Below are 72089 nucleotides of genomic sequence, written 5' to 3'. Positions count from 1 at the left end.
CCTGCCTCAGTGTCTGGTATGATATCTGCTCCAGGCAAGCTGAAGCTTACAATTATTCACCGGTTTACTGAATACTTTTGAGTAGATTTAGCAATCTGAGAGGTATTGAGATCTTTGTGAGCAGGAAGTGGAGGTCACGTATCTCCCCTTTATCCTAAATACAGTGGAGGAGTGGGACATCTGAGCCACAACCAGACTTACAGGATGCTAATGTGACACAAAACCTAGCAGTCCCTCCCAGTCATTTCTGTGATATGTCCAGGAAAATCTTGCTTTCCTCTCTGAACTGCAGGTTGGGAAACCCAGCTCAGCTGGGAGCGGTGCATAAAGCAGAGGTAGCTTCTGGGAAGGTGGGTGCCTGTGTGAATGTGGAGCAAAAACTTGTCTAAAGCTCCTGTGTGGCACGTAGCCAGGGGACTATGACATGGGTTAGCTCTGTCCTGTGCCCACGCCAGCCAGCCCCACCGGCAGGTACCTCTGTGCAATGTGCTTTCCTAGCACAACTGAAGAGCCCAACTGCTGCAAGTTGTTGTGATTAAGAGTTAAGGTCAGTCTGCTGGACTTTGAGGGGACAAGTGACTTTCTTACAGGCTCACAGGCACAGAGGGGCTGTGCTGTAGCATTGGGAAACTCCCATGGCTGCAGTTGGCAGAGATGTTTATGCCAAGTCTGGTTTATTATTTTAGTTTTTATTACCATCTAGTGGCAGGCCTTGGGAACTGAAGTCTTAAATCAGACTTAAAATTATCCCAGAAGATTGTATGACATAATCTTATAGTCCTTACTCTCCCTTTATATTTTTGCCTTCACTAATTTTATCTTTCAGTTGGAATTATGTTTCCACGAATTATTGGCTTTCCACAAATTCAGCCTTGAATTTCCGTGTCAGGAGCATTGCATATACTTGTTTTAAAATCCATGGCTCCCTTGGTGTTCCAGTCTCTTGCAAAGCATAGCTTGAATGCAACAAACAAATCCTAGAAGATGAATATAATTTAAATTAACTTTAATTTAGGATTGATTGATGAGAGGGAGCTGATCATGGGCTCTAAATACGCTAAGCCATCATAGTCTTGAAGTCAAGTTTTAAGGTCAACTTGCTCAGCACTGGAGAGCTGCTGAGACACAGCAGGGGGCCTTGTAATGGTGGTGCCATGGGCGAACCAACTGGTGTTTTGGGTGAACAGGCTGCATCCCTGAAGGGGTTCACTGGTAGAGAGATGAAAACCTGCCAGGAATGAGCAGGACTTGCACAGGAATGTTCTGTCTTTGACCTTACTGCAGGCTCTGTACTGGTTTATGTGAAAATGCACTGAATCTGCAATTCTCAAAACTAATGTTAAAGTGTAACACATAAGTAAATGTACTGAGCTTTGTGTTTTAACCTGACTGCCGATCTAGGTGTGTATCTAAGTATTTCTAAGCTGCAAGTCTCCTCTGTTTTCTTAAAATAAAAAAAAAATACAAAACCCTCTGAATTAAAATAATTCTGCCCTCAAACACTGTATACTTCTGGACAGATCACCTACAAACTTCCTATACTGTCACTAATGTGTTGTTCACAAATCTTTAATCTGAAGTTGAAATCTTCCAAGAATCCCTATCTGAAACCACATCAAATTCATCAGGTGGAGACCTGCACTTCCACCACAGGGATAAATAATCCTAGACATGTACTTGTATAAACTCTGCACTATCTTCTGTAGCTCACTGCAGTTCTCTTGAAGAACTTGTTCCAGGCAGAAGGACTGTGTTCTTACTGCTTGTCCTACAGTAATGGAAAGGAGTGGTTGTGACTGCATTTTCAAAATAATCATAGTCCCATTACATGTTCTTGCTTTGTGGTAAAGAATTTAGAACAAAGAACAGTGAATACGTCTGACTTAAATGTACAATGTCTCTACTGACCTCTTAGCCAGATTCATGTTACTGTTTGGACTCTGTGACGTTTTTTTATTCACTGGTTGTTGGGAGAGGTGTTCAATGCTTTGACTGAATAGATGTTTAGAACTGAGGTGGGTTTTGGTCTGTCTGGAGAGACTAATGGTCAATGCCCTGCCAATTGGTACAACCTTGGAAGGTCCCAGAGGATTTTAAGAGAAAGGGGGATACAGTCTGGATTCACCCTGCTGGGCTTCCATCAGCTTTCAGCTGGTGCTGAGGACCCTGGGGTTGCTGGGGAGTTTCACTGGTGGAGCTGTAGGCACCCACAGGTGGGCAGACTGTAATGCCTAGTTTCACTTTTGATACGTATGGTTCAGATGTCTCCATTTGGAACTTTCACCCAAAGCTGCATTTATAGTTTGCTTCTCAGAGATGATTCCTTCCAGTAACTGCGGGAGAGACAAATTGTATACTGGAAATGGAGTACAAGTCCATCTGTCTGTCCCCCCTTCTCAGCCTTTGACTTTTTTAGGCCAAGCAAACACATTTATCTACTTGGTGCCTTAAGTCTTTCACAATAATAGATATAAAATATGTTGGAAGAGCTTCCCTGCATTACAATGAAGTATTGTGTATTTCCATCACATTTTCATGCCTCTCATCATGCCATGAGGTTAAGGCAATAAAAGCTATGTAAGAGATTCTGGCTCTCTCTTAATGATCTTTAACTTCTTCAAATGATCTTGTGAATCTTAGCCTATGTTAACTGCGAGCTTCTATTTATGGCTCAGCAACCATGGGCAAGTTACAGCTGATAGATGAGGAAAAGGCTAAAAATGGGAGTTTTCTGACATCACAACAGATTTAAAAAAAAATCACGTGCATCTATTCTGGGAACTCAGCTGCCAGGTTGGCACTAAATGGGCTGTCACTGGGGCTTGAAGAGCATTTGTAACAGTATGTGGAGGATTCAGACAAGCAGTTCCAGTTCTGTCTCTAATGTCCGATTTCCTATGGTAACACATGCCTGAAAATTGGGAAGAAGCGAATTCCAAATGATGTCTGTGATGAGAAAATTCATTCCCAGCAGGCTTTGTAGTTTCACACTCACATAGCCACAACTTAAGGCTGCTTCTCCATTGCAATGTCCACCTCTGATCTACATCCTCACCTCACAGGACAGCCCAGGTCTGTCAAACAGCAGCGCTGGTTGATGGTGTCGATGCACAATGAAGCATAAGAAAACTGTAGCCACCTCCTTTTCAGTTTCTCTGGCCGCAGAACTGGACAAATGAGTCACGAGTCTGCCCTGTGTCTCTGGGCTGGTTCTGGAGGTGTGGGTTTAGCACAGAGGGTCACCATCTCACCTCATGCACACACAAGTGGAAGATGCCATTCTGGCACATCAGTGACCAGTGGTGCTGGCAGCCAGAACTGAGAAAGCATAAAGTGGTGAACAAATTAAAAATGCAAAATTGGCTTTTAAAATGTGGGTATGAAAAATAATATTCAAGGGTGCTTTATGCTTCTCTTTCAATAGCTTTCTTGCTACAAACATTACGATGAGAAAAACATCTTCCTTGCTACCCAGTGCTGTGCAGAAATGTAGCACGCAGACTTTTCAGGGCCTGCAGAAGTTTCAGATGCTTACAGATGCTGGTTATACTAATGTTTTGCCTTGGCTGATGTATCTCCTCAGGGCAGCAATAAAAATAACCAGCTTTAGTCCACTACTTGGCTGCTAATTGTCCACTTGTAGATCTTAGTCCCAGCTGGGCCTGCTTCTGCCCAAAGGCAGTTGTGTTCAGTAAAGTGGCTGTTCGCATTTGCAAGCAGCCTCACAATAGAAGCAGGTGGCTGCGATTTTTCCAGGCAAGAAAGCTCTTTGAAGGAAAGGAAAGGGGGCAAATGAGGAGAGGAAGAAAAACAAAAACAAAGAGGAAAAGAAAAAAAAAAACACCCACCACAATGCAAAGCATCTATAAGAGAAAAGCCTCTGTACTGCTCTGGTTAGGATGGATAGAGACCAAAAGTGTGCATAAATGAAAAGAGAAGCAAAATTTCAGAACATAGGAGGGAGAAGAAATGCTGCTTCTATCATTTCTCTGCTAAACCCTGCATCCAGCGCTGCCCTCTCTGTTTTCAATTTTGACCAGTATGCAACAACTAAGTATTTTGCAGTGAAGATAAAGCCCCCGCTACAGCTAATTTAAGCCTTCTGATTATGATTTCCTTCAGTTAGTTACCTTGTCTCGACAGCTTACAAGTAGTATGGATTTGCCCTGGGGTGCTTCAGACCAGAGGTGGAAGGAAACCTGCAGCTAAGCACAAAGGAAGAAAATGGCAAGAAATCACTTAAGCACTGCAGAACTCTCCTTTCTTGAGTAACTTCCAAACTGCCTGTCGCATCCTCTCACTGGTAACAGACATCACCTGCAAAGGGGATAGCATGGAGCTAGTTTCTGGGAAGAAACAACAGAGAAAAAGTGTTACAGAACGTGCTTGTTCAACAGCATTGCTTAGGAGAAGCCAGATTTTCTTGTATCAAAGGAAATTCTGCTATTTTTAAATTGTTTCTCATGCAGAAATGTTGAAAATGAAGCCTTTGAAATTTCTTGCCTTGTGACAACTTGATGTGTGTGGGGGAACCTATCAGTCTATCAAAAAACTTCATACTATTATACTGAATTGCAATCTCTGTTCTGTTATACTAGCCAATAGCTATTCCGATATAATCTCATCTATATGCCTACAGCCCGTATATATATGAGCAGAACAGAGACTGACGGTTCACCTGTTTTCTACTACAAGCATCTGGAGGCATCAAATAAAACATATAGGAGCAGTTTGGAAGCAAACAAAAAGCTGCAATTCTTAGCTAGTTCAGTAGCTGAACTGCAGATCTTCCTTCAAAGGTTTACATGGGATCAGAAGGAAAATGGTCAATTAACGAAAGACATTCCTACCAGGGCTGCTAAAGACAGAGGAATTGCATCTGTCTGAGTCACAAGAGCTGAAAGGGTTTTAAGATACCAGAGTATTAAAATTTCAGAGTCCTGCCTTGTCATTGCTTTCAGCTCCTCTTAGAAGGGATGTACTAGGACTGGTGGACAGTCGTGACTCATAATGGTGCTCTCTCAAACTTAGAATTTTATGTCCTCTTATGAATTTTTATACTATACAAACATTTTTCTAACTTAAAAAAGTGTTTACACTTGAAAAGTAAAAGATGAATTCTTACAAAATGCTTAAACTGATATCTTAGAGTGTTGGTAACTTGTTTTCATCATCTTTTGGAATAAAATGTCAGTTTTGCACATCGATATTGTTTCACATTTTCACAAGGCGTTCTCCATTCAGGCACACATGTTTTTGAACTGCAATCAGTATTAAGTTGGGAATTTCCCAGGACGATGTTTAAAAATGAGAAACACCAGCCTGGATGCAGATAAGGTATGAATGAATTGTAAAAGATATTTGTTCTGATGTGCAGGTCATCTCATTCCAAAATAACTCCAAGAAGTGCACTTTTCGGAGACATCTGGGCTGCAGGGCTCAGCGCTCGGGCTGCCATAGTAGAGATTTTTCTTTTTAGTTATAAATATCTTGTGACTCTGGTAGCCTGAGGATATGGAGGCTTCCCCCACCTTCAAAGCTATGGCTGACACTGGATATTCTTGCTGTGGATTTCGTAGCTGGACAGTGTATTTCATCTTGTTTGTGATTTCTGGACGATGTGTTCAACACTACAGATAGCTGCAGTCTGCTTCTTATTTCTTAGCAAGAATTGGCTGGGTTAAACACTGAGGGCTACAATTTACAAACTTGGATGTGTATTGAGCAAACCTCTGTGCAAACTCTCCAGAGGTTCTATGTCCACAGGCAGGTTCACCTTACAAGGAGTCCAAAAATTTATGGAGAAGCCAGAAACTTGCTGGAGAACACATGAAGTAGTGGGAGGAGGTTGAAGACCTCTAGTATTTGATCACTCTCTCAATCACAGATGATAATTTTGTAATTATTCATGAAGATTCATCTGTAGATATCTAAGCAGTAGGTTTCTCATTACTCTTCTAATTGGGATGCAGGAAGAAGATTTGTGCTTGGATTCAGTGAGGGTTGCAGAGATGAGACAGTGGCTGGCCCATTGCTCTAGGTCATAACCCAATATGCAACCTCGTCACTTCTAGACAACCATGAGCAACCTCCTGGCTGAGCTGGGCTGAGCTACAGCTGGGGCACGTGGAATTCTTCAGGAGCACAGTTTTACTGTGCAGGCATCCAGAGCATGAGCACAGGCCCTTCAGGCATTCCCTTCTCAGTAAATCTAGACCAGCTTCATATGACAGATTAAGCCAGAACAGCAAGCAGTCATGGGAAATACCATTTTTTGATAGCTGGGAGAACAGTGTTTCTGGAACAACCTGGTGAAAGCAAGACTTAGCTAGCAAGACTAAGACTCTGCCATTCTGGCCATGCTTGCTTATACAGAGGGAAAAAAAAATATTCCTTGATTGATAAGGTGTTTTCTCAGTTTGCTTTCTTCCAGCCTACATCTGCTGAAGGCAGCGACAAGTTTCTGTCCTTCAAAAAATTCAGTATAACTTGAAAACAATACTACTTGGGGGTCAGCACTAGTTGTATTAATATTTGCTCAGTAGATTAGCTCTGGAGAGCTGGTAATTTATGGGCTCTTTGTTCACTGTGGTTTGGTACTCATTGGGTTCCCTCTCTGGAAGTGTCTTGCTGCAGCATTTCTGTCTTTCAGGGTCAGGGTGATGAGTTGTGTGGGTGTTTTTAGACATGAATCACATGCAAAAGGCTGATTCTCTCTTTCTTTTTTTTTCCCTGACATACTAGGCAGCTTTTATAAAAACAGCCTTTCAAATTCCCAGACTTCTTTTTCAACTGAAAAACAACACAAAGATTTATACTTGTTAATTGTTCTCTCTTATGCATCACAACAGTGTCATGGTTTGTGCAGACATGTCCTGAATGGCAGGGTTAAGGCCAAACGACTATAGCAATGTGGGACCTACCACGTCAGGTACTTTAGCAAGTGCCCCTTGAGATCCATGCTGCTGCAATTTCTTGGAATCGACTTGGGAACAGCCAGACAAGCTGAAGTAATCTGTATGCGGACTTCTCTTTGGAGATCAGTTTTTGTGACATTGGGGATGTTGCTCAGTCTCCCCAGGTCTGTGCTTTGGTAGAGGATGAGGTGCTGCCGATATCTGCCATGCGGCTGTCCCAGATACGGGCAGGAGCAGCATCGTGTCATCCTGGCAGTAATGACACCACCGCTGTGGCTCTAAACATGCTTGCTGCAATTCAGGCGGCTGCCTCTGGTATTGGCATGTCTGAAGTCAAAATCTCTGTAATTTTTTCTTCATTATGTGGAGGGGATTTTTGTTGAGTGGTTTCAGAGGAAAGGTATCCAGTTCTTCCAGGAAAAGGAACCTTTTTGGTGTCTGGATTATCTCCCATCTGCCGTAAGTGGTGACTTGGTTAAGAAGAGGGCTCCTGAAGCCTCTGGGTTCTTTCTGGTATGTTGCACCACTGGAGATTGTTCTGTTAGTACCGTAATGACCAAATTTTGGGTCCAAACTAGCAAATTTTTTTTTGCGTTTTCTGTTCGTGATATGATTATCTAAATTGGAACCCTCTGACTTAAATTTAGGTCTGTTTGCTGAAGTACTGTGGCCCTGGGACTATGAAAGCTAAACCTGAAAGCTACTTGTATTTGCAGGTGAAGGAAATGTAATGACTGCTGAAGTCAAGATAGTGTTAGCTGAAAATAAACCCCATCCTATATTTTATTGCTGTCCTGCCATGGGCATCAGCTTCTTCAGATCTACGCTGTTGGTCTAGCAAGACTTTTTCTTGTGCCAGCTGTGCTGTTTTGGCTGAACTGAGGTAACTTTCCATGTAGTTAGTCAATTTTCTTCTTAGTAACTAGCAGCCTCTTTTTTTTGGATTTAATTTGAGAATAATAAGATAGCACCCTGGGATAAACTTAATGTTTTCTTCCAGTAGCTTCAGTGTCTGGGATTTGGTTTGAAAAGAATTTAGAACTGACTGATATCTTGACTGTTGCCAAGGAGACAAAGGACTTTCCAGCTTTCCAGGGTGGCCCTCCTTCTTCAGTTGCCACCATCTACAAGGGGTCTTGTTCCTGTGGCTTCCCTATGTCCACTGTGATTTACACATTTCTACTGGACTTGCTGTGCTCATGGTGTACGCCCTTTAGCAAACATTGCTGGGAGCACACATTCCAGCAGCTGAATATTGTTCTGTATCACTTTTCTTCTATTGTTACTCTGTTGAACCTGTTTCTATTCCAACCCATGAGTCTTTCGTCCTTTTTCCTTCCTTCCCCCAGAGGAAGGAAAGGTGAAAATGACTGTTTACTGTTTTAGCCATTGCTCAGGGTTAAATGGTAACACCAGCAAATGTGTGTCAGAAGCTGTGAGCAAAGCCAGTAGCTCCTGTGTCAAGAGGAACGTGTCTCCAGACAGAGGGGAGAGTTGAGGTGTTACGTGAAAGTAATTTCTGCTAACGTGTCCCATCTTCCAAAATACATAACAAGTCCATGATCCACTTTCAGAGTAGTAAAATATCCTTTGCATGCTCTATGACCATATTTTATTAAAAAATAGAAAAACCCTGATCCTAGCCTACCTGTCCTTGGCTTGAACCTGCTTGAGCTATTAACTGAAATCAGGGCCAATACCGTGGGAGTGAACTGCTGGGCAAAGTGAATAAGGGAATGAGAAGCTGCCTGCCAGCCAGGCACAGTCCCACTGTGGCAGATAAACCCTCTTGCACTTCTGTGGGGCCAGGTCTGTTCTCATCAGTCATTCACTGTGCAGATCCAAGATACCAAGCAAAATGCCTTTGTATCTGTCAGCCCAGCCTGGTGTGTTTTCTTTGCAGTGACAGGAAGCTTTGCATATGTGGAGAACAATTCTGTCTCAGCTGACAAGTGCCAACTTAGTCACTTGATAGTGTGAGCCTGTGCTCCTAGACTAGTGCTTCAGTGTAAAAGGAATAGCTGCTAGAAATCAGGTAAGTTCCTACCAAAAACCAAAACTAACTAACAAACAAACCCACAAAACCAGTCCTTGGTTATGTTTATCTGCACTTCTCTGTTTCAGCTTCATGTGCTACTGAGCAGCTTTCCATAGGAAGCCCTGGGAAAGGAGACAAGAAAAACAACTTTGAAAGAAGGTCAGCAGCAAAGAACACATGGAAAAGGTAGGTCCGGGTTTTCAGGCATGTTTGATTGGTACTTTTGGCACCGAGCTGAATAAGTTCCAGATCAAAGATGAGCTTCAATTCTTCATTACACTTGTATTTACAGCCTCTGGTAGGGAGGGAATTGCTGGCTATGTCCCGAGAAGCTTTTGGGTGCTCTCAACTCTGTCTGGGTGACTCACCAGTGCTCTGAAGCTTACTACCCTTTGCATTAAGCCCTCAAAAAGCTGGAAGGGGTTTCTTTTTGTTCAGGCCACTTTCCTTTTTGAGAACCTCAAATCAGTTTGCTGAGTGACTTAAAAAAGAAGACGAGAGACACACATTCCCCTTTCATATTTTACCTCAGTGCAGATACCTGGCTTTGGGAAAAAGGCATTTTCAGTAGCACTAAGGGAGCTGTGCATCTTGGAAAGAGCAAGTTTGCTTTTCTATTTTTAGCATCCTCTTTAAGGATGTGTTGTTTAATCTGAAGCATTTCAGTGCCTAGTTCCCTTCTCTATTGATGAGCTGTCAGTCTCATGGCTTGGAGCGATGCTCAGATAAACCTCCACTGTCATATTAGCTGCTTTGATAGCTGATAACCTTTGGGTGCTTTTGAAATTGATGTCATAAAGTATAATATATCAGCACCAGGCAACAAATCTGCTGTTGCAGAGCAAGGGATTCTCTTGGTTGTAAGACTAGAGGCAGGTATTCAGAAGCAAAGCAGCTACTGAGCTGCTTGGGTCAGCTAAGCTTGGGTGGGAGGTGGACAATTTTCATTTGTGTCTGTCTGCTTGGCTTCCCATCAGAGACAGTGGGCATTTTGGGGACACAAGGCCATATAGCAGAGAAGAAAGGTGAAATTGAAGACTCACAGGATGCAAATGGCATCTTTAATGATGGGCCTGATGGCTCTTCTGCACTTCTAAACAGAAATGGCCTCAGCCCACTAGCATAGAGAATGAAGCCATTGAAGGCAGTGATCACAGAGCAGTGGAAGAGCTCTCCTTTAGCCAAGCCTGTGATGCTGACCCCTCTTGGTGTGAGCTGCTGAATTACAATGTACTTCGTGGTGTTTTGTGGGTCGGTTGCTGGAGAGTCAATACTTAGCTCTGTGTCCTTTAGCAAATTGAAGAAGTGGATTATTATATCTTATTTTCAGTAGTTGAATTACTGAGCACTGCGAATTACACAAGGATGCTGAGGGGGGCAACATCGCTGGCTTTTGTGCCTCATGTACCTGAACTTAAGCATGGGTATTCAAAGATTCTCAATTTAATTCAAGTTAATACAACCGTTAGGATTTTAGAGTGGGTAAAATGACAAATGTAGGAATTGATAGCATAGGTACTTGAAAAAGAGGTATCATCAGGTATCAAAATCTCATTTGAAAGCTATAAATCTTTGGGCAAATAACATACGTCTTTTTTTTTTATTTTATTATTATTATTATTAGAACACAGTCAAGCATCATCGTGATAATATATTTTGCTTTTAAACTGTGTTCTAAGATCTTCATTTGCAAAGTGATTCGAGCTTCTTGTCTGCAGCACAGTGGCAGTAAGTGCTCTGTGAAAAGCTCCAGGATGTGTGGACCGATGTCAGTGCAATGCTGGGGAGGGGCTCTGGAGCTGCAGTGCCCTTGGGGTGAAATGTTTATCTGCTTTTAAGCTAAGGCATTGTCCACAATCTCTCTTCTGTCCTTCACCTTGAGTGGAGAAGTTATGAAGAAGCTTTTAGTGCTTGTCTAGGTAAATACTTAAATGTTCAGGCATAGAGACCTATGGTTCTTTGTGTGGTTTGGAGAGCTGTGTATCTTCCTTTCTGTTTCAGGAAAAAGAGGCTGTCAGGAAAATGGACCTATTCAGTCTACTGAGTTAGAAATGTCATAGAGGTGAGATGAAAGGAATAGGTGTGTGGAGGATGTGCATCTTCTTTATAGCTTGCAGTTTTGGCTGTCAGGCAGGGGAACAAGGCTTTTTCAGAGATAGTTCTGCAGTGACTGTTGTATACTCAGAGCAGGTCTGCATATATATACAGATGATGCACTGCGTGGTGGCAGAGGAGTGGGAATAAGGTGAAAACCTCTCAGCATGAGGGTACCCATAGGCAGTTGTGAATCACTACACAGCCGTTGAGATGTGCTGCTCCATGCCCTGCATGGCAGTGTCAGCAGGACAGCTTTTGCAGAAAAATGGAGGCACCTGTTAAACAGGCACATTTCTGAAACTGTACAGGATAACATAATGAACTCCCTGTGTATTTTATCTTGGGGGTCTAGGATATAACCCGAGCTCACAGTTCCACCCCACAGGCTATGAAAGATGTACCATCACATTGGACATGGTGCATCACTGGCTGAATTAAACGAGATGGGTCTGAGGTGTTTCAGATGGAGCATAGTCACTGTTTTCCTTTTCTGACAGAGATGTATCAGGGCAGAGAAAAAAGTGAAGACGAAACAGCAGAAGCTCTGAAGCCATGGTTTTTCCTTGCGCAGAGATGGAAGAGTCCTAAGAGAGCTGAGGATCACCTGCTCTGTTAGGAACAACCGGTACAGACCTGTAGCATCACTTTTGTGGCAGATACCAGCATGACAACTTGCACACAGTGCTGGGCATAGCATGCTCAAGTAAGAGGTGAGTCCCATGTCCTAGCTGTTCTCCCCAGATAAATTAACTCCTCTTCCCAGGGCCAGCAGGCAGCTTTTGCTGCCTTTCTTCAAAAAGCAGTTGGTGCTTAGGTGCAGTTGGAGCCTTTCTTCCCAACCAAGGGAAGGCTGTGGCATACTCACCACATCACCCACAGCTGGCATGGTCAAGCTGAAATGTGTATTGCTTTTGCTCCAAGATGCTCAAGCACATTTTTGGACTTGCAGGTACTTGCTGTTTTAGAACCCATAACTCGTCTTTGCCCATGTTCTGACTTGCTGTTTGGGACCATCTGGTGATACTGCAACTGGAGCACAAGGAGTAAGTGGCTGGTTTTTCAGATTGCCCTTCAAAAGAACCAGTCACTGGAGTTTGCATTCATTACCCATCAGTAAAACATTACAGGAGGAAAGAAGCAGGCTTAAAGCACAACATTCTCACAGCCCATTTGGATGCACCCTTGTGCTCCTCCAGCAGCCTGTGCTCCCCTTACCATGGAGCTGTTCCCTGAGGAACAGCTGGGTGTAAATTCCACATCACCAACATGCTGTGTCATTTCTGCTCTGGGGAATGAGATCTGGATAAAGCCACAGCTAAGACAGACAGTACAACACTTGGTTAATTAAAGAATCTCACTTCTCAGCAGACAAAAGGACAGCTCCCATGGCTCCTCAACCCCTGCTTTTCACCCAGGTCCTTGTTGGGAAGATCACACTGCTGTGCAGCCAGTGCTGAGAAGCAACAGCTGACAGTCACATTCATGTCCCAGAGACATCACTTCTCTCACAGCTGGGGAAGGAAGTGTCCTCCTGCTGTTTCCTTCCCTCCCACTCCCTTTACAAATGATGTTCTTGTACTACCTTACTCTCTCCTTCTTTTTACAGAAGTGATGAAAGTATAACTCTGACTACTTAGAATAATACATTCTATTTGCAAGGCTATAAATCACTGTCACAAACCAGTATGAGTAGCACTCTTTTAATATGAATAAATATTGGAAATTGAAGGTTCCATCTTCCTTTTCTTCTCCTGTAGGATGGGGGTGACTTGTAGGAGTGCTATATATTTACAGTATCTCCAGATAACATGACCTAATGTGTTTATGTGCATTTTTACACAGACTTCATCCGTTTACACACACACATATATCAACACCAGTGCCCATATGGTTTAACCAGGATCACTTTTGTATGACACAAATTAGGACACCAGTGATAAGACCCCATCACACCCTTAAGGACTTGTTCCTTGTGCGTTCACATCTTCTCCTGTTCACAGTGCAGTCATTGCCACCTTGGTATTGCTGGCAAGAACCCTGACACTGAGAACACGTTCTGCCTTTCTCTACCCTGCATCTCCCATGGGCTGTGCTAGCAGGAATTCACTTGTCTTGGCTTTCCAACACCCCGGTTGGTAGCAGTCCCAGTGGGGCAGGACTCAGCTTCCCTCTGCAGTAGCCATGCATGGCATAGCTGAAGTCCTGCTGCATCTTCAGAGTGGCTGAAGGCAGCATGTGCCCTTCCCACTGCAACACCCTGCACAGCTCCATTGCTGGAGGCTCAGTGCCCTGCAACCCAGACTCTATTGCAACAGGGATCCCAAACTCCTCCAGTCCAAGCTGAGGAGCCCTTCCCAATAGTCCCACAGGGAGTGGAGAGTTTCCTGAATGTTTTAAATCCCCTTTTTCCCTAATAGAGAATTGAGGTAAGGGTGAAAGCTCACAGCAAATCCTTATTAGAAGACATTTTATTCATTAAGCTGTCACTACTAAGGGAATCCAGCTTACCATGCACAGCAGATAACCAGCCCTGCATCCTTCTGTCAGCCACACGATGGCAGAAGAACCAAAGATCATAGCAAAGTGCTTTTAAAATATCTGCTGCGAACAGGGAAAGCACATGTCTCTGGATCTACTGGTGAAAAGGGTAGCATGTCTTATATGGCTAACCCAGACCCCATCAGGAATCCAGCCTGCTCGAGAGAAAGTGGGCAAGGTGCTCCATGCTGCCTGTGGCTTCTCCACAGGGAGATCACAGCTTCATTTCTCCGTGCAGGAGGTCTCACATCATGCCATCACATAGCCCAAACAGCACACAAGACCCCTAATAGTCTCCACACAGTCTCGTGGCCATATGGGCACGAAGAAAGGACTCCAACATTTCAAAACATGAGGCAGCTGTAAATTCAGTGACACAAGGCCTTGAGCCACCTGCCAGAGTCAGACCTGCTTTGTGCAGGCGGTTGGACAGGTGACCTTTGGAGGTCCCTGCCAACCTGAAATACTCCACAGACCAACCTATTCACCCTTCTCGTGAGAGACAGTAACAACATCTGGGCACTGCCGGAGCAATGGTCTCCACCCTGGCTACCTCAATTCTCTCCATAAATCCAACCAAACAGCCTCTAAAGATAATATCACCATGAAATATGGGAAAGGACAGTAGAAAAACACTTACTGGTAACATGGAGAGAATCTATGTCAATTGTGAGCTGGAGTGAGCTTGCAGGTCAGTGATGCCACATACATACACCTGGTTCTTCCTTGCACAGATTTAAACCATTCACACTCTCAGTACAATCAAGCAAAGCTTCTGGATTACTTTTCATCCTTTTGGTAGAAAAGTCTTCTAACTTTAAATCCAAATAGACTTCTGTAGCACTAGCTATGGCCAGGAGGTGCAGCAGTTGTGAACATGCTGATTACTTGTTTTGCGTGCTCTTCTCCACCTACTTAGAGGTGTCCTTGTGGCCTCCTTGTTTGGACTGAGCTTGTAATTTGCCATTTTCTTTCCACATCACTTTTGCTTGGCAACAAGGTATTTGCTCCTGCAAGTCTCTTTTTCTCCTCACACACAGACATGTTATTTCTGAAATATATCCTAACCTGCAGGCTTTGCTGGGCAGGGAAGACAACTCAGGACTCACAACACAATTGCTGGCTTCTTATCACAGGAGTGGTTAAATTGCCTCTCAGAAACAGTAGTTCCTTCTCCTTCTTCACAATGATCTGAAATAAGTTCTGCAAAAGAATGAAAAGGTAACAGCATTTATATTAAAACTGCATCATGTCAACCTGGTCTCTACATAGAAATGATAACATATAGCAGGTGTAAATTAGTATCTTTTAGCTCATCTGATAGCTCATTCTCAGTCTGCAGAAAAGGCCAGCTGTTCTCCAAGGGATGGGGAGCCAGGATCCAAGGGGATAACCCAATCAGCAGGGCAGAACCTCACCAGCCAGCACCTATCCCACCACCTCCAGCAAGGGATCAGAGCAGACCAGCAGGGCAGTCAGGTTCAACCAAGACCCTGGATCACCAGATGAGCCCATGGCAACAAAGATGATCTGAGCTCAGGCTCAGTAAAAATATCCATCATCAAACACAGCTCTAGGATAGCCGATCAGGGCCTTGGTGGTGAGACAGATCCAATATTATTCCAGGACACAAGTCTACAGATCAGGATCCAAGATATAGCTGTGGCTGAGCCGGAGAGCAGCTCAAGCAGGTACTGAAAGTCCAGGGCTCAGATAAAAATGGGCTCCTGAGCCTGTGGGCAGAGTGTGGAGGGGAGGGCCCAGGTGGGGATGCTCAGGGCCATTAAGATCTACTAGTGTCCTCAAGGATCTGACAGCCATTGATCAAACTGCAAGACCATATGCTGCAAAAAGGGTCCTAATTTACAAAGAGACTATTTTTAATAGATTTTTTTCCTTGTCATTCACTATTTAAAATAGAAGATTCATACCCTCAGTTGGTGTAAATTAAGATTTTCTTCTGATTAATAGTGACACTTAGCAGCTTCTACCTGCTGAAATGATCCACTAAAGGCTTAGATTACAAAAATATCAGAGCTGGATCTTTGTTATTCAATTTAGATCACGTGGTTTTGAATGATGTCAATATTACAGACATCCAAAAGTGTGCTCAAAAAAAATATTCATATATACAAAAAATAGAATTTTCTTTACCTTCAAAAAATCGAAACAGAAGAAGACTCATGTACAATGAATTCCTTCTCCTGAAGGAATCCCATCGGTGCTTCTCCTCCTGCAGCACTTGGGGCATCCGTGACATCTAGGGAAGGCATTGACTGAGCTCTAGCATCGGGTTGAGCAGATGAAAACAAAACAAAACACACAAAAAAACCCAACCAAAAGAAAACAAACAAACAAACAAAAAACACCACAAAACAAAACAAACCCTTGAGGAGAGGTTAAATTAAAACACAACAGGTAGCTCCTGCTTGCCCTGAAAGCATCTTGCTCAGCGAGGTACCTGCGGCAGGAGGCGCTCCCTGGCTGCAGATGCGTGAGCCGCTGAGCGGATCCAGCTCTCAGCTGGCAGAAATAAAGGCAGGATTAGCGGTGGGCATTGGACACCTAGAGCCCTTTTGGAGAGGGAAGTGAGAAGGGTAACTCCAGGGTTTTTGTCTTGAGAAACGTCCCGGGGTTTGACAAATGTAACCACACAGATCAGCTGTGCTGCATCCTGCAAACTGAAATTGCCTCTTATTTCTGCCAAAAGGAGAAAGAAATGAACGCACTGGAGAATAAATAAGAAATGAGGCTAAACATAGGAGCATTGTGCTAACATTAGCAATTCTCACCCTAAACACTGCTGCAGCCATTCAGCGCCAGGAATAGGTGATCTCTGATAACAGAAACCCTTGTGCTGACTTCCTCAGGTGTGGGCTGGAGTAATTTCTTTGGATGAACTACATCACAGATAGCAACCAAAAAATGTATCAGACATTGGGGTTGGTTTGGTGAGGGACAGGAAATTCATACACAAAACTTGTTGAAGAGAAATCACATGCAATTAATTTTGTACAAATACCTTCACTGATTTTCTAGCACTTTTCCAACTTGTATAAAGTCTGTCTTCTGAGGGCTATAATGGGCAGCATTAGAGTCATCTAGTCTGGCCTCCTGCATATACAGGTTACCAATTTTTTCCCAGCAGGTGAATAAAGTGTTTCTTGGAGATGTATTCCAGACGTTGATGATAAACTGTGAGCTCCCTCAAGCAAGACCTTTCAATCTGCAATCCTTTATCAGTAAGAAATGGCACCTTCACTGAAGGTAACAAAGTTCCTCTTCCAGCTGTTAAATCCTGCTAGACCTTCTATAAATATATGTTGAAAGGCTTGCTTTCCATATCACCTGTTTTACAAATAACTCAAAGATCAAAATACCTCTACCATATTGTTTTAAATAAACTAAAAATAGGCAGTTTCTCAAATTTAACCTTAAAGGTTTTAAATTCCTTGTCTCATGTTCCTTTGAACTCTCAAGATGTTCCATCTTCTTCTACGAATTTCTACACCAGAACTGGGCTCCCATTCAAATATACAGGACCCAGTTGCCTCCCGTTACTTGAGAGAACAAACACCAGACGGACAGATGTGACTTACACCTCCAGACAACCTCTCCAGACTTGGGAACAGGAGCCGCACTGCAGGACTGAAGCTGCTGCTTGTGTTTTTGTGTCATCTCCACTGCATTTGCTCTTCAGATCGCACAATCTGCCAGGAAAGAAAAGGAAAAACATTATCAAAACAAAGTTATGTAGAGAAAAGGGGTATTTGGTGGCACTAAGGAGGAGAGGGGAGATGAAATAGTGTGTGGGGAGGGCGCACATGAACTTGCTGTACAACAGCTTCTGAGTGTGAAGAAGACTACTTGTGCCACTGGCATGTTCCATGTTCACGCATCTGACACTTGGCTTTTTGTGGGATCTCTCTACTATGAGTTAAGAACAAGATGTAACCAATTGTCCTGTCAGTCCAACACATCTGGAGAAATTCCAGTGTGGAGTTGCTTACAAAAAACTCAGTGACTTGCCTGGAGCCAGAAAACAGAACTGAAGCTGAGAATTCTCTACATTTGAAAACTCTGAAGTTGGCAACACTGGGCCAAATTTACCACTTTGAAAAGCAGCACAACCCTCCTAAAGCGGACACGCGTCTATCACCTTATCCACTCATTATAACCTAAACTGTTGAGGAGACCAATAGGGCAGTACTCAGTTATGTGTCCTTTTCAAGCATGCACTTTTCATTAAGTAACTTTCTTTAGACAAAGAACTTTTCACAGGAAGACAAGAGGATCTGCCTGATGAAATATTGACTCTCCCAATTCATATTAGATTCTCAAACATCATTCAACAGCTCTGAATTGACTAATGGCCATCACAGAAAATGGATTTCCACCTTCATCTTTAGTTGTTATCTGAATGATATTAATACACATTGTTTATCACTAACGAGCTCCAGAATATGATGTTAACAGAAGCAATTAAGGCCCAGTGTTACTGTCTGCAACACCATGATAGAGCTGAATATGTGGCTAATGAATCACTTCCATAGTTCAATTCCGGTTTCCTTACTGCAAATTGTACTTCAGAAGAGTTAAGCTCATCTCAGTGTCGAGGCTTTTGCCTTTATTTTTAACTTGTGTGTGCAAGAGGTTGCTTACATAACAAAGATGCAGGTAGGCCTTTTGAAGAGCTATTTTTTTCATTTATTGTTCGGTAACAGCAGCTACCTTCAAAGAGAGGTGTCATATTTAGATTACCTTTTCCCGTACCAGGCATAAATTTAAACTTCTCCTAAGGTGTTTAAGTTTAGGAGAACAAAGCTTGACTCAGAGCTCTATTTAGCCAGGACTGCCAGACCCTGACTTCTTGCACAGATAACCACAACAGAGAGGTCAAGCACACCAGGGTTTTTTTGCCTGGTTGAACCTCTGCTCAAGGCAAAAGGAAGTCTCTTTCTAAAATATTTGGTGAAGTGCTGGCTTCAGGGAAACATTTATATGCTGTTTGTGGCCACAAGAATTAAAAAGCTAAGATTAAAGGCAAGAAGGAAAGCAAAGTATGATACTACCGAGATAATTTTTGTTCTGCATTTTTTTGCTCTGTCCCAGCAAAGACTGGGCATCCCTGTCTCAAATTAACTATATTAAACGCTGAATCTTCAAGGTATTTGGGAGCTTACTCAGCTCTAAAAAGGGAAGAAAAGCTGCTGCTTGACAGAAACATGCACAGAAACAAAGATGAGGATTTCTGTAAGCTAAAAATTACCTGTCTTCATGTCCAGATGTTACCATGACACCTACCAGCTGGCTCTGCACTTTGCCATCTCTGATCTCTGACTGATGCTTAGTACCAAATTAGGCAGCAGCTCCTTTTTTATTTTTAAGGAGTTATCTATCTAAGGACCAGGATCAAAGCAGCGAGAGCATAATTTCATTGTGCCGACTTGAATTGCAGTGTCACTTTAATTTGTAATCATTGAAGCAAAGCCTCACCAAAAGCGAAGGAAATGCTCCAGCACTGAGCCTGCACTCAACTCGGTGCTGCAGGATTCACGCTGCTGCAGGAGCTGTGCAACTGAGCTCTGGGATGTCCCCACTGCCCAGCAAAGCCTGAACTGGAGGTGCAGCTTGGAAATACTGGAGCTGTATCACTAGTGAGGAGAAAGGGAAGCCTGCTGGGATGTATTAGTACAAAATGATCTGGAAAAGAACTTAAAGAAGTCAAGCTTGCACTGTTATTTTTTGTTTGCTTGCTTGTTAATTTTTGATCTAAAGAGCGGGGAACTGAAAGAACCTTATTTAACACAAATTTTAGCTTCAGTAAAGGCGAGCTTATTGAGTAACTTCTGGGCTTACAAGGCTTCTTAGTTTACTCAGAAGTAGACTATGTACTTCCACTGATGGAGATCAAAATAGAAGACCTGTACTCTAAGTGCTGGGGAAAAAACCAACATCAATAGCAAGTTAGGCACTACTTACAATGGCAGGTGCATGGATGAACTCCCTCTTCTCCAGATCCCATATGCTTGTGCAGTTTCCCCAACAGATTAAGGGCCTTGGCTGTCCTCTGGGTTCTCCAAACCTGACTCCATAACGCAGATCTAAAGGGTGATGGGAACACTCACAGTTCAGACACAGAAAGCAGCAGAAGATTAATCAGTTCTACTTTTATCACTGTGCATTAGAACGATTTAGCACAGGAGGCAAACCTTCTTCATTATCTACATTACTGTTGCCACTAATTTGTTTTATGGCAAAAATGTCTTCCTGTGCTGCGCATCGTACAATCACACAGACACACTCCCTTCTCCCCGAATGTATAGTTTATATCAACACGGAAAGGAGTGGATAGACAAGAAAAACCTTCATTATACGTAGAGGCAACTGAGACATCAAGTGACAAAGCAGTTTACTCACAGTCTACAGAAAATCTGGGGCAATATTGCAGGCCAAATCTTCACCAGCCAAAGCCTGGTACCACATGGGCCATCAGTTCATTTTAGGTCACCCAGCATCACAGCCCTCCAGGACTGTCCTTCAGTGCCTGGACACCTGGGTGCCTATGCTGCCCTTGTGCTTAACAGACACAGGTAATTCAGAACAGAAACATCCCCAGGGCTTGTGTGCCCATTGAGGAGGTGGGAAGAGAGTTAAAGCCTTTTCACACAACACTGCACCAGGCAGGGGCAGTCGCCATCTCTGTATTTACTGGTATCTTAGAAAGCACTAATACCCATATGCAACACCCATTTTTCAAGATGCCAGAAGTTGAGCACCAAACACTCCAGCCCTTGCCACTGGCAGGTGACCAGGTTTGCCAAAGGGACTGGAAATCAGTCTGAATCATAGACACTCCCCCAAAAAAGTTAAAACCCCACGTGACCGTGCGGCAGCCACGTCCCAGCGCACCCAGCCCATCTGCCCGGGCCCCTTTGTGCGGGGCCGGTTCTCAGGGGGGGCCGGGGGAACGGCCATGGGTGCTACATTGGGCACCTGCGGCTCGCACAATGGGCCGTGGGTGCTTGGGGGAGAGACAGATTGATGTATTGTGTGTGGGGGAGGAGGGTTGTCACTTGAATCCATGTGAACCCAGGCTTTCGGGGCAAGGGAGATTGACAGCTTTTGTAGGTCGCAGCTCTCTTTCAAAGCTCTGCTTTATAGACAGTAGGTTAGGGGGCCTGGGCTTTCACTCCCATAATTCGAACAGGGCAATCACCAGCATTGAGAATTTCTTCTCTCTCTCTCTCTCCCTTTTTTTTTCCTTTCCTCCCTTGTTATGCATTAAATGATTTCAGTGGAGGAATGTGCAGCATTAATTAGAATTGGTTAGCAGATACCAAGGGGAAAAGTTTCTTCACAACAACTATAGGAGATGTCACAGCTACAAAGACGGTTTTGTTTTCACTCTCCCCCACATTATCAGTGCAATATGTAAGGTAGCAATTCTTTTCATTTAAATTAAGTGGAAAGCTACTAAATCTTGTTTTATTCTCCAAAAAGAAAAAGGTCCTTAACACTTATCTTTTAACTTCTTTTATTTTGTAAGGTTAGTGTTTACTTTTGCTTTCAGTCCTCCCCATTAATCGGCCTGCAAAGATGTGTATCCAGTTTTGTGTATCATTTAGCTCCTACAATTATAGGCCAGTACAACTAATATATAAGGATTGTCTCCTGATTAAAGCAACAACGTTACCATTCAAAATCAAAGGCTCTGGTCTGGAAGGACACATTGAAATGCAGACGTGTGGCTGGCTGTTCTCTGCAGGGATTTCCTAGTTTCTTTCAACCTTTTAAATAGAAGTTAAGCTAAAAGATAGGTTTGAGCATATACACTGAGAGCTTAGAAGAAATGCTCATTAATATATTTATCTATTTTTAAAAATTTCATTCCTTAAAAACATTTCCCACTGACAACATGCAAACAAATATTAGCCCTGATAGTCTTTAATTATTTTCTTCCATCGGATGTATTCAATCAGTTTATAAAAATAACTAGATAAAATAAATTTTAAAAACCCCGAAGTGGGTTTCAACATTTAACAATAGACAAAATCCTAAGTGCTCCATCATAGGGTAATATCACGTATTTTTTATCTGTTAAGAGTTCAAAAATTACCAAGTTATTACCACCATAAAACATCGTCCCTTTAAGAAATGTAAAGCTGACTGCTGCCTCTAGAAGTAAATTACTAAGGCTCCATGCACTGTAGATTCCCTTGCAACAAATTCACCAGAAATGTGAAGATATTTATACTTTGCCCACAGTATCAGTCAGCAAATGCCACTAGTGTTCTTTGTACCAGGAACAGTATAATTCTTGCTCATTCTAGGACAAAGCAGGTATTTATTCCTAGAAAGACAGCGTTTTTTTCTACAGAGCAGGTACCAGTGCCTCGTTTTTTTGTCTGACCCACACACAGACAGTCTGGATTATGCATTATATAGTTAAAGCCACGGCTTAGAAAATAAGCTTTGTTATTCCATATCTAGATCACAATGAGCTTGATTATATTTCCATCTCACTGATGATAAATCATGAGTTGTTAATGGGAGACAATGTCACAGCTCTTTTCTAACATAGCTCAGCACGGGGACAACAACTTTAAGAGCTGTGTAAAGATGAGCTAAACAGAGCCTGTGCAAAGGAAGAGAGGAGCAGTTTCTACTAAGCATGGAGTGCAGTTTTCTAAGTAGAATTTATCTGAGTAAAAAGCCAGCTAAAATATTTCACCTTCTGGCTGTTTTCCCCACTGTGAACATGAGGAACAAGGTTATTTAACATCTGATATTGTCCTGCAAGGGAAAATCCGTTGGCTATGAAGTTATTTTCCATAGTTCAGGGAAGGTAGAAGCAGAGCCTCTTCCCTGTCACCTCCTCAAAACCACCAGTTCTGCTTCAGTGGTTGGGATTTAAGCCCTGGAGGCTACGTTGTAACACCAAAAGCTCTATCAGCAATAATTAATGAATTGATCAGGTGCCAACGTGCAAAGGATCCCAGGCAGTCAAGCTGTTTGCTGCCTCACACACAGAGCAGCACTGCTCCGGGGAGCTGAGGTCACTGCAAAGATTGGTTTGGAAGTGAAGCCTCTGACCCGGGGTCAAGCCCTGCAGCCCAAAGCTTTCCCAGCACCGCGCAGCAGGACCAGCTCAGTTGCTCCAGAGATGCGATGACACTACGCGGGTTGCTCTCAGCAAGCTTTCCCGTGTCTCCTGCACCCTGGCCCAAGGGCTGTCTCTCTCTTTTTTTGGATCACAGTACCTCTCTCAGAATTATGCATCCCTCATGCATGTAAATGAGAGGGGTCCAATTACACACAAGGGAGAAAGGGTTTAATGAATCGTGAAAAAGCAAGGGCTGCATAGAAAAAACTCAATCCCAGTTGCCCCCTCATGCCCCCACTTGGAAACCTGCATTTCTCATTTTTGAGAGTGATGAGAGAATGCAGAGGAGTGAACAGGAGAAATCTCCAGCTGAATGAATACAATGCTTGTTTGTATTTATTACAGCCTGCACTTCAAATCTGTGATACTCAATTTGGAAGAAAAATAGTTAAGCAGAGAAGTAATGTTCCTCTACACAACTTAAACAAATGCAATACATGATTATGGATTACTCTACTTTCCAGTTCTCCTGTCTGGAGTACATTCCTCTTCTTGTTCTCTTTTCCTCTGTGTGTATGTGTTAGGACTTACATGAATTTAAAGGATAAACAACAGGCAGAAGGTGGTTGTTATTTATGGGGTCCTGTAAGATACAGCCACAGGTTACACAGTCTAAGTGGTATGACTGACTGCCACACCTGCCTGACTCTGAACTTTGTTGTTTATCACTGGTTATTCCAGGTGAATGTGAACTAGACTACATAGGCTATGATGAACATTTTAAGGCAAACCACATTAAAGCAATATAATTAATGTCAAGTATGATTGCATATGATTACATTTTAACCAGACATTATAGAAAATTGAGTAATAAATATCTTGGGACTCTTCAGAGGACTTTTACTTCTGCTGGTTTGGGTTGGTTGGATTTTGGGTTATTTTTTTATTTGTTTACGGGGTTTTTGCTTGGTTTGTTTTTTGTTTTGGTTGGTTGGGGGTTTTGTTGTTGGTGGTTTTTGTTTCATTTTTTTCTTTAGTAGGATTAATGATTAGTCACTGACTGTTGCTAAAATTACTTTAATGTCTAATATTACAGTGTAGGAAAAATCCTCCTTGCCCTCAATGAGTGTTACACAGCATTGTGGTCCCATAACATTGTGAAAAGAAACTGTTACTTCCACAACAACAGCAACAAAGTAACTCCATGTGTACACAGATTTGCAGAGGAGTATGTATAACTTGTGGAACTACACCAAGCCTGCTCCGGTTTTTTACTAACTTGATCTAGAACCCTGCAGGCAAAATGCGTAAGAAGGCCAGTGCATAACTTCTAGCAGTTATGAGCGAATATTTCTCATTAGAAGCATGTGGAATAAAAAGAAATACCTACTGCTTTGATGTTGCACATTCCTAGTTATTTCTGCACAGGTAAAAGGGCACCAAGTAACTGCTGGTGATACACGGTGCTGCTCTGGCTAGTTTAGCTAGTGCGATGAGTAGTGGACCTAAACTCTATGATCTCAATAAAAAGTTGCCACTATCCCAATTGCTCCTTCAACTTTGAGGTATTGGAGTGGTTCAAGTCAACAGAAGCAGCTTGGTGGTGAAAAGGCAAGTGATGCACAAGAGGGGATGCCTTTGTGTCGTCTACTAATTTTTCTAATGTTCCAGTGATACCTTTATTTGAATTTCCATTTGGCAGGGCTCTTGTATACGTTGTTAACAAGGAGGATGTGCTGGTTGGTAACCATGTCCCGGACACAAGTGTTTCCATCTGTGCTACTGGAAATTGGGAGGGAAGGGCTGATGTTAGTACAGAGTAACTGGAGCGGCCCAGCTCCCTTAGGAAAGGAACAATGTGGAAATACTGTAGGACAGTAAGGATTTGCCTGTCCCTATATCCACAAAATGTGTAAGCCTACACTCTGGGTTTTCCCAAAGAAACATCATTGCTGATTCTTGTAGGATTCGTCTCTGTCACTGTTTCAGGCTAGTTATCCTGGCTTCTTCACAGCAGGGGCTCCAAAATCCTGAATTATTGGCCAGACTCACACAGATAAGTGCTGTTCCCTGATCTGCCTGAAAATGGGTGAAAATCTGTAAGAAGCCAGCTAGAAAGAACCAAATTGCTACTTCTGGACTTAAGAAAGCAATTTTTTTCAGTCCAACTGATGAATTTCATCCAAAGATGGTATAGAAAATATCCCAAAAAGCAGACACATTGTAGATCAAAGTTTTTTCAAAGATCACTTGTCCTTTAACGTTGGTCCACAGAATGACTCTGTCAGCCAGATAAATAAAACCTTGCTTGGAAACTAACATTTATAGAAGCAGATTGGGAAGAAATATTGCCTAAGTTCCCCAACTGTCCAAGAGGGCCTGTGCAAATCCTGTGCAGTCTCAGGTTCCTGTCCACATCAACGCTCTATTCCCATATCAATGGGACACATCACTACTAGGACCATTTTCTGCATTCAATCATACACCCACAATCTTTCTTTCCCACCATTTCTCTCCACATTGCTATTACTCCTATGTTTTTACCTCGTTACTACTTATCCCCTGTCCATGCAGGGCAGGTGTTCGAGGTGGTGGTCAGCTGGGTTGGGACAACTTTCATGGGTCATCAATTCCACCTCCCCTACCTGGAAAGGTGGTGATATTTCTCTAAGGTCTCTACTCAGCAGTGGGGCTGGAGGACATCCAAGAGGCTCTGTTCTTGCTGCTGAAGCACACACATTTAACAGGCTCCTAGACTCTCCAAGCCAGCCCTTTTTACTGCATTTACTTGCTAACTCAGTGCAAGTGCATGAACACCTTGCCTTGTTCATCAAACCTCCAGTTTGTTTCTATGCATGACTGCTACAAGAGAGCACAGGCAGATGAGTCAGAGGGGAATGACACAAGGTACAGACACCAACAAGGCAAACAGCAAAGATCTATATCAGTTTTGGTCCACCAGCTCTGGTGCATCTGCCTTTAAGATTCAACTGCACATGAGTTGTGTTTTTAGTAATCAGTTCTGATTTTTACAGACCAGTATTTGACTGTCTACACAAAAGCATTTGCTTTCCTTTCAACAAAACAGTCGCTAAAATACACTTTAAAGTTGTTGCCCATTTTTTTTTAATGGGCAAACATTAGGTAATTAAAGAAATCATCCACCATACCACGTGGAGGCCTCCTGACAAATACAACTTAGGTGGCCATGACCCTGGCCAGAGGAAGAAGTCTGTGATGTCACCTCATCCCCAAGTCCCAGTTTCACGGATAGTATCTCTGAAAGGAATTGTCTAAAGGAGATTGTTCCTTATGAAAAGTTCACATGATGGAGTCTGAAGGGCTTGTTTCACTTGAAGCCCAGCAGGACAGAGCTGTTTGGAAAGAAGCATTCAGTGTGTTCTGTTTTGCTGAAAGCTGTCACAGTGAACAAGTACTTAGCAAACAGCATGAACAAGGATTTGAACTAGAAAACTAGCAGGGCCCTGACAACATTGTAATAGTGGGCTTGTCTGTTCAGAGCCTGTACAATGATGCATGGGGGCATGAGAAGGAAAACAGAAGAACTAGATTTTTGTATTTTTAATTTTTTTAAGGGTGACAGTTTACCATTGCTCTGAACTAATTTGTATTATTTTGGTCACCTTGGCATCATTGGGAAGGGAAAGCATCCTGGCGAGAGTGCATGCAGTTCCTGGCCCAAGGGGTGAACTGACTGATAAACTAAAAAGCAGTCAGTTCTTTTCCTATTGTCCTGTTTTGTAATGTTTGTACTTCTGTTATGACGGGCTGGCTGTTTAAGCTGTCTCTCTTTACACCTCTAATCCACATATAGCATTGAACAAAACCTGTCTAAATCCCAGTCTGGAACTGAAAGAGAACCTGCCATCCCACACCTTTGAACACAAGCTGCTTTCACCCAAGCACATTGCTGCTGACACCACGGAGGTATGGGAGACCAGCACCTGTTAAAGACTCCCCTCCCTTGCCCCTGTCATACAAGAGACTACCGAAGGCAGCACAATATTAAGAGACATCAAATGAGTAGGAAATTAGAATAAGACAAAAAAAACTTCTCCGTTCTGTTTTACATACTGTAACCGTGTCTTTGTTTCTAAAACAAACCCTGAAAGTACGCCACATCTTTTCACCATTGTTATGACAGCCGTCTAGTTTATGACAAGAAGAGATTCAAAAGCTGTAATAAATAACTTTTATTTATCACTTCTAACATGTTGTGCAATTTCCTAGACATAGAAAGTCCCTAACCCTTGTCCTCCTTTGCTACAGAGGGCTAACGGTTCCTCTTTAAGTTGTCTTCTACTAAACAATGTACACAAACCCCCAATTCCCTCCTTTCCTTTACAAGGACAGAAGGTTTGCAATGTTTAAGTGCACAGCCCAGCATAGCACCCACCACTTTCCTTACAGATCTCAATGGGCTCAGCATGAAAGTCAATTTTCTAGCCTGTAGGAAAATGTGTTGATTTTATTAGGTCCTGGGATATGTTCCTGGGCCTGCCATTCATTCCCTTCACACTCTCTGCCATGGCTGAAAACCTCTGCTAATGCTTCATGGAAAGACCACAGGTAGAAAAAGACAGAATGAAGAACGACCCTATGGAAGCTTAATCCTCGGGCAGGGACATTGCTCACAGAAGTTATTCCTGGAGGGCCTGATCCCAGGAATGCATTCACTGGTGAAATGGAGCAGAGACACTGCTTTAATCCTGACTGACTTACTGCATGCACTTCTTTTCTCCATTCATGCTCTGTAATAGTGTTACTGCTTCTGTCTATAAAATTGGATCTTAAATTATAAGGTGAATATGCATTGCTTTGAAACGATTATAGAGATTACTTTGTCTGGCCTCCTGTCTCAATGTGGCTGATAGTCCATATATAGTAAATCTTGGCTCTGAGGAGTACCTACCTTTAATCTGAGCCTCCCAAACCCTTTAGCATTAAGGACTATTCAGAGCTGTAAAGACAGGAATGTTTTCTAGTAATTCAAATGTTTTCTGGTTAAGTTCTCCACTAAGCCCCTTCACAACACTGCTAGGTTTAGGATCGCTTGTGTTCCAGGGAATCCAGAGTTGTAACCACCAAAGTGACAAGTCTGTGCTGGCTTTGTCCAGATCTGAAGAACATATTTTACCATTTTTATGATACTGCAAAAGTATTATTCTCTAGTAAACATGTAAACCAGGTATCAGGTGTTTCCTTAGACTCAAAAATACCTTGTGGGATTGAATTTAGTCCAATGATACTCCAAGCTAGTGTCTCCCTCTGGTACCCGCATCCCTCAGACCCTGGTAATCACATTACAAGTTTCTTATCACTGTGAGTATGATAGTGTTTTTTCAGCAAAGCAAGTCTCTTTTGCAGGGAGATAGATTATGATAAGACCATTCTCTCACATTTTTTTTTTCAACTGCTCCCTGAACCAGTTAACATGTTAATATTTTCCAGCCCAAATCTCCTCAAATTTCAAGTATACTGCAGTGCAGAAGTTAGAAAGAGAAATGACAAGACTTTTTCAAAAACGACGACATTATTTAGGAACCCGTAAAACTTGTAGCCCAAATGCCTGCTCAGAATAGTTTTGTACAGACGCAGAACAGGTACTGTTCAACCAGTAGTGCTGTACTCACCAGTTCTCAGGCGCAGCTCTCTCCAGTGGCATTTCTACCGCAGATGCACTTCAGCTTGTGGGAAATGGCAGTCCTTTGAACTCGAGTTCTCTATGAAAGGGCTCATTTGGCTAGAAAGGTGAAATCCTAGTCATCAATAATATCCTCTGGCAATTTCACCCATACTCATGCTGCGCTGAAGCAGCCACCACGCCCTGTTCTTTCTTTAAGCCCTCAAAGACACAGCCAGATGTTCACTGCTCAGGCAGCTGTGCCACAGTCCACAAGCCACCACTGTCCAGCTGCTGGCTTGATTTGTGGGATGGCTTCTGTGAGAGCCCTGCAACTGCTCCAGACAAAACTTGGGTGGATTAATTTAAACATTTATAGCAAATACTTTGGGTTAGCCTGGAAATGTTTTTCTGAAGTGATAAAGCACTCGCATTATGCCCTCACCACAGGGCTGAGAGTGAACTGCCACACAGAGGTGACCTCCAGGTAGAAATGGTGACATTTTCAGCTGGCAGAGCTGCCTATGGAAGATGCCAGAACTGCACACTGATTCTGGACATCTGAATAGCTGAAGATGTGCAGGATGCAATCATATCTCCTACCTCCATCCCTCCACCTCTATAAAATATTAATATCCTCTAAATTTTGCCCCAACTGCACTGCTCCTTGCAGCATTTGTAGCATCACAAACAGGATGGCGGGTACAGATCTGCTGCTTAAACTGCTACCGTCCCATCTACCTGCCAAGAAAATATCACCCAGCAGCAGGATTTTACGTCCTTGCATCCCATGGGAAAAAGACATTGTTGTCCTCTTCCCACGTTAGCCTATCTTTAACCCATGCACTGTTTGAAACGGTAAAATACAGAGCTCCTTCCATGCATGGAACGATGTGTTTCTGCCAGGTCCCAGTGTTCTAGGGAATTTGCCAGATTCCTCAGTAATCTGATCCTTTGCCTTTTGGCTCCAATATTCAGAGCTGACTCTTTGGTCGGAGTTCTCCCAAAATGGGATCTCCATCCCCTCCCATATCGTGCATCCCCTACCGCCTGGTAACCATGTGTAAGGTCCATCCCCTTTAGCATTTTTTTCTCCAGGAGAGCAGGCTGAGGAAACAGCAGGAGCAGTCAGTCCCTCCACCCTCCAGACAATGCAGACATCAACAAGAATGAAGGATTTCTGCTTGCAGTGTCCCATTTAAGTTTCCTGGTGCTAAGAGCACCCCAGTAAATATACTGAGTTTGATTCCCACCATACAAAATACCCTTCACAGGGCTGCAGGAAGCCAGAAGTGCCAGGAGCAAGGAGTGGTAGCATCATATAAAAGATGGCCCAAACAGGGATTGGGGGGAACCAGGTACAGTTGAGCTGTGATATATTGAGTCACCAAGCACTGTTAGTCACACCTTCCCCAGCTGGCAAAATCAACCCTACATACCAGGCTTAGTGGTCAAAGATAAGAGACATCCCCTACCTTTTGGGGCTACTACTTGGATGACAAATAGAATTTAAGCCAATTAATCATTAACAACAACACTAAAAGTCCATGCCAGTAAGACTGCAATAGTGCCAGCCTGAGAGAGAAGAAAGATGTCACCCTGTTTAACTGTCACATCGTTACACAGACACGGTGTCTGGAGGATATTGCTGCTCCAGACCCTTATCAACCATTTGACTAACTTCTCTCACAAGCTCTTTCTCCCCTCTTCTAACCAAAATGAACAGATTTCACAGAAAAGAAATGTAATTTTTAAAGTCCCAGTTAATCAAATGATTTAAAAGCACAGCGCCTGTGATACAATAGATCGACTCTGTCCTGGATGTCAGCCCATTCACTCCAACATGCTTACACCAGAGATGAATTTGCTCTGGTGCCTTTGACAATAAAATTCTAGATTAAAAGAGACCCTATACAGAGCTGGTCGCAGAGGTAATTGCTAGTTAATCAGCCAATTAACTGACCCAACGAGTAGGAAAAGAGGAAGGGGGACTAAGGGGGAAAACAAATCAGTCAAGGTATGGTAGAACATAATTCTTTAAGCATTAACGTTAGAAACTTTTTCAAAGGGATTACAGCCTACCTAGACTCATTCCCTCTTCTTCTTCTTTCCTTTTTCTCTTCTTCCCAATTTGTAATTGTTGGTTCCCCTAATTGGCCGATTAACTACTTATTACAGACAGACCTGGAGGTATGTGGGATCCCGTTAGCCACGGAACTTGATTTCATCTGGCGAAGTAAGGCTGAATGCAACACAGCATCTGTATGAACCATTTTCCTCCTACCCAGGTGGATAGCTTAGAAACAAGTAGCATTTAATTTGAGGTTTTGGTTTGTTTTTTATTAACTAGCTTCTGTTTTATTTATTTAATACTGCAAAGAAAGGGAAGGACTTTTTAAAGTCTCATTTATGCAAACAGGATGATTTTTAGCAACAGAGTTTAGCCTCTCAGATTAAGTTTTTTACTATTAACTGATAAGTTATCAACACTATCAGAATATTTTTATGAATGAGCTGTTACAGCTGCTTGACATTACAATAATATGTAATGACCATAGAATTAACCTATGCTTTCCTTTGATAGTATTACCAGGCTGCTTGCTACTAGCAGCAGCCCCAGGAGATGAGTCCTAATGGTGGAAAGAGCAAATTGAGAAAGTTACCCTAATTCTCTCTCCTTGAACTTCTTGTTGGGAGAAAGAGCAGAGCTCACCCTGGCAGTTGTTTTCATCACATAAGATTTATAGTATGTCAAAAGCGAGGTAGCAGTCTGTTCAAATACCTCATGAAACCACACAAACAAGGATGAATCCAAAGTTGCTCTCTGAAGCTTCAAGGAGGGGTTTTGCTGCTTCTTCAACACAAAGCAAGTCTTGTAGGACCTCATTAATGCACCTTTTCCAGCATTGTGTAGGCAATGCCTATCAGTGCACATGGTTGCATGTACACAGGTTCTTTCTGAAAGCTGGCAGGTTGTTTTGGTCCCTCTCCCTTCTGTGCACACAGTAAATAACATTTTTTTCTCCTTGGGCAGCAGGATCTGTGCAAAACAGCAACTCCTCTGAGTGCAGTTGTGCAGGGAGATGGGCAGAGTGGGGTTCTCCTAACACAGCCTCTATTGCATAAACCTCTTCTAAATTCCACTTCTCTCCTTCAGCTTTGGAAGAGAGTTTGAGATTTTAGTTCTATTTAATGTTTTTGATGATTTATTCTTTCTACTCCTATTTCCTCCCTTAGCAAAAGAGCAGGCTGAGCCTGGGCAGCCTATCCTCAACTACATGTAAATCGCAATCTGATTAGGAAGTGATATATTCATCTCTAACTCCTGCATAAAAGTTATTCAAGTATTTTGACAAAATAAGTGCTGTTTACTTTATACGTTTTCTGCTAATTCTAAAGATTTCTGCAAACCTAAAGGATCTCATGGAATTTACAGGCTTGTGGCTTTGCTATTGAAAGTAAAAAAGCATGCTAAATTAAGCTGATTTGCCTGTGAAAGAAACACGTCCATTATTCATGTCAGGGCCCTGTCACATCAAATTGAGAGAGTGAAGAAAACCCTTTTTTATCAACGTTTAGAAGCAAGGAAAAAACCAACCATTCAGGGACTGAATTTCAATTGGGAGAAAGTCAGTCTGAAAGCAAGGTTAAAAAAAATAACTGGGGACATGTCTAATGTTGGAAATCAGCAAAAGGGTGGGTTCATTTAGCTTGGGCTGAAATCTCCAAACAGAAAGCCGGGACAAAACTTAAAGTAGCAAGTCGTACACACAGTCTCAATGTCTCTCATGTGTAAACTTGTCAAAAGTAGTTAAGCTAATTCAGATTTAAGCCTTTTCAGACCCTATATTTCTTGGATGCTCCAAAATAATGATAAAAATTATTAAACAGGTAAAGCATTGTGTTTGTGTACTACTAGTATTTTTATCCAGCGGTTATTACATTATTTCATTCTTATTACCAGACAAAATGTAGGCTTTTTTAAGCTTGATTAACTGACAGAGCAATGGAAAAAAGATTGGTTTAGATGTGGTTGTTCTATCAATGTGTGTATCTGTAACGGTGGGGCTCACAGCATCAAAACTACTTGGGATTGTCTCCTGTCCACTGTAAGACACACATTACTTGATGTAGCAAGGAAATGTTAGCGGATCTTTTTAATCGCATATTGTGATAGGTACAGACAAAATAAAGGGCACCTGCATACATGCCATTTTTAAATAAAAAAATAATGTGCAGTCTACTAAACTCTTCCAATGTACACAGAGTTAAATGAGACACTGAAAGGGGAATTGTTTTATTCCCTGAAATTCTTCTCATTACCTGATTATAATTTCTCATGTGACTTACTTGTTCAGCAAAACAAAAAGCTTGCAGTTCTTTCTCACTACAGTTGTTTTTTACAAGCTTAAAATCAGCATGTTAAGTGGCATTTCACAGTCTTCTGCTTAAAGCCTAATTGGTTTAGACTGGACACCTTAGAGCTATTCTTTAAAAGAAGTCCAGGTTTTTTATTATAATGTTTAAAGGATAACTCAGCAACTTGTTTACCTTAAATCACATTTCTAGGTACCAGGCCTATACATAATTTCTGCACGAGGTTTGTTTTTCTACTTTTTGGTTTTCCCTAACCTCAGAACCCTTGGGTTAACATGTTTTCTGCTTTAAAGCTCTTATCTGAAAGACACTTCACCACCTCCACCCAGGCACTCTCATGCTTCCCAACTTCAAAGTCTCAAGCTGGGAAAGCAAATTTAAGTCCCAAATGCTGGATTCTGCAGCTTCTATAGGACCCTCTGCTAAAGTTAAGTTCTTGTCTTTAATTGAAAATTGCAGCCAGTGTAAATAGGAGTTAGTCTGCGGCAAGCTTGCCACAAAAGGAATTACCTCGTGGAGTGGTCACATTGGGTTAAACAGAGGGGATAAAAAAGAGAAAGAAAAAGAGAAAGAAAAAAAGCCAGGGGTAAAAGAGAAAGGCATTGTACTGTGGAGGTAGCATCAAGACAAGGATTAATGGCTAAAGGAATTGTATTTTGTGTGCTTTCAGCAACATTACAATCTCCCGAAAGTAAGTGTTACTAATAAGTGGGCCAGTAATGAAAGGCTAGCATATTAGGGGAAATGGAAAAATCAGGCTCTGTAAATAACAGTGGATATTTATTCTGTAAAGACCAAGCAAAGTGTTGCTGATGTGTCAATTTTTAGTACTTATATTTGGGTCAGCTAATGAAGTTTGTTATTGAATAGAGCTGACAGGTGATGGGAAGTGACATGTGTATACCACACAAATGACATTTTCTGCTACCTTCAGTTGCGTCCATGTACCCACAACTTACTTATTTTGCAGTTCACAGTTCCTTAACAAACTCCCTGAGTCAACCTGGATACATCTCTTGAGATCTTAATGACAGGATTCTCCACCCACAAAACGTGAAGAATAGCTCTTCCTTTTCTTTGAGATTCCTTTTCTATATAACCCCAAGCACAGTATGAACACTGACTTCATGGCTGTTCATTCAGCAACTGTGATACATTTTTGTTCTAAAATTATTAACATTAAAACGATTGTTTAAGCAAACATACTGGCCTCTATTCCATCTTTAGATCACTTATGCCATGCATCACATCACAACGATGGGAACAGTTCAGCTTTGGAAACTCTGGATATTCTGAAAAGTAACAGTATGGATATTATCAGGCAGTAAGACTGTTCCATTGCTATCAGTGCACCAGCTGTTGGCTTTATTGTTTTATTTAATAATTCATAGTTCATCATATTCAAAATGTGGTTTTGAATGGAAGCCAATGGAACCAGAGTCTAAAAATCTAGTGGAAGTATAACTGAGTCTGTTAATACATAATGCAGAATTAAGAAAACTGCAATAAGATTCAGTAAAATATAGTCCACAGGGATTTTTCATGTTACATAGCCTGTTTTTAATAAAATATAGATTATATAAATTTAAAAGTTTTAAAGCAGGAAATATCTTTTTAAAGCAGGAAATATCTTTTGTTTCTACTCACTTTTCAGTGGCTTACATGTTGCATTGATTCAAAACTCTTTCAAATGTTTCTACAGCACTAATCCACTGGATGTATCTGTGAAAAACAGCACTGATTAAAAATCCAAAGCATATCCTAACTATCCAAATAAACTAACTTAAAAATGGGATCTATTTGAGAGTACTAAAAATTACCCCACTGGCAATTCACAAAGTCCCCTTTCAGTTTTTCCTCTTGGAATTTAATATTTGCATACTTTAAAACTTCTCATTTTTAGTAATATTTTCCTTTTTTTTTATTGACTGTTATGGGGAATAATTGAATTGTGCATGGTATGAGACTTTATGCGCACACAAACACAAATGCCATGCCTCTCAAACTTGGATCAAAATGAAGTCAGAGACTTAGCTTGAGATGTTATTCATAATGATTCAACTTACAGTACACACTTTGGAAGTTTTCATGTTCATAACTCAATGTCTTCAGTGCATCATAACTCTTAAAGATATGCAAGTTCATTTCAGCATTTATCTCTTTTCTCCTCGGGAATTTGACTGGTTTTCCGCCTGATGGTTAGAATGAATTGAAAATTTTGAACTCATCCATCAGATTTGGAAATGATCCTTGAATTGATGGGAGTGTTTAACAGTTAATTGAACATTTCTGTTGTGAACTTTCGTTGTTTCAAAGTACAAAAATACTGTGCCCAGGAATGTGGACAAAGAAAAGAGGATCCATGACACGTTCTTGCACCACAAATATTTTCATCACTTTTAAACAACAGGGGTATCACTCTGGTTTAACTCTCGGATATCGCAAGGAACAGTGAGTGATCTGAAAAGGGCTTCCACAGGACCTGAGGACTCCCATGACCTGTGGCAGGAAATAACTTCACGTTTTTCAAATCCATGTTTTATTTGTGCCCATCTCACATAGACTGACTTCCCTAAACATATAATTCAGTTGCGTAACTGCTACCCATGCCCATATGGGACACGGGTTCATAACAGCAGCCTCAAATATGGGTCTGCCTGGGTGACACACACATTGGTAAGTAGCTCATTATAGGCAAGTACAGGTACAAACAACACTTTCTGTAGCCAGGGAGGGACCTGATTATGCCAGTAAGTATTTAGTTGTTTATTAATCTTAATGTAAACTGTATACACTGCTGTCTTAGGTGACTTCGAAAAGTCATACCTGTAACCAAGGAAAAAATATAGGAATCTGGACTTTTTACCCTCCTTGATAGTCAAGAAAAACTTCATCTTTCAGACTTTCTGCTCTATTATAGCATTTCAACTAAAGAGAAATTGTTTTTCTCCATTCTGGAACTCTACCAAATTGCTTTATTGTACTTCAACCAAATGAAAAAATCAAATTATTTAAGAATATGACTTGAATTTCTTCATTCATCTATGGCAAGCCCTTAACTCAGTGTCACTGCTTCCTATTTGTCTCTGGCACCCAGCAGGATATTGATGGCATGTCCCACTTCCTAAAGCACCTTCACAAAACTCCACTGCTTCTTAACAAGGACCTCAAGAAAGCGCTTTCCTCCTTGAGCCTCCCTCAGACCGTGCTGCTTTTCCACAGCAAAGCTGCCTGCTGTACTTCACCGCTCAGTCTAATTCCCTGGCTCCTCTTGACCAGCTCCCTTTATTCAGTGGCTTCTTTATTTTCAGCATCAGGATCATTCCTCTGTGCTAGATGGTTAATTAACTCTCCTCCCAGGTTTTCCAGGCTCCTGCAGTGCAAGAGGTTTGGCCTTGGTCCTGCAGCTCTGGCTAAATAGTCATGTCCCCCGCCTTGTGAGATGGAGGTCTGGGCTCAGTTTCCTTTGGAAGGCTTCAAATCAAGAATATTTCTTTCTAAACTATGTTTCTCCCCCACTGTGGGCAACTGCTGAATATTAAAATATGTTCACGCAGCATATTCCTACCTATGCTCAAAATAAAGTCAGAATAATTTGCAATACTTTACCAATGAAAACAGGCACCCGCAAATAGGTAGGGACAGTTTGCAGGGGATTCAAGCCCGTGATACAGCAATTTTCATTAAGTTTGAAACGCAACCATTCTCTCATTGTACCTCAGCCAACTCTATCTGGCTAATCTTTATTTCCCTCCAGGCGTTAGATGCTTTTTAAAGTACATAAAAACTATATTATTTTCTAATTTTGCTTATTGTCTATCCCCTTTCCTTTTCCTAATCTTCGCCACAAGCAGCACTGCCCCAAAGCCCCCTCTCAGCGCTGGGCTCAGACCAGTCCCATTCTGCTCCCTCTGCTGTACAAGTAGCAGAAAAGCAAGCAGGGAGAACAGCTGCTGGTTTACATCGATTACTGATGGCTTATCCTTCGGTACACAGGTTTGCTGGTGCCATTCCTCTAGCTATCTCATGTTGCGGTATGTATGGCTCTTTTGGGAAATATTTGGGGGATATTCAACCAGGGTTTGATAAAATCATTAGGAATTTCATATGAAATCAAGCGTGTACATGTAAGTCCCTAGTTTGAATACATAGAGAGCTGTAGCTTAACTGAAATTCTTGGCTCAATGTAAGTTATCAACAGGGAAAGGAGCTTTTTGACTTTGATGTTGTGGAAATCTATGGGAATTGCATCTCCAGCTTCAGCAGGATGAAGAGGAGAAGCACTTTGGAAAGACTTTGCCCAGCGAGTCTGACTGAACGACTGGTACCCAGTCTTAACCTTGCTGCTTTACGCCCGCTCTGGCTTATGCCTGAGACTAGAAACTACCCACACCTCAGGCCTTTAAATCTGACTTTTGTCTTAGCACCAACAGCAAATACAATGAGCCTTAAGCGAGGAGCAAAAACAGAGATGGCAAATGCATCAGTTGCAAATGGCAGAGATGGGCAAGACAAAATGGGAAGGAGTTTCTAATTAATCACAGACCAACTAAGATGGACTGAAGTGATGCAGCTGCAAAAAAAGGTGCAGGTGAGCCCAGGAGGGCTGGGGAGGTCTGTTTGCTGGCTGTAGGGAAGATCTGATTCCACCATACAGGACACCACTGGGACCACAACAGATATACCCGTGTCCAGTTCTCTTTAAAAAACTGGGATCCAACCTAAATCCAGTGCAAAGAAAATTTTAAAATAGCTTTATGCAAGAAGATTAAAAGAACTTCCTGCAGATCACAACTGAATTGGGATACAAAGCGTATTTTAAACAGACGCCTGTGGGTAAAAACAAGGAAGAGCAAAGGCTACTTCAGCTGAAGGAAAATCTGACACAAGACCAAATCAACTGCTAGAGAAGAGTCACAGGGCACAGGGATCTTGCACTTTTTCCCCAGAGAAGCACTCTTATTACTGTCATAGTTTGTTCTTTCTCTTTTTCTGGTCCTGGGAGTTTTCACTCCTTTCTGCCCCATGGCACAGCTTCAGCTGAAGCACTGAAGAAGAGCCTTATCCAGAACAGTCTCTGCACACAATTAGGGATGAAATCTGCCAGGACGAAGGCCAGTTAAATCCAGGTATTGCATTTGTGATAAAGGTTGTGGCCTTAAGACATTGTCTGTGATCTTATGCAATGACACCAATATTTTCCAGCAGTTTAAATCTACAGACTGCACCGGGGAACCTAAAACCAGGGCATGGTGTCACTCAGCATTGCTGGGTAGGGACACAGGTATCATCAGCTTCGAGTTTAATCTCAGCTTGTCATGGAAAAAAAGCAAATAGCAACAATTCCTCTCCATTTACAGTTTCACAAATAATAACGAACAGGTAAAATCCAAGATTATGATTCACTTATGGCATTGTTAGTGTTGATATTCAAATATAATTAATCCCACCATGAAGCTGTCTTAAAATTAATTATTTCAAGGACTGCTTATAGAAATTACGAAGTTTGCATTCTTTTTTGCATCATGCTATTTAAAACACCAACATGCATTTTGGTTACAGGACCCAGCTTGTCTTTGGAAATGTGAATTACTTTAAAAAAAACCAGCCCTCACGTTATAAAAACACATGGTAATGGGAAAATGTCCTGTTTTCATAAGTTGGTTAATTCCTACAAGTTCACAGTAATTCTTCCCCAGATTAAAACACAGTGCTTTATATTGCATTGAATCTAAGCACAATTTGTGAGCTAGTGATGCTAGAAAACACCTAATAAGAAAAAGAATAAAATAATCAAAATAGGTGAGGTTAGATGCTTTTAACTCCAACTGCTTTTGTGCTGCCAGCGGGTCTAGAGCAGCGTGTAGGAAGAGGGCAGGAGGTGTTTGCAAGGCTGCCTGGTAAATGCATTCCTGCCACCGCTCTTCCTGCCAACTGTCACAAGATACTGGTGGATGGTTATGACAGAGTGGATGTGGGAAGCCAGGACTTCTTGTGCACATCCAACAACTCCTATCATGACATAGCTTCAAGCGCTGTAAATGTTGCTCCAACCCCCAGTGTTTTAACAGGCTGTTAGGGGTACTGATTACACAACAGATTATTTCAGCCACCCTTGAGATTCATATCATCTAACAAGATACAAGGTGCTGAGGGAAGGAAGGGCAGGGTTTACACAGTGATGCGCTGCTCTATTGGAGAGATTTGATGATGTAAAGACTGTGAGTGGCTTTACAGATCACTCAATGAGAGCCTCAAAAGGTGTTCTGTATCTTCATGCATATACAAATATTTACAGATCTTTTAAAGATCAAGGCTGTCATTATCAGTTTATGTGCTATATATTGGCATTATCTGGTGTGAGCTCAGGAAAGCTGATGCTCTGCAGTGGTTAATGCAATGGTATGTTCAGCTCTGCTGAATCTCCATAGAGTGGGCCTGGAATGCACTGGTGAACAATACCCAGGACTGCACAGAGCAAAGAATGAAGGGCAGCAGAGTTTGATAACCACATTAAAGCACTACCAACATCTGTTCAAGCCAAAGACAACACTATCTCCAGGAATTAACCTTCTGAACCACTTAATCATTAACCTCAGCAGAGAGAAAGTTAGACAACAAGAGCCTATTTGTCAGTAGCCCCTCAGAGAGATGCAACAAGCAATATTTTACTGAGAACAGCGTGAGAAGGGCTCGCCCAGCTTTATAAATTTTAAACACAGAATATATTTGTGTGGGAAACAAGGAGACAATGGATGTAAATAAACAGTTGATCCTACCTTGAAGCCTACGTTCATTTGTCCTATTTAAAGTGCCTTGGCTGGTTTGCCCTGTGACATTTCCTCTAAACAAGCAGAGATGCTTCAGTTCTTATTCAGAAATACTCCTGGTTGTGGAAAGATATACAAACAGACAGACTGTTACAAGTTCAAACTTCTACCCATATCCTCAATTTTTCTACTGAAAAACAAATGGGGGACTATTGCTTTGCAAGAAGCAGCAGAGCTAGAGAAGCAAAGTGGTTTTGTTTAATAATTATTTGTCTATATATACTGTTTGACACATGAGGTCATTCATTGTTATTCTGCTATAACCTGAACAAATGCCCTCCATTCACTTGATTGAAATTGTTACAGATTTTGTTTCTTTTGATTTTGTTTTTCAAAGGAGGAAAGGCTTTGGTTTCTTCAAACTACAGTGCCCCAGATTTGTAGCAGAGCAGCTCTGTGCTGTATTAGGATTGAGAGTTTATTTCCCTGGTCCTCACATAATCATTTACCAAGGAGGTGTAGAACACTGCCACATAAGAATGCTGCTGTTTGACACCCACTTTGCACCAACCTCAGTGGCCACACAAGGTGTAGGACAATGCATAATGAGGACCCATATGTCTGTTTAGATGTTACCACAGCTGGAGGGGGCAAAAAGAGAAAAAAAGGAAGAGGTTGAGGAGATGACTGACTGAAAGGCTGCAAACAGCAACCTGCTCCAAGCCAGGAGCTGTATCATAACAAAATTAGTTATTCCAGGACTGGCCCAAGGTCTCAGCCCATCAGTGCAGGGAACAGGAAGCAAGTTGCAAGGAAAAAAACCCGCCTGATTAAAATATATTGCCTGGGTGACAGACTGGTCCCTACTATCCACATGTGTGGCTTCTATTACTAATTAAACTGTTCTACTCAAAAGAGAATTATGATGTCTCTGGTGGGGGAAAAGAGATGGTCTAATGCCAAGGGATAAGGAAGGAAGCTCTCAGCCCCCTGTTATATTTTCTGTGTTAGTTTCTGTTTCTGTTGGTCAGCAAGTTAAACTGTGTCAGCACAGAGCCCCATGTATGTCAGAGCCAGCACGAGAGCAAGATCACATAACCAGGGACAGACACCCACTGCTTCGCACAGCAGCAACACCTTAAATCAGCTCAAATCATACTGTATATCTTCACCTTTACACATTTGCTTACAAAGCAGACTGGTAACTTCATCAAAAAGAAAAAAAAAATCAATAGCACATCATTTTTCCATAAATGGTACAATATTAACAATATTAACACACTTGACAGAAAAGTCATTTGTTGAATGGGCATCGAAACTGCATTATCCACTCAGAATAGGGACCAGACTGAAAGAAGTGAGGACTGCACCCAGTCTGGAGGCACCATTGCTTCTCTTACCTTTACCTATCCGGACACAGGACAGTGACACTACAGTTCAACAGTAATCTACATGTTATATTGGGCATGAATTATGCCCCCAGCTCACCTGACCTTAATGTTTTGGGTATGAATCGTGGTGTACTAACAAAAATTAAAAAACATAATTTTTACCTATTTTTAAATCAGTAAAAGTCAAACAGTGGTGTCTCCCCAAAGACAGTCATATTTACGAACACACTGGGAAGGTGCTTCTCTGCTCAGGACATCTTAAGGAAATGTTCCTTAGAAAATTAATTTCTCCAACAGGATTACTCATCATAATCTATACACCCACTATGTGATTTCTCAGGGTTTATCATGGTAATTTAATCCTTACTGCTGACTGTTAGTGCTCTTTGGAGGCTGAGCTGCATAACTGGTTTAAACCACTGTCTGCTGAGAAGACTAAACTGGAGCAGCAGACAAGGTACTCTCCTTTCACTTGGGTCGCTGAGCTCATTAATGTGGATAATTAATTGGAGCTTTGTGCTGTCCCTTTGTACACCACCAACAAGCAAGTCATAGTGGCTGCATTACCTCCCCCCTTACCTGAGCACTCTTGCACAGACACCTGCTGCTCATAATTAAGATCCATTGCCCAAATTTACATATCCTGATTTCTATCACTCAGCTCCTAGAGACAAAGGGAAGCATTTACTGCAGGGAAATGACAGCTCAAATTATGCTTCTCGCTTATGACTTGCCTGGGCAGCTGCTTATGCTAAAGGGTCCTGACATAAAATACTGGAGTGTTTCCATCTAAAAAGTATATATTTGGATTGAATGTAAAGAAAAGCACATGGCGATTTCCCCTTTAGGTGAATAATAGTCTTTTCATGAGATAACAAGTGTCAAAAGATGCCCTTAACTTTTCTGGCAGGCTTTGTCAAGGCACAGCGCTGCACAGAGCTCAGCACTGAACGTGCAGATCTGACTCTTTCCTCCCTGAACTGGACGTTCAAGTGTGTGCACCTGGTATAGGAAGAGCAGACATCTCACAAGCCATACAGTGAAGACCTTACCCTCAGCTCGCCTGTGCAGAGGAGGCTGACTCTTGCATCTACAATTCAGCAAGGCTAATACAGTGCAGGAAATGAGCCACTGCACAGTGAGTAGACAGCCCATGAAAATACAGTAAAAAAATGCCAGGTATTCCCATGCAGAGCAAATGGAGTGTGCAGCTCCAACACTCCAGAGGGAGGCAACTTCCCATGTACACACCTTTATTGCACTAGTAACATCGCATCACCTCTTCCTCAGCTTTTGGAGTGATGTTAATTGCCAGAATGAATCTCCTGGTAATATCTAAAGCTGTTCCTCACATTTTTCCTCCAAGTTTATTACGTTGTTGCAAGGCACCAAGGCATGATTCGACCTCCATTGGAAGGCTTTTAGAGTCTTCCCTGAGCTCAAATCAGTCATCTGGATGATTAAAATTAATCTAAATCTGATTTACATCCCAAATGGGGGCTAATCCAGAACAGCTACCAGGGCAGAACTTCTATGTCAGTGGGATTTGGATTCAAACCTGAAATTCACATTCAAGCATGTTTTCAACTCATATTCAAGAGAAGGAATGAAATCCACACCATGAATGGAAACACACTGGAGTGAATACAGGGGGCCACAGAGTGATCGGCAGGGAGTCCAAGGGGTAGTGGTAGAAAACCAGACCAAGAGAGAGCAGAGCCTGGATGAGTGTCAGGATGCTCTGCTTCTCCTGTGCTGCTCAGCTGAGGATCGAGAAGCAAAAATTGCTTTCGTTCCCACTTCATTGTTTGCTCTGTGCTTTATTCATATTTTTATACAAGCTAATCTAAAAAGTGATGGCTACACTTTTTAAAGCACTGTCTCCAAACTCTCCTAGTTCTGCTCAGAAAAATGAGATGACATTCAAGACAGAGGGCTCTTGAGAGTCTCATAGGGTGTCTCTGAGATTCTTCCCACATGTCCCTTTTGGAAGTATTTTTCCTTTCACTTTTTCCTTAATAAAAATATTAATCTAGATGTAAGACGTGTTTTTCTGCTTCTTGAACTTTGAAATAGATAACATTTGCAACTACTGGAGCTAGCATGATAATCTAGGTATACCTGAGGTCTGATCCAGCTTGGCAGCTTCTGTTTCCAAGGACAAAAGCAAACATCCAGTTCATGGCATCTGAAGAGCAAAGTTCCACACCGAGTTTCTTTCTTTAAGGGAATGTAAAAAAATGATCTGATGTTAAAGTTACCTAAAAACGTGACTGTTTCTGAAAAGAATAAAACAATGGATAATTGATTGCTTGCTTTTAAGAAAAAGAGAGAAGAAACTAATTTCTAATGGAATTACCAGCTACCAAACTTCATTAAAAATTAAGACACTTCAGAACTAGACATGGAAGCGGTACATTATTCTTTATCTGTGACATAACTTCAGAATACATCCAGAGGGGTACCTGTTCAGCAGCCTGTGGCAAATGAAAAAGACAAAGAAAAACATTGCTCTGGGAGTCATTAATTGAATTAATTAACCTAGTGACATTGTCATAAGAAGAATTTATCTGGCAACCAGCAGGAGCAGATCTCCAATCATTTCACCATGGCTTCTTCCACAGATTAACAGTCACACAAGACCCTGGCAGCTGGCTCTTAACATTGCAAATTATCAGAAATTAATTAGCCAAATGCTGTGCACCCATGTGGATATTTTTTGTTTTAAGTAAAGATTATGAAACCAATAGCTCATCTCATGATTTATTGAGAGAAAACATCATTGTTTAAACAAATAGGTTGCAGCATGGCTTTCTAAGGGGAGAAAGAAAAAAAGTGAGGCGGGAATTTAGAGCAAAGCGTGGTAACAAAAGCCAAACACTTGTAAACAGGAATTAAACAATCCAGTCTGAAAACAGGGATATACATACATTAATTCCAAAAGGTCTATCATTTTTTGAGAATAAAAATAATTCTATGTGCATACTTTTCAGGATGATTCAGGTTGCTTCAATTTGTTCAACTGGGGTTCAACTATTCAGAAGTACTTCAGCAAGTCAGCTTTGTTCATCCAGATAGTAATCACCATATCACACATGAAAAACAGAATTATAAGGAAACTGAAGGAACAACACAAAGCTTAGCTTTATTATTTTCTGCAACCTCTTGTCAGAGTAACAGGCAATGTAACCACAGCACTTAGAGAAGACTCCTTTTGATACTACAGTGCTTCTCAGGAGTAGTCAAGGACTTGTCTAAAATAAAGTCTTCATCTACATGTGATTTATACAAAAGGAAAACAGATTCATTCTCACTAATGTGTTTCAACCGTCCTCTTCAAAATCTCTTCTACTTCCACCTGACAGTGCTTTATTTGTATGTTTTCTATTTAAATGGACTTGTAAAACTCCAGGAAGGAGTTTTTAAACATGCAAACCTGACACTTTATAATCAATCAGGGAAAGTACTCCATTTATATTTAACAACCTACAATAATCCCTATTTTTGGAGGTGTGCGGTTTATAGAATGCAAGTAATAACAAATTTAGCTCAAGAATGCAGAAATTCATCTGGACACAGAGCTACTGTAGGAGTAAAAGAGGGGTGGAGAGAAAAATAATAGGAGAAAAAGAAGATTAGAGTGGCCACTAACTTTTTATGAGGATATATAGTAGCACAGAGGGTCAGATGCAACATTGCCGATACTCAATACTGAGTCTCTGAGAAGGCAATCGCAGGTTTGAAATAATATCTTGTAAGAGACCCCAAGGGAAACACAACTGGCCAGGTTATCATTCCAGGCTAATGCGATGTTCTTCCTGTTGGGAGCTGCAGGCTCAGAGGCTCAGGTTTCCCCTCCCTGGGGGAAGATGAGGCTGCTGAGGGTCTTTCTGAGGACAAGACAACCCAGTGAGCTGGGAAATGGGCTTCCGTGGCGGGTATGGGTGCAGAGCTGTCCGAACAGAATAGGTGATGCTCTTCCCTCTCTCAGTGAAACCAAAAATATCCCAAAACTAAGGAGCATTGGCCCTGCGTGGGCCAAGCTACTCTCCCAGGCCTCCTAATCACGTTTGGGCACATCACAGACTCAAAATACTCATTTATGCTTGGCTGGAAATGAAAAGTTCTATTTATGGGAAACTGGAGGTTTCTAGTGTTTTCACCCTATATGGGAATAAAGTTCACACCACGGAAACTTCTTTTAACCAGAATGCTCTGTGCCAATGTCTATCCAAAAAATAAGGGTGTTCGGAGCAAGTCCATTGCCAAAGTAGGCAGTTGCCAGCTTCGCTTATCCCCAGTTTGCCCAGCTGGCTGGCAGATTAATTCCCCATTGAGTACAGGGCTCGGAAATGCACCTCTGCACAGGCAGCTGAAAAGTCCTGCCTGGAAAACACATAATGCCTAGAAACCTGAAGTTCTTAGACACCAACAACTTTCAGTGCTACTAAAGAGTCTCACAAGACTCTTATTTTCTAGTGTATTCCCATGCTCCTGCTGGTACATGTGCAGTTACTTGTTAACATGTGTACTGTTCTAATTTTAAACAGCTGCTTCTCCTTCCTATGCTTGACAGGAGGCTTAAGGGGATAAATACTGCAGAAGCAAAATAAAAGCCGGCTTCTTGAAAGGTGATACCTCAGTTAGGCTCAGTTTCTTGCTTCTTGAGAAGCTGCTTTATCTCAGCATGAATCTTACTGTTGCATGGCACAAAACATCAACTCAAGGGCTTACAATTAAGATCCTAAAGCCACATCTATGCAGCAAAAAAGCAAATAACTTGATTTTTTTGAATGTTGATTTCTTATTGCCTGATTGTAGAAACCTGAACTTTATACCTTTATATCTATACATTATACCTTTATATTTTCCTACCTATAAGCTGTTTCCTGCCTAGCTCCACTGAGAAAGAATGTGGTGAGAAAAGGTTACAAGGAATAAGATGGCTAGATAGAAAAACAGTCACTAGAACTTGAGCACTTAATTATGGAATCATTTTCTTAGGACCTGAAAATTTATACTGTAAGACTCTTCAGTTTTTTATTATTAATTACCGTAAGCATTGGAAGAATAAAGAGCCAACCTGCCTAAACTCTTGAGATAATTTTTACTATTATATCTTCTGGTGCTTGAATTCTTATAGACCTCTTCCAAGCATTTATCTTACAGAACAGTAGTAAGGTCAAAACTACGTAACTCTTATAAATTAGCTACCAAATATCACTTTAAAAAGATAACATTATTGCAAAAACAAGCTGTAGCTGAACTGTTCTTAGCATAAACTCATATGACACTTCCAATTACGCAGCACTTCAGGAAAACTGGAAAGCTCACTAAGTATAAGTGTGTGTACAAGGAGATTTTGTGCAACAGTCTGTGCCCATAGGTGCTCACACAAAGAAAGTAGAGGAAAAAGGCTCCATTTAATCTTGAAAATAACTTTAGAAGCCCTGTGAAAATGTTGTGTTATCATATCCTGAGCATGGTCCCGATCCAGAAGTAAAGAGAACAACTCTACTGTAAGAGGAGCCTTTTTCCTAAAGTCTATGAAAATCCTGGATTTATATTTTTCAGTATTCTTTTGCCAGAACTGTTTTGTGCGACTACTTTCAAGCAAAAGGAATCTCCAGCACACATGATATGCTGTCATATAAAGCTTGCATAGGTGTCTAATTTATTTTGTGGATCTTGTCAAAAGCCCGTGTGCACGTGTGTGCTTGTCCCTACCTTACAAAAGCACTTGTGCTCTGTGTGAAGAGTCTTGTGCCTCTTCAATTTCTCATATCCAAGACAAATAACATTCCCAAAGGCTTCCATAGTGAAAAGACTGCAGGAACACTTTTTGTATAAGTTTTACTCTACTCAGATAATAATAGCTTGTATTTTTTCTACATCAGAAAATCTTTTCATGTATTTTCCCTCCCCCTAGCCATTATAAAACATATGTTCCTCAGTACAATGTAAAACAAAACATGGGGAAAGACAGCAGCTTTAACCAGAATTTTCAGAAAAACATGTTTTTTGTTTTCTTGCACTTTCCTGGGTGACTTGTCACGTCAAATAGTGTCAGTCACATCTGATTAGGTGACTTTATGACTCCAAGACATAAAGCTACATGACTGATGCACCTCGATGCAATGCACTGCTAGAAAACTCACCCTCTGGGAAACTTCAGACAATGCACTTTTCAAAAAGCTTAACCCTTAATGCTCAGAGTCAAATTCCACAAGCTTGCTTCCACCCAGTGATATGATAGAGGGTGACCATTGACATAAAGGTGTAAAGAAGCAGCGTGGCTTTTCAGAAAGTGAACTGTTTTAGTAAAAGGTCTGAAGAATATGCTGGTGAGTTTTTGACTTGGTATTCATGTACCAGACAGTGGTTTAATACCCCTTAGAAAAATCATATTCAGTGAAATACTTAAGCTTTGATAAATCTAGAATATTTTGCTCAAGTCACATTGTGTAAATAGGACAGATTTTTTTTTAATCATTTAACCAGCCTTCCAGTTTGCAAAATAATACATAGAGGTCATACATCTCATCTCTACATTGAATAATTATTAACAATGGTCTTATGTATCTGCGAATATTGAGGCACTATAACTGAAACAACAGCAGACAGTTGGCAGAGTAACAATTTACAAGTCATTGTGGTTTTACCATTGCTTTTTTTGTTTGCCTGAATGAGATGTCCTAGTAGAACACTAATTGAATGATGAAAAATTTGGGGGAGGTCACATTAATTGCGACTTATGGTTATTTACCCCCTTTTAGTTAAACTCAACGATAAGACAGAGATGCTCTGAGATATGATTTTTGAGGAGAAACATTTTTCATGAGATTTTGAGAGTAATTTATTATTGCTATTACTACACACACAAAGCAATATACTCGGTATTATTCATCATAGATTTCTGCTTTTTTTAATGAAAGCTTGTCCAGATATCTACTTAGATACCATCTGAACACACAGAAATAATTGTGCTGCATTAAAGTAATGCAGGTGTTTTATCTGTAGACAGTCGTACATTTTAACATTAGCTATTACCATATCATAAAGTAATATTACTTTCTTACATTACATGATGATTAGGTCTCAAAAAAATCACACTGTTTATCTGCACAATCTTAATTTTAGCTATTATACCTATTTAAAAATAATCCACCATTCAAGAAAATGGAACAGGTTATAATGATGTTATTGTGAGAATTTCATTAGCTCTGTGTGGAAATATTAAACCATGCGGTGTCCACACAAACAAAGAAGGTAGCAACCCAAAGCTAATTAGTATTGGTTTATATACGATTTATGCTGTTAGACTAACTTAAAATTAAAAGTCTGTGTGCCAATGATTGATGCAGTGTTTGTATGTTTGTGATGTTTTATGGGTAACATCTTGAATTATAAACCAGGCCAATAAAAACCTAAAATTACATACCTTAAATGGATTAAAAGCCGGTTAAATAATAGGTTTCCCCTGTAATTATAAATGGGAATCATGTTTAACAGCTGTTAAGTCCCTAAAGTTCTGTTCTCTGCTACTGTCATTTATTTATTTATGGATATATATATATATACACACATATATATACACACATATATATACATATATATGTAAACATTACTGACAAAGAATACAGACTGGGTGAATGTGAACTGAAGAAGGCTAGACCAATAATACAAAATAAACTAATGGCTCAGTAAATTATGCACAATTATCAAATATTCATTTCAGGAAAGCCAAAGACAGTATCTCAAACCTGCAAATAAAGTATGCAGGCCACAATAACAGGCTGAGGAATCTATCCAGGGGACCATTCACTTAAAATAACCTGTGGGGTTGTGGATGAAAATTAGTCTTCTACACAATAAAGAAACCAAGGGAGTTAGTGTAATCTTGGGGTGTATAAGCAGCAAAATCTCAAGAAGTAGCAGGTTATATCGCCTTTTTACCTGGTATTTGTGCTACTGTTCCTGAAATTTGTGCACAGTTCTGATATTTACAATTCAAAACCAACACTGGAGAATCCAAGAGTTCACAGGAGAGGCACGTGGATGAGTAAAAGGCAGGGAAACATGTTTTGTTGTGAAAGACTCCAAGAGCTCCATCTATTCACCTCTGTTCAAAAAAACACCATCTGACTCAACCACAGCCCCCACACAGTACTAAAGGAAGAAAAATCTGACAGCTGAGACCGCTATATTTTAGAGAGAAGATACAGTGACTGGAGTTTGAAGATTGATAAATTCACATTAACTGCAAAGTTCAGATTTCACTCTAGTTAAAAAAATAACATGGTAAGCACAGAGAATCTGTTTTGTTTTGTCTTGTTTTTTTTTTTCCTCTACCATACATGGATGGTTCTGTAAAGGTGATATTCTATTTGAAGCACAAGTACTGACCTAGCAGCAACAATTCATAGGGGAACTCCACACCTTAGGTTATTCAGAAAGTTAAGTTAGATGACCACAATCATCCATGTTGACTTTCAAATCCATGATATTATCTTAGATCCTAAGTCTGGAAGAGAAAATAATGCAGGCATTCAAGACAGCTATTCACCAGAAACCACTCTAAGAACCTTCTTCAATGTGCATGCTCTTGACCATGAACTCCAGCTTGTCCCTTACAGCTGTGAGTTGGCTAAAAAATTCTAAGCAAGAGGCTGTCAGAACATTTTCACCTCTACATGAGCTGCACAAAAGGCTCAAGAACAATTTTTCCTGGTGGTCAGGGTTAAACTGGGCCAAGAGAATCTTATGAACCTCGCACTATTGATTAGATACACTCAGATTGGACAGCAGTAAATACTGATGGACTATCGTCTATCACTGCTCGTCAAGGTTGCTGTGTGCACTGGTGTAGAAGAGACCAGTAGCATACAACACTTCACTGAAGGGAGAAGATTTTAATCTAGTTGCTGAAAAGAAGTTGCATTCAGTTATTAAAATTCAATCAATTTTTTTTACAACCACAGAACTTATTTGACTCTGTTAGGAGGATGGGATTGTAAACCAGCCACTAGTAGCTTTTACTTGCATTTGTTCTGCTATTCTAATATGAAAGGTGACTGGGAGTTACCTCAGCATCTTGCCATCTGTATTAGTAAAACCTACTATAACCTTATGATATTTGAAAGAAGACATTGACTAATTCAACTGCTCATTAGGCCACTACCTCACTCTCTTATTTCCTTACATCTTAAACTAGGAATAGGAAGACTGAGATGCTGTGAGCAAGCAGACTCTGACACAACTGCAGCCTAAGTGCAGAAAGACACTGTGTGATAAATTCCCACCTGCATCAAACACTCTTATCTTCTTCCCATTTCTTGTGCCCTCTCCCACTCACCTGGAACTGAACACTTCCCCTTTGTTTTATCTTATCTTGAAAACAAGGAAATACCATGAGTTACATGTCAATATGACCTCTGTGAACTAGGAAAAAGCTGTCTAAGGTAATGCCTTGTGGCTCCATTAAACCAATTTAAGTTACATCTTGAATTCTAGTAGTGTTGGGAAAAGAAAATATGCTTTAGGCTGTGAGTTTAAAAAATGTAAAGAGACTAGAGATAAAGACCAGCTCATCTGCTCAGAGATCCTTCGTAAGATGAGCTTATATAGGAGCTTCCCAAAATTAGCTTTAAGCTCTGTTTTTCCATTTATTAAATATTTTCACTTTGTAGATATTTCATGGATTAAATCAAAAATGTTAGCATTTTAGGCGAGCTGAAGGTTAACTGGGAAAATAGGAAGCAACCTCTAACAAAATGGTCAGGAATTTTCTTCCCATAGTTTTGGAATCAATGAAACAATAAGCAAGATGAAACAATTGTATTTACGGGATTTCCTTTGCCTTATCGATGTATAAATTCCTTGCCCTGTGACACGCTGGACACTGAGTTTCGCCTGTAGGTTTCCTCTTATACTTCCATATTAGACTATACTTTTTGACCCAAAAAAGTTATGATACATTAAATACTCTTCTAGGTTGGAACTGATCCATATAGGCTTGATTCATGACTGGGCTTCCCACACTGACCATACTGCAATATATAGCAGAGTAGATCCAATGTGGAGGAGTAAAGGCAGGATGCTGGATCTCTCTGAGGACATCCAGACTGGTTGTACAGTATCTGGACTGTGCAGAAAACAAGAATATGAAAGGGCTGTCTTCAATGTCTTGCTCTTCTGTAGCTGGTACTTACCTTCGAGTAGAATCAGCACCAGATTAATGCTGTCTGAAGCCCGGGATGGCCAAGACTAAGAAGCACTAAGCATACAGATGAAATCTCTAATTTAGATCCATATTTGCTAGGAACAGCCTGAGTTTCTTCATGCTGTGGAGGTAAAAACGTCACTTTTCATTGTAACATTGAGCTAAACAAAGTCAAACAACCTTTAAAACTCCTCAGGTTCTTTGGAGAATGGAGGAAGACAGAGTTCCTGCATGAGTCTTGCCCTACTATGTCCAGACTTGATCTGAAAACAGATTACATTAGATATATGCCAACTACATTAATGCATTTTCACTGGACAAATTAATACAGAGACCTTTTCCCCACACAACCACTGCAGCAGTACACACTATTCAAGCTGGGAATGTCATCTAATTAAGTAGATTGGCTGATATGGTCTTTAGTATGGGCACCTATATAAAGATCTCTCATGTATCAGACCAACTGTAGTGAATACTTACAGTGACATATTTGGTCCCTGACTATACCAGTGAAACAATACAGGGTTTTAGAAGAGCAGTGTAATTTCTGGATGCATGTAATGCATCAGTGTCACAGCAAGATTCGACAGAAAGTTACCTTCAATTACCTTCAGCTTAAGTTTCCTTTGATTTCAGCCTGACTCACGTAGGAAGATCATCAGCAAAAAATGCATAATGCAACAGAAGTATCTAGAGTTTAGCTGAAAATGGTTTGTATTTTTTTAATTTCCACACCACTTCTGAGTTCAAGAAGGTGCTTCTTTGTGTGCCTGTCTGACTGCAGAGAGAATCTGTAGTCACCATTCAGCTGCATCTGGAGATACCTGATCTTGGATGAAAAGAACAAGTGTGATGTAAGACACTTCGCAGAGTGGAAGACAGTTCTGCTTCTAGACCCAGCATGCCACAACTGCTAGTAAGGGAAATAAATAATTTCTCCACAAAACACAGGTAGGGTGGAGCTCATTTCCTTGTGAATAACTCAGAACAACTCGTAACAAGCTACTATCACTGCTTCTGGTCCTGGACATCACTCCCAAATGGTGCCACATTAAAACAGGAAGGTCAGAGCCTTACATACAACCAGCTATGAAATGTCTGCTGCCATAGCCTGGTTACTTGCTGAGCATTAACAGGAGCTGCCAGTGTGCACTTCTGGCCTGGATGTTTTGGGTCACATCTTCACGCCATTTACTCATGGTCCAGCTGTGAGTGATACCAGATGTGCAAGGCCTCGTGGGCAGGCACTGTGTATTGCTCTGTTCAGCTCTTCAGGTTTGACAAGGATGGATGTGAAAAGAAGCGGAATAGTAAGAAAATGCAGTGTAATAACAGCAATCAAAGCTACAGAAACTCTGGTGGCAAATGACTGCTTTTTGCCATTGCACCTTGCTCGGACGTTTTCTCTGAACAATAACAAGTCAATAAATCACAATAAGCCAGTTGGAAGAGAAGTGTTTAACTAACTAAACACTGAGCCTTATCTGCTAGCAGATAAGTGGAAACCAGATTAAGTAGATCACTAACTTTGAAGACAGGTAGCATGGATAAGAGGAGCACAAATAGATGCCATGTTTCCTCTCTCTGCATTAACACAGCAGCAAGGACATAAAAGCAACAAATCTGAGACAAACTTTTTACTAAAAGAAAAGGATACTCAACTCAGATTCTCAATCAAATGCTCCATTCCTTACACTTTCAAAGACCTCATCTGTGCCAGATATATACAAAAAAAGTTGCATGAAAGACAACAGACAGTGGAAAACACTATGGGCAAGAAAGAATGAGTACATTACAGCATTTTCAGTAATCCCTCTCTGTTTGAAGGTAAAAATTAACTATTTTTCATGCTACAGAGATAGGTCTGAGTAATGACTATTTCTGTCCTCTAAGACGAAACACACGGATTGCCTTTCATAAAACCGTATTCTATGAAGGATCATTGGTCTGAAAAAATATCTCATGTTTCAATAACATCAGTGAAAACAAAGCAAGACTGTAACTATTCTGTATTACAACTTTTCATATATTCCAAAAATCTTTTAAAATTGGAGAATACATATCAGCATATATTTTAATAGGAAATTTTAGGGGAACATGAAATACAATTACCTGCTCTGCAGAATGAGTAATTTAAACAACATTTACTCTGAAAGAAAATGCAGGTATTACTTCCTACTTCTCCCCCACACCACACATGCACAAAAGGAAACATCTTGAGAAAATTACCTTAATATTGATATTCTTCTTGTAATAGAGTCCTAGTTACTGAGGCAGGACTCAGAGCACAGTAGCACATTACTGGGGCTGGAAGGTGAAGGCAGATTGCTGTTTAGCTTTGCAGTGTGCTTTGTAAACTGGGAGAATGGAAATGCAAACCAAAATTGAGAAAAGCTATTACCGGCCATAGGGAAAGGTGCTGGCTTGTAAAGCCCCTTTCGTGGGCACGAGGTGGATGCGGGAGGAGCTCAGCGATCCAGCACCAGCCTCAGGGGCTTCTCTGAGGTTAAGTCAAAGAACTTTTCATTTGCTAGATAGAGGAATCAGTGGCAAAAAGCTGGTAATGCCATGCCTGACCAAAGTGAGCCTGTGAGCTTGTACAACAATCCTTCCCTTTCCTACAGGAATCACAGGGAAAGGAATGCAAGATAGGGAACTTTGAGATTTTTGTTCTTAAAATACATATATATCTCTCTCTGAAGCAAATACAATGCGGAGTTCCAGTAAGTGATAAACTTCCTCTTCGGCTGATGTCATCCAGCGTTTTTCTTCTTGTTGCTTAGTCAGGATTGTCTAACCACAGATTTTAAGTATCTCGTCTAACTTTTCACAGATGTGGTTATTCATTAGGACACTATTCGTTATGACCAGTTTAAACCAGAGTACAAAGATGTCAGGAAATGACACAACAAAATTACTGTGTTTCGAGAAGCCTCGTGTTTTCTATGGGAAACCTGCAAATTCCTAAGAGGGTATTTATTCAGTGAGGTTAACTTCGATCACATTTTGAAAGCAAAATCTGCATGATCCATTATTCTGAAATAATTACTTAAGACAACAGTTACTTATACCTTGAGTCTGAAGTGCAAATACGAATGAGTGAAACAACTTTTAAAATCACTGAATTCTCATTACAATCAGCAGAAGGATTCTGGCTTCTCTGAACATTAGAAAACTTGAGTATTTATAAATTTTCCCAGATTCAGACTTAGAAACCTGATTTTAAGTTATTGTATTTCCTAATACTTTGCAACATGGTTCACTGATATAGGAATCAAACCACACTTCAGTTGTTACACTTTCCTTGACTTCAGAAAGATACAGCAAAAGCTTTTTATTCTCTTCTAGTTCTTCTATTGCTCTCATCACAATATCAGACTGGAAATCAATGAGGAGCCTCATTTCCTAAATCTATCCAGATGGAAAATACTGTAATAGCCTGAAAAGACCCTGGGCAAATTAACATCTTCATCTTGTCGTGGTTTTGGAGGAGCTTTTGACTACTGTTGATTATATTCAGTATCAAAATTTTAAGTTTCTTATTATACAAAATGTAGCCCTTGCAAGACCTACATACTGTATGCTAAGGTGCAATGGTTACACCTGCTAGTAAGTGCTGAGGCACCTGTTTTTTCACAAACAAAACCAAGAAAGCATCTAATGAAGCCCAAAGTTTTCATGCTTGTAATTGTCATCCAAGTTGCACAGATAAGGACAACAAACCAACCCATTAGCCTATGAGGAATCCAAATCTGCAATCGGATCTAGAAAGATAAAAATCTTTCCTTTCTGAGAAGGCATGTTATTTCAGTTGGAACTTCTCAACATGTTGTGATTTGCATTATGAATGTGGTCTTGTGTGGATCTGGCAGAGAATATCCTGAGTCATAAACAGCATTTCTGAGAGTCAAAAATCCCGATCATGGCCGCATAACAGCATCCTAATAACCTGGCCTAGAAGAAGACATCAGCACCTCACTGAAATAGTAATCACTGTGCCTGGAGATGTGTGTTCATCCCTACTTTAAGTCTTTCACCATTTAAAATAATTAATCATCTCAATTCGTTCATGTCAAGTACTGCTTCACTTCATTTTTATACCTTCTGAGAGCTATGAAGTAAACCTTTTGCCTGAGGAGGTAAAATAAACCAAAACTGACGTTCAGAAATCAATTCAACTTCTGTTAGAAAGGGCAGAGCCTGTAATATGGGGGTTATCACACAAGTGTATCTCCGAGATCAATTGGCTCATAGAAAGTGAATACGTAGCTTTAAAAATATTTTTACATTCCAAAAAAAAATCTGCTAGTCCAGGGAAAATATTTTTGTTGACGTTTACAAATCCAGTTTGCTTGCATTTACATTTCACTCGTAATGAATCACTAAAAGGATTAGGAAGGCAGTCAATCAACTAAGAGGAAAAGCAAAGTTTCTGCAGACTATTTTTAGATTTGCAAGCCCCATCGTGAAGAGGCTCCTGGCTCACAAAACAACCAGAAAACGCCTCGGTTTTGCCAATAAGCCATGATCTAGATATATTTTTCAGGATGACTATTTCTCTCCAGCTTTGAAGAGAAAAATCAATATCTTGTTTTCAGATGTGTAAATGTAGTCATCTCTCTAAAGTGCCCCGGTCAGTTTACCACACGTTCAGCAGCTGCTTCTTTCCAGGCTATCCCACGATTCCCAGCCTATGAGGATTGACAAGGCAATGATAAACTAATGTGCCCCCTCAGCTCTGTGCGCAGCCCATTGTTCCGGCAGCTGAGACCCTCTGCTTCTATTTGCTTTCTCCCACATACATTATTCAACAGCCCAGGAAAAGGCCAAGAACCTCTTTCATTCAGGAATTCTGTATTAAAATAATCAATTTCAAACTGAAGCGGGGAAAGGAGGCTTGCTACAGGCAGGGCCTATTAATAAGCCACCAGTCTCCACCATTTACATTGGAATCATGCTATCATAAGGTAACATATTATATTTCTTACCCATAAAAGGAAGAAGAAATCTAACAAAAACATTGATTATTACAACACCTTCCTGATGTCATATTTTGATACTGTTTCCATAGCAAGCACCTCATTTATGAGGGTCTATACAACAGACTACACAGGCCACAACTTGATTTAGAAAGTCTTAGGGAGGGAAGGAGATTTATAGTTCCACAACAGACCAACAAGCTGGATGTTAAAGATAACTTAAAACGCTTCTTCTGAGTGTTTCAACAGAGAATCCAATATCCATTATTCTATGCAAATCCTCTCCTGGCATTAGAATATATTCGGTCATGCCAAAAAGATGCCCAACACTGCTAAGTCATAAATCGCACGCAATTCAAGTGCGATGTTTCTCCTTACAGCGCTACCAGAAAGGGAACACAGAAATGAAGGCAGGACAAGTCATTACTGTGGCACGTGACAATTTCTTCCTATGGCATATTTAGGGAAAATAAGACCATCATCTTTAGAAAAAGTGAAAAGTGTCACTGCTACAGTCGAGGAGCAGCAAGCCCTTGCAAAAAAAATCCTGCGCAGAGGCATTGCTTTTTATGGTAATAATTGGGTCAGTTCTGCTCACTCACCGGTTAAACTATCCTACTGCACTGCTGAGTTTTCAGTCTGATTTTCCTCTCACTTTTCTGGAATCATACACATTTATGACAAGAGCATTTTTAATTTGTCCCCTCCTGGCATCTTGCAGATCAATAGTATAAAAGAAACACTGATGTTGACAGTAAGAAAGGATGGAAAAACCCAGACTTGTGGTCATGGGAGTTAATGGCAGGCATCTTAATGCCTTAAAATGATATTGACCGTTGTCCCCTTCCGTATTCACGTTTTCCCTTCTTTTCTACTTGCGGTATTGTGATAGCTCTTTGTTGTGAATGTTCCACCCCCTATTTGACATTTCTGTTAACCAAGTATTGTCAGTATTGTTTAAAAGTTATTGAAACCTGGTAAGACTTCAGTGAGATAAACATAATATCTACTTTACCAGCAGCATTATCACCCAAGTAAGCACAGGGGTAGTGGATGACTAAAGCTGTTTGTGGACAAGCTTTCTCAACTTCATTAAAGGGCAAAAGCTGCACCAACAGCCCTAAAGTTACTGCCCAGTATTTTAGCAATCAAGTCAAACAAAGTGGAAAACTTCAGATGCTGCAACTCAGCAGGGAATAATAAAATAAAGGAATTTGCTCCATTCTGATAGCAGACATAAGATTTTTTACTCGTCTCTTCGGATCCTGGTACTGAATCTACACATTTAGAGATTGCTATTCTGACCGGAAAATCCAACAGAAGTTTGATGTCAGAAACACACAATCTAAAGTGAAAAAGGCTAAACATACTGGGATTTGTGATCATGAGTCACTTCCAAAGCTCAAAATGCTCAGTGAGTGAATAAAACATTCCAGAAAGTGCTGTGTACAGCATGGAGCATCCAGCTTCAACAAGCAGATGTTTTTGCCAGCTGATGAGTAGCGCCACGTAACTATTCAAATGTTTGTTTTGTACTCTGGAGAGTTTCATTTCGTAACTCTGCTAGAGATGTGCATGAGACTCACCTAGAGATGAGCCAGTAAAGCGTTTCATTGTGTCCAGATTTTCCACGGTCTGAACACACCAAAACCTCATCTTTTCACTGTGCAAAATAAACCAATCCCTCCTGCTTAGCATTCACAGTTTTGAGGATAGGAAATCACTAGTATGACAGCAGTCAGCTGATGGGGAGTAAGAGAGCAGAACTTTGTATCTTACACCTTTGCAGAAACCATTCACTTGGCAGAGCTGAGAGCAATTGGTAAGGGATGGAGAAGAACCAAGTTAGAGCAAGATAAAGGATGCTCCAGTCCTTTCCCCTACCAATCCATGGTTTCAAAAGGGAGAAAACGGGGTGCACAAGCAGGAAGACTTGTGGCAAACTGAGTCTGTGCAGCTGAAGCCTGTGATGTTGCCAGGGCCGGTAACACTGATACAGTCTAGAACACATGTACAGAGTGTGCTTACCGGTATCACTCAAGACATGCTGATTTTCTCAGAGTCTGCTCTTAAAAGAAGGTTAATATTCAATTTTACCACGACTTTTCTCTGTCAATATACCTTTAAGGTTTACAAATATCTCATTTTCATTCTAAAAGAGCCTCAAATCCTGAAAAGATCACATTTCTTTACAGAGCTCTACTTCTGAACCCAGTTACCCACCACCATTACATCTCTAAAATTAATACAGATTATCTAAAATATAGATACAACCCCAAAATGTTTCTAACAAACTAATTACATCTCCATGGCAAAGATGGTCTACAGACCTGTATGTAGTTTCTAGCAATAGCCAGTATGCAGTTCTTTCATACAGAATTTGCTCTCTAGAGCCTCCAAATTAAACCAACCACAGTTATAATATACCTGGGGGTAGGAAAAATGTTAGGAAGTGAGACTGTCTTCCTTGCACAACTAATACAGAGTTTAAAAGAGCGTGGTATCTCGTTACATGTCAAAATCTTGTGGTCACTGTAAAGGAAAGTCTACTTTTTATTTTCTTCTAATGGAGTGATTCAAAATGCATATTGATTCAAAAATAAATAGAATTCAAGACTCCATGCAAGCAAACTATACGGTTCTTTTTAATATGTATTTTTACCTTTTTTACACATCCCACTAAGCTAAATTCTTTAGTAACTGTGGATAGCCTTAGTTACTCATTATTAGATCTCTGAGATAATTCTTCTGTGGTATTCAGCATTTGAATTTATTCTGTAATTTGCACTCAATGCTCGCAGTAAACCAAACACATACAAAGATAAAATGCTGTCAACGTTTATTTGCTGCTTTACACACACGCAGAGCAGAGCAAAGGGAAAGTGGTAAACATTTCTAACCCTGAACACAAAACAAGCCACATTCATTTGAGACAGTGCGGGATAAAAGAGAGAGTGGCAGAGATTAAAAAGTAAACAGGAAGTGAAAAAGTAAGGAAAGGATAAGAATGAAAGAAAAGGAAAACAAATTCAAAAGCAATTAAAATGAGAAAGAAAGATAAAATAGAATGCGTGGTCAAAGAGGAAAAGAAATTGAAATCTTAAAAAGAAACTCAGACCTGTAACATCCTGAGTTCTCCCAGGAACAAGCAGAGCTCCCACTGCTAATAAGAGGAGCAATCGGGCAGGTCTGACCTCTGCCAACCTGGGGAGCACAACCACCACCGGTAACAGCACCCAAAGGCAGGAGTTCTCATGGAGTCCAGCGCGACTCTCAGCTCTGTTCTGAACATATAAGCAGGGAGTAAGAAAGGAACGATTGTCTGCCAAATGGGCATGCACAAACTTACACGGAAAAAGAAACTTGATTCTCAAGCCTCTAAAAGCTCACCAAAATGCATAGGAAATGTCCAGATGTCTCTGCAATATCGTGAAAAACCTTTTGGTGTTGTTAGGAGGGAGAACATCGCAGAATGAATAACTTGAAGGATAATGTCATATGGGTCCTGTGCAACTATGGCTGGTTCAAAGTACAATTTTTTCCTGATATATCTATATATATATATCTACATATATCATACCTATATAGCTGATACATCTATAGTAAATGTCTTAATGGGGATGTACAGGTTACATTTTTTTTTTTTCCTGGAAAATTGTTGAAACATTATTTCTATAAGGTTAAAAGCAAATATGTATTTTCAGGAATATGTATTTTCAGAAAAATCACAGTTCCAAATTCCAAGATTTCTACTTTTTATTAGATGTGGTAATAATGGTTTTGAACTCTCAGAATTTTTCCACTGGCAGAAATTTCATTTTTATTCCTATAGTATGTCCTCCTTCCTTCCTTCCTTCCTTCCTTCCTTCCTTCCTTCCTTCCTTCCTTCCTTCCTTCCTTCCTTCACAAGCAGATTTTTAAGGAAAGAAGAAAGAGAGAAATCCTGTGCATTGCACTTGCAGATGAGTTTAATTGCTAATTACAATTAAATTCTCTAAGGTGTCAAATCCCACTAAAGTCATCCAGCAGCACTGGGACTGCACAGTGCCCAGTACTTTGGTAGGAAGATCCTTGCCAGTATTGAAATGAGCTGCATTGTAATATTACATCCTTTGCTGCAAGAGCTGATCCACAGAAGGGCTAAGTGTCCTCAGCTCTGATTACCTCTCATTGGGAATTGAGAGCACTTGGCAAGATCCAACCTTAAAGCTTTCTGGCACATTATCCTATTTCATAGAGTGATTTATTTTAAATGAAAGCATATGGGTAGCAAGTGTCGATGGTGCAATAGCGCCAGTGGTAGGAAATACACCCATCACACGTGAGAAGAAATGTGGTCTCTCCAAGCAGAAGGTAGCGATGCATTTGCTTCTGTCAATACGATCCTGCACACATTCCCGATGAGCACATTTTGAGCTCCTATTATCATTAGTGGGAGGGGGATGGGGGACGTCCATGTCTCTACGTGTTTTCTGTGCTAATCTGAGAGCTGGACCAAATCCCAGTACTTGGGTCACTTGTACACAGAGTTCTCATTGTGAATCAGGGGTAAAATGGCAGCCTCTCAGTTGTGCTTTGAAACTATGCATTTTTTAAAACTTGTGTATGCATAAGCCTCTTATTTAATGAATGACTCCCTTTGTATTTACATGTTCCACCATCCACAGAACAAATAGGGTTTAGTCAGTTGAGAATGAAAACTTCTAGTCCTCAAGGGAGAGAAGGGAAAGCGAAAAAATAGGGGCAGCTATTTTATGGAAATAGTAAAAAATCAGCCAACCTCTTAGTTTTAGATCCTATCTGATCTTCAAGGCATTCCGTGGACACAACCGTATTTTTTTAAGTTATATATTCCACAGCCCTGATCAGAAAAAAAAATCTGATATAAATGTAACTGAAACATATTGGTTTCAATGCAGCTGAATTCAGATCAGAAGTGGTCAGAAAAGTTATTTGAGGATGCTCTGGATCATTATGCTAAATTAGGAGGGTCTTAGCAGCCCTGAAAGCTTCTTAATCTTGTGTCTTTTTTATTCCTCCCTTTAAATTCAGCTGATAAATGAAATATGTGAAATAATAAATAAATTAAAAATATATGACTGAAATAATTTCAAAGGATTTAGCAGCCAAGATAGGAATGTAGTGAAAGCAGCATTTTAAGTTGTCTTGATTTCCAAAAGGAAAAAGTTATAAATTAGTTCTAGGGCACTCTGACTCATTTATAAGAGTGGTTCAAGAAACTCTTCAATATTAATTAGTAGCCTGTGAATTCAACCTATGCAGTTATGATGAGACAGTTCTTTGGGTATGAAAGAGCCAACTTATCATATTTTTGAATTCATCATCTATAAGCTTGAATATTTTTGTATTTCCATATTTCTCAAGTAGCACTTAATTTAATCTTATCCCCATTTCTTTCAATAAACCATTGTTGCATCTCTTAAGCAGCACAGCTTCCTCCTCTAACTCATCTCCCCGTGAAATTGGTTTAATGAAGCAGAAAGGTATGAAGCATTAACAACACTGGAATTCATGTGGTAGCACTTCATTTTTCAGAGGCACTCACATTTCCTACCTAATTTATAAAATCAGCACACAAATGATTTTTATCACAGCCATTACATCAGTATAAATTACTGCCTTTTCTATAACACGGCAGTTAGTCAAACTGTTGAAATTATATCTATTAGTCATAGAGAGAAGGAGGGAAAAAGAAAAAACCTGTAGGAAAGATTTAGTGTAAAATAAAGACTGATAGCAGCCTTATTGAAACACTGATATTAATTTACCAAATGAGCCCAAAGTGCAGATATTTTGCAACAGAAAATTAAAAGCACACAAAGTAAAGCAAATGGGTCAATTTGTAAGGAGCCAAAAAGGAAACTCAGCAAACAAACTATGCTGTATCAGGGGCCGTCAGGAATGCAATTAGGAAGAAGTTCCTCACATCCAAAAAGGCAAGACATTCCTCAGGTCCAGCCATAGCCCCACATTCCTCCCAAGCGTCCCCATTCACCTCAGTGCTCTAGCACTGGTGTTCTCCCCATCACTACCCTCCTAACTTCTTCCATGTGCACTGGCACCTACTTGCATCCTGGCTGTTCCTTTCCAGGCTAGTGGGAATCGGCCCCTACCACCCATGTTGCCACACAGCAAAAATATGATGATCCTACCTGGGAAAAACTTGTGGTGTCCTCCGCTCTCGCAGTGGGCATAAACTGCTTTTCCAGAACCTACATCCCAGTTTGCAAAGTTTAGCCTGGAGGAAAATAACTGCTCACTCTGCAGGTGCATCACACACTTGAAAATACTTCAGTCCTGTACTGCTCTGTGAACACCATCATGTCTGCTAGATCTGCTGCTGCTCTTGCAAGTGTGTCCTGAGCCTTCTTTCCTGTTCGCTATTCTTCAAGCACGACTCCTTCCAGAATTGTTCTGCAAATTCACTGTTACCTGCTTTGTCGGATTTCTCCTCCAGATCTGCCTATGTGTAATAGTTGCCTGAGAGGGGGCAGACAAAAGTTCATCAGGAAACACTCTTTAAGAATCATGAGGATGGTTCAGAAATCTACTCTTCCTATAACTTTTATTTTCACTCTCTTTTTTCCAATTCTTTCCCTTTGGTGCTCTTCCTCCTTCAGATCGGATGGGAAATGCTCAGAGGCAGGGACCACACCTTCTGATTTGTCCTCTCACAGCAGCAAACATAATAGGACACACAGCTTTTCGGACACTACTTGATGTCATTGTCATTAGGGACATTAAGTATTAAAAACAGTTAAAAAAAATCTGAGTTGGTTAGGTTGTCAGTGAAACAACATAAATCTTGCAAGGTGCACGCAGTTCAAGCTGCTTTTCCTTAGTGTGTTTTGCCTTGTATATTGATTTACTGCTTATACTTTCAATTAATTAGCCTTTCACTCTACACATCAGGGTCTTTTTGCCTGGCTTTATCTATTTCCAGCGGATGCAACACTGGTGTAGAAGTGTCTACTGATGGCACCTTGTGGCTAAACCAGAGAAATGCTCAAGAATAGGAACAAGCATTAAACAAACCAGGAAAATATCAAGGAAAGGTTATAATATGAAGACCACATCCCTTCACCCATAGTGATGGCTGCAAAAACTGCTGCAATGCTTTAAAGCTTTGCAGACATCTCCTTAAAGGTGCTGCACAACCTGCCTGCCTGCCCAGAGCACCGAGGGCTGCTCCTTCCACACCCCCCAGTCCCTCACAGAATCTGGGGGGACAAGCAGGGGTCTTGGTCTGAAACCTCGGCCCAGCAGGAGCCAGGAGAAGGGGGGAAGGGGGCTGGGGCTTGTACCAGCGGACATGAACTGGAAAATCCAACTAATCCAGTCTGCGTGGGGGAAAAGGGCCCAGGTTTTATCTGCTACCCAGAGCCCCTGTGAGTCTAATGCCAGCATTGCTGGGTGCCCTTCGACTATCAGAAGAAAAAGTCAGCCTGAACCCTGGCTCAGTTTCTGGTCTGTGCTGATCAGCAAATTTGCTGATCTCCATGGTGGCTCTTTCTGTATCCATTTTCAGAGGCATTGCAGTACCTGCTGCCATGGGTTGGAATGCAACTGCTCTGAAAAGCTGATAGTATTGGAGAGACCTTTGAACGCCTGCTGATCACTGTTTCTGGAGGCACACAGTGATGCGTTTGGTGCTCTTCTCTCTAGATTCTTCTCTTAAAAGCTCAAGAGTGAGTGGCAGGTCCCAAATGGGCCCAGACTTGCAAGTCAGATATTAGTTTGCAGTCATGGCCAGGACTGAGTGTGGTGTGACCACAGCCAGTAAGGTCACTGGGTCCTTGTTGACTGGTTCAGGATCAGAACAGCCATCAGTGAGGCAGACTCCAAGTTGAGCACAGAGCAACTCTGGCCCTGTTGGTATTAATGCAACCTTTTCCCCACACATACAGAAGTAGCTGACAGGATTCCCACAATGTGATGAGTAACAATGGTGGGATTGTGAGAGAACAACAGATGTAACCTACAGATATTTGGCATCAAGCAGTGTCATGTGAAATATGTCCTAGGTAGAGAGCAGCAAACCAGAAGGTTGTGTTAAGGTTACAGACAGGTGGGATACCTAAACTAGCCAAAGATCTCCTGAGAAATGCTGTGCCCACACGAAGAAAGCATGGTGTTGTCCCAACCAGTAAGCAATAACAAAGCTGGTTTAAAACAGGGCTGCCTCTCATTTACCACATTTTCTCAACTTTGGTTGAGTCTCATCCTTTCTTCCACCAGTCCAGGTATTTATCTTGCATGAGTCTCTATGTCCTGCTGTTTTATGTTATCTTTAGTATGTCACTAGCATAATTCCCAGATGCTTTTAAGTCATTTTACAAGCTGTCTCCTAGTTTCTGTCCCCAACAGCTTTCATTATAAGTAAGCAGCGTACATATCACTTGGGAAGAGAAACAGGAGTCCTGTAGTTTGCACAATATCACCCAACGGATCAGATCTCCTGCATTCCAGAGACAGGAACACACAATTACGAGATGGAAATACAAGTCCTCACTCTAGAGGAAAACCTCTGTGATGGAAAATCAGGGAGGTTCATTTCAAGTATGAGGGCCTGGAAACAAATCATGCTACAGCAGGATATATGAAATCCTGAGAGAGTAACAGAAAGGTAAAATTTATCTTTACTGGATAGATTCAGCAGACTAAGGTCTTCAGACCTAATCAAGTGTCATGAAAGATGTCAAATAAACAGCTCTACACGCCTCATGTAACCACACAAGGCAGAAGAAACTATCCTCGCTGTCCATCCAGGGGCTGGTGCGTCCATATTTGAAGAAAAATGAGACTCTCAACAACCAGAGAAGTTTATAGCAGCAACACAAAATAAATAGAAAACATTTTTGTGTCAGACCTCACCTGCAGCTATATCAAGACATTGTGCTTTCCATGGCCTACCGCAGTGCTATACACAGTAATGCTCAATGACTTCTATTCACACAGACCTTGCATACAACTATACAAAGGTGTCCTGTGAGGCAAATGTTGGGCTTTCCAATCCAACAGAGACAGAAGAATTTTCTTTTAGCAATTAAAAAAACCCAAAACAACAACAACAACAACAAACTCTTACTGAAAAGAACATGCTGTGACGTGAAAAAATGACAGACTGAGGAGGAGATGCAGCAGTAGCTGGTGTGAACTCACAAAAACATTTTCTGCAATAAAACGATTCTTGCAACTTTGTTGCTGCTCTTTTCCTTATCTCTACTTGATACTAAGAGGAAATTAACACCAACAGATAAAGAGTAAAAGCCCCACATCAAGGAGAACTTTTACCTGGGAAAGAAAGATGAATGAGAGATTCAATGAAGACCATGAAAGACTTCCCTATCCCGTATTACCTGGAAGATGCTCAGATACCACTGTGATAAGCAGCTTTACAAAAACTTGGGAAAGGTTGATGGTTCAAATTGGAATATTTTTTTTTCCATGTAGATGTTTTAGTGCTTTTTTGACACTAAAGCTAAAGGCTCGTCTTTACCTTTTTGTATAAATAACTTCCTTTGCCTGGGGTGTTCATCATCAGTTTGACCTTAAAATGCATGGCAGCATTCTTAGCAATATTCAATCAATGGTAGGATTAAAGGTGAAATCAGTTACACAGAGGAAACCTACTGCTGTTTCACCAGTGTGGTGGCTCTAATCTCCCTCCAAGAGACTAAAGATCATAACTGATTTACTTCTCTTCCCTGGGGAACAATTTTCTGTAGCCTGAAGCAATCAGGAAACAGACTGAATTGGTTTTAATACCCATCTGCCCTAGTGGGGAGAGACTGTGAAAAACTACGAGGTTGTTCTATCTTCATACTTGTAATTAAATAAACTATGACAAATTTGACAGGCAGAATTTCTAGCAGTACCAGTTGTCTTAAAACTTCCCACTCAGTGTGTAATTGATATATAGTAGCTATTCCCAAGCAGTACTGGAGAATATTTAAATATAAAAACCAGTGATCTTTACTCCATGCCATGATTTAACCTGTTGGCAACATACCTCTAATTTTCACACCTACCAAGAGACAAAAATAACTTTTTCAAGACTGTGAAACATGTTTAAGCACAAGTAAATGAGGCTTACTGTGATTTCTTTTTCCCTTGACCGAGATCTATTATTTCAAGAATGCTAGGCATGTAAACGAGGTGGTATTGATACAATAGAGAAACAAATCCAAGAAGTGATACCCAAAAAGTTTTTATATCAGGAAAGGACAACCTGGAACCATGAAAGCATCTTCATATACATTAATATCAAAGTACATATTACTGATAACTGAGTCAATAAACTTTTATTACTACTATCTTTCAGCACAGTGCCAGAGGCAAAGAAGATTGCAAGTATTTCTCTCCAAATTTTCTGCAATTCAACACATTTCCCAGAGTTGTCATAATACAAAAATTATGACTATTTATAAATAAAACCAAGGTTTGTATTTTATAGTGTATAGCAAGCATAGGAGAGACAACAGACCTGCTGTAAGTACATCCATTTCAGATATGCTGCCGTCTACCTTTCTCATCTGTATACCCCAGCATGAAACTTTGTTAAATACCTCATGGGGAGTGCAAGTGGACTAATGATTTTTTAGTCTACTGCATTAGAACCGGACACATCTTTTTTTCACATGAGCTGCGACAGTTTACAGTTGCAGACAATTCTGATTTTTTTGTAATTATTTAACTAATCTTAGAATTATTCATATATTACTGGAGCAAAGCAAAGAATCAGAAATGCTTTGGTTTCTCTGCCCAGACCTGTTGCCAAAGGATACAGAGGCCTGACATCCTGGCATTCAGAAGTGGAAGAATTGCAACTACACCTGCTAAGTGTTTGCAAAGGCCAGTACCGACCCTCCAGCAGTGCAGAAGATGAGATTGCTCACCTCTGCTTCACGGATGGAAACACAGACATGGAAACACAACAGCGGCTTTGTCAAAAACATGCACTGATATTTCTGCCTAGTTTGAGGTAACTCAGTCGTAATCTCCCAATAAGCGCCTACAAATCTGGTTATGAAACCTTTGAAAAATAATCCGCATTACCTGAGCCATGTTTCCAAAATCAGCATTACTGAAGAGTTTGCACATTAAAACATTTTAATCCTTTGTAGGACCAATGATGAGAAGCTGAATTATGTTCTGTCAATGTCACAGGACAATACTGCTTCATTCAGTTACGTAGGAAATACAGAGGAGATGACCCTGGTAATCAGCTATCTAAAGCAGATTTACAGGCTTTAGTTTTAAAAAAATCACCTATAACAACAAATCTACCCAAGTCTACTTAAAGCTCTGAAGTTAGGATTGCTCGATGCCAAGATCTACAGGCTGTTACTCTTAAATATATTCTCAAAAAATGTGGAATTACAGACTTTTAATAGCAACTTACACAACCCTCTGAAAAACAGAAATTCTGTGCTGTAACACGCGCCAACATATTAGCATGGGAGATTCTGCAAAAGAATCTTTTCTGCTTCTCTGATGCCTGAAAAACTGGAGGCATCTGAGGGGCACCATTCCTCAACCTGCAACTCATTCCCAGAGCTATTATGCTGAATTCTTCCCATGGAAGAAATACAGGAGCTTAAATAAATATAAATCAATAAACCAGCAAACAATTGAATAAGAAGCTAAACACAAAAAAAACCCAGACTCACTTGAAGATTTTTACTTTGTCAAATTGAGAGTAAGAAGAATTGGTGGATATATTTCCATGTTCCACTCTGTGCTTAGTTTTTATACTGTTCTTCAAAAATAAACTATGTTTTAAAACATGGCAAGCGTTTAAATTAGGTATTGTATATTTTTTATTTGGTTAAAAGAACACAAATACTTAGCTACGAACACCTAGGACAGGTGAGTCACTTTCCTAAGAGCTTAATATTTATCTGTGTGTGATTAAGAGTGATACAAAGAGCCAACAGTGCCTACTAAAAATCTGCTTCAGGCTGAGATTGCTGATAGAGAAATTATGCTGCAAACAAAATCTATTTTGTAGTTTTTGGGTAAGATTTGAAGAATTCAAATATACTCCAAGACTTATAACTAGCTTTAAAAAAAATAATAGTGTTAACATATTTAAACGAGTCATTTAAAAAAAAATTCCATTTCCCCTATTTCTCTTCTGCACCTGCTTTTTATTGCAATAGCCACAGGCTGTAATAAGACAGCAGTGCGGCTTCCAGCCTTGATACAAAGGAAGTTCTGTCTGAGCCGGTTACTCATCCACATGACATGATAGCTCCCATTTCCTCCTCAGTCTTGCTTTCCCAGAGCAGTGACAGAAACCACATTGCAGAACTGTCAAGATCCTAAAACCTGATTGTTAAATGTCAATTACCTTGATTAGGCTTCCAAAAAAAAGGAGCCAGAGATATAGAGCAAAGATTTACCTGCTATGCTCTAACTTGATAAACTAGAACTCACACATATCTTGTCTGTTTACAGATCCCAACTATAGATCGGCTCAAAAAAATGTTGTTTCACTTCAGTGAGCAAAATTGCACCCAGAATCAACCGGTCACCTACAATAAACTTTCTTGTTATGTTCACACAACAGTTTGAAAGTCACATTTCTCTTTAAAGAAGAATTATTTGTAAAAATGGATGTAAAGATAGCTGGATTTATTCTACATTTTCCAAGGAAAACAACAATGCTCTCTGGGTGAGAAATTTAAAATCAGATTAAAACTCATACAAAACAGGTGGCAGTCAAGAATAAGGCTGTTTGACCTATGAATTCACAGAAGCAGGGGATGTTCAGCATTTAGAAACACCAAAACCAAGTCTTTTTTTCTTCACCTGAAAGGATTTGCTAATTCCTCTGAAGATCAGTTCTACCAAATCTGCACACAGAGGTTGGTGTTCAACCCCCAAATCTGTTTACTCACTGACTAATGTCAGCATGATGGTGACAAGAAGCCCAGGGAATGAGGTCAGAGAAGTACTTCAAAATATTTAAAAGGGGCCTCTAAGAAAGATGGGGACAGACTTTTTGGCAGGGCCTGTTGCCATAGAACAAGGGGTGATGGTTCTAAACTAAAAGAGGGGAGATTCAGGCCAGATATGAGGTAGACATGTTTTACAATGAGGGTGGTGAAAAACTGAAACAGGTTAGTCAGGAAGGTGGTAGATGCCCCATCCCTGGAAACAGTCAAAACCAGGCTGGATGGAGCTCTGAGCAACCTGATCTGGGTGAAGATGTCCCTGCTCATGGCAGGTGTTGGACTAGATGAGCTTTGAACATCCTTCCAACCCAAACTGCTCTATGATTCTATGATGAGTGCCACTGCTACCCTGGTGCAGGACTTGTCACCCGCCGCAGTGGGTGCACAGCCCCTCTTGTCTCCCTGAGCATAGGCAAAGAAGGAGATTTCGTGGAGCATAACACAACACCATGAATGGACAGATGTAGCCTCACTACTTCAGCACTTGGCCCTGCTAAGTTCTTGGCCTGTCACCTTCCTCCTTGGCCACTGGGGCGGGAAATGGGAAAGAGCATCAACATGTTTCAGCCACACAAGCAGAGCAACAGCTCACACATCCCAGGGCCTGGCTGGGAGGTTGAGCATCACGGCAGAAATGGTTTTCAGTTCCTTGGCTCCTTCCTGCTGGCCTGAGGACAGCTCTGGCCAGGGAAGAAGGCGAAGCAGAGCACAAGTGAAGGACTCTGGTTCTGGCTCTTTGGAGCGCACTGGGAGCAGCAAGGAAGGGAAGGTGGCATTGAAGTTCTGTCCTTTCACAGCAGACTGCAGTCTTGTACATGCACAAGAAACGGGTAATTCTGAAGAGCCTTTATCTGCCTGTGTTTTAATCCTCATCTCAAAAATATCCACGCTCAGCTACAACGATCGTAGATCTTGCTCTGTAATGCACAGCTATCTTGGACAACAGGGTGCCAATTAGCATGAAATCACTATCATTACAGCAAAATCATACTTGCCCTGCTGTGACCTCACTGTGTGGGATGTCTGGGTCTACAGACACATCTCATTTGTCGTTCTAGGCAGTGCTAGGTTTCTCTCGCAATGAAATGCAGGTAACTTACCAGTTCTTCAGTCAGGTTGTGGGAACTCAGTGACTATCTGCACTCAAATACATCTTCATTCCAGCTTCCAGCTCTGAGAACTTACTACAAATATTAAAAGTTAATTATTAAGTTAAACTGGGCCCTGGATTGTAACCCTGCACAGGCAAAGCAGCAGAAGCCAAAACCGTTTCCTATTCCAAGGGGAAGTTTTCCTGTGGCACCTATAGGTAATATTCAGCTCAGTGCCCAAGTTAGCTGTGCAATCTGGTAAACAATTGCTACACGTATTTTCAAACAACAGTTATAACATTTACTACCATTATGCACCACAGAGAGAAGAAATTATCTTATCCTTCACATCAGTATGCCTCCCCTGACCCTCTATTTCTTTTTCTTCTTTTAATTAATCACCTTTACTTTGTGTCCCTTTGCTCCATCTGTGTAGCAGTGCTATGAATGAGCCAGAACTGCAGTTGAGAAAAAAAAAGAGAATGTTTATCATTTCCATTTAGTTCTGTTACGTGGCTCATTGTTGAACACAGAAAATCATTTTCTATAAAAAGGGATTCTAGTTCATCAGCTGAAAATAATCTAATTAATTTCCCTTCAATTACATTTAAAAGAAATTATTTTTAAGAGTCCTTGCAGCTACTTTCTCACCCACGTGACTTCCTGTGATGGTGCTGGTTTTGCTGGGACAGAGTTCATATTTTCTTGCCAGTAGCTAGGCTGTGTTTTAGGCTTGGTATGAAAAGAATGTGAGAACTCACATTTTTGCTGTTGCCAAGAAGACCGGGGACTTCTTCAGGTCCCCAGCTGCAGGTGCACAGAGGCTGAGCAGGGCCATAACAGGACAGCACCTAGATGGACACCCAGGCTGGGTGTCCATATTCCCTGCCATTAATGTCATGTTCCATGTACAGTTGGAGCAGGTTTTTCTGGGTTGCTGTTTTTCTGGGACCGGCTGTTGGGTGTGATAGTGTTCAAGCACAAACTGCTGTCCAAGTCTCTGCTCTTTCAGGATCAGTTGTACGGGATCAGTGATTGCAATCGCTGCTTAGCGGATCACTGCTTGGGAATGGGCTGGGCATCTGCTTATTGGGTTGGTGAGCCACTGCATTGTGTATCCCTCACTTTATATATTCTTTTATTGTTATTATTGTTGTTGTTTATCTCTTCCTTTGCTGTTCTATTAAACTTTTTTTACCCCAAACCACGAGTTTAACCTTTCTCCCCAACACCCCAATTCTCCTCCTCATTCCAGCAGGGTGGGGAGTGAGTGAGTGGCTGCATGGTCCTAGTTGCTGGCTCTTAGTGCATATCACAAGGTAGAAGTCCAAACAGCTGGGGATTTCTGTACCCACTGTCAGCCTGTTTCAGAGACAGTATCCAACACAGAACAAAACCAGACACCTGATTCCATGTGATCATCCCCGGGGAAGAAGCACACATTAATGCCTTGTCACCAGTGGTAAAATTTCAGCAAATTATTCAAGATGGAAAGTCTAACAACACCAACTGTACACAGGCTGCAGGGTCAAAACTTCTCTCTTGTTCTCATAGATCACCAAATAATGACAGCTGGATATTACTACCAAAGGTAGCCCAGCATCATTCACTCAGACTGGAAAAATCTACAGTTGATGAGATGTGATTCAGGGATCTGGTTAGTGGGCTGTTTAATGCTCCAAGCTCAACCAGTAACACTGCTGAGTAACCTGACCTTGAGGGTTGCATTGATCGATCGTCATTTCACCCTCACTACCAACGTTACCGAGTAAAACAAACACTTTTGTAGGACTTGAGTAAGGGGAAAATTATACAGAAGATGAGCATCAACAAAAGTTACAGCTCAAAACCTCTTTTACTTCTGCAAAATAAGATGTCAAAAATAGTGTCACAATAACTTTTTAATAGTTATTCAACTTTGTCATGGAGTTTTGGA

General features: G+C 41.0%; 1 long non-coding RNA gene across 6 annotated transcripts; it reads right to left on the bottom strand.

Annotated features, from left to right (window-relative positions):
* Positions 1–13440: 13440 nt before the first annotated feature.
* Positions 13441–59356, bottom strand: LOC136106053 (uncharacterized). 6 transcript variants are annotated; one of them, XR_011740960.1, is made up of 6 exons: positions 59198–59356; positions 39497–39603; positions 19573–19694; positions 16383–17300; positions 15745–15850; positions 13441–14793 (listed from the first exon to the last, which is right to left on the bottom strand). It is a non-coding gene; the product is annotated as an uncharacterized lncRNA (long non-coding RNA). The 6 variants fall into 6 exon arrangements; XR_011740959.1 differs by lacking the exon at positions 39497–39603 and having other exon boundaries at positions 16383–16490; positions 17190–17300; XR_011740958.1 differs by lacking the exon at positions 39497–39603.
* Positions 59357–72089: the final 12733 nt, after the last annotated feature.

Source organism: Patagioenas fasciata, chromosome 11 (genome assembly GCF_037038585.1).
Source record: "Patagioenas fasciata isolate bPatFas1 chromosome 11, bPatFas1.hap1, whole genome shotgun sequence".
Taxonomy (NCBI): Eukaryota; Metazoa; Chordata; class Aves; order Columbiformes; family Columbidae; genus Patagioenas; species Patagioenas fasciata.
The sequence above is the reverse complement of the archived record's forward strand: the minus strand, read 5'-3'. Positions and strand labels throughout refer to the sequence as shown.